This window comes from Bidens hawaiensis, unplaced genomic scaffold (assembly GCF_021521415.1).
Source record: "Bidens hawaiensis isolate Kalapana, Puna unplaced genomic scaffold, B.hawaiensis_p1.1 tig00002525_1, whole genome shotgun sequence".
NCBI lineage: Eukaryota > Viridiplantae > Streptophyta > Magnoliopsida > Asterales > Asteraceae > Bidens > Bidens hawaiensis.
The window spans coordinates 2770096-2842184 of NW_027491138.1; the positions used below are offsets into that span (position 1 = coordinate 2770096).

The 72089-nt window shown below is 34.7% G+C and overlaps 6 protein-coding genes and 1 pseudogene across 7 annotated transcripts; 3 read left to right on the top strand and 4 right to left on the bottom strand.

Moving 5' to 3' along the window:
* The first annotated feature begins 5621 nt into the window (after nucleotides 1-5621).
* On the top strand, nucleotides 5622-8899 carry LOC143619954 (phytosulfokine receptor 2-like). The gene is made up of 2 exons (XM_077091769.1): nucleotides 5622-8646; nucleotides 8691-8899. Exons 1-2 carry the CDS (start codon nucleotides 5622-5624, stop codon nucleotides 8696-8698), a joined length of 3033 nt encoding a protein of 1010 aa, XP_076947884.1. The 3' UTR covers nucleotides 8699-8899.
* A 1443-nt stretch (nucleotides 8900-10342) lies between these two features.
* On the top strand, nucleotides 10343-10906 carry LOC143620118 (uncharacterized). The gene has a single exon (XM_077091882.1). It carries the CDS (start codon nucleotides 10343-10345, stop codon nucleotides 10904-10906), a length of 564 nt encoding a protein of 187 aa, XP_076947997.1.
* Nucleotides 10907-17131: 6225 nt separating this feature from the next.
* LOC143620120 (putative protein phosphatase 2C 39) lies at nucleotides 17132-19676 on the bottom strand. The gene is made up of 6 exons (XM_077091883.1): nucleotides 19671-19676; nucleotides 19543-19596; nucleotides 19389-19466; nucleotides 18455-18703; nucleotides 18092-18368; nucleotides 17132-17424 (listed from the first exon to the last, which is right to left on the bottom strand). The coding sequence occupies exons 1-6, from the start codon at nucleotides 19674-19676 to the stop codon at nucleotides 17132-17134; spliced, it is 957 nt and encodes a 318-aa protein (XP_076947998.1).
* Nucleotides 19677-20762: 1086 nt separating this feature from the next.
* Nucleotides 20763-28574, top strand: LOC143620012 (uncharacterized). Of its 2 annotated transcripts, XM_077091817.1 has the most exons (20): nucleotides 20763-20861; nucleotides 24428-24484; nucleotides 24622-24649; nucleotides 24734-24856; nucleotides 24941-25052; nucleotides 25155-25192; nucleotides 25333-25386; nucleotides 25492-25560; nucleotides 25652-25768; nucleotides 25848-25916; nucleotides 26009-26088; nucleotides 26176-26289; nucleotides 26393-26597; nucleotides 26708-26797; nucleotides 27249-27419; nucleotides 27506-27636; nucleotides 27720-27852; nucleotides 27936-28060; nucleotides 28136-28318; nucleotides 28410-28574. In XM_077091817.1, the coding sequence occupies exons 1-20, from the start codon at nucleotides 20767-20769 to the stop codon at nucleotides 28447-28449; spliced, it is 2034 nt and encodes a 677-aa protein (XP_076947932.1). In that variant the 5' UTR covers nucleotides 20763-20766; the 3' UTR covers nucleotides 28450-28574. The 2 variants fall into 2 exon arrangements, with proteins under 2 accessions (XP_076947932.1, XP_076947931.1); XM_077091816.1 differs by having other exon boundaries at nucleotides 26009-26289.
* A 1188-nt stretch (nucleotides 28575-29762) lies between these two features.
* LOC143619955 (protein yippee-like At5g53940) lies at nucleotides 29763-31601 on the bottom strand. The gene is made up of 5 exons (XM_077091770.1): nucleotides 31503-31601; nucleotides 30425-30468; nucleotides 30196-30304; nucleotides 30050-30105; nucleotides 29763-29975 (listed from the first exon to the last, which is right to left on the bottom strand). The coding sequence occupies exons 1-5, from the start codon at nucleotides 31596-31598 to the stop codon at nucleotides 29897-29899; spliced, it is 384 nt and encodes a 127-aa protein (XP_076947885.1). The 5' UTR covers nucleotides 31599-31601; the 3' UTR covers nucleotides 29763-29896.
* A 15086-nt stretch (nucleotides 31602-46687) lies between these two features.
* LOC143620013 (F-box protein MAX2 homolog A pseudogene) lies at nucleotides 46688-48693 on the bottom strand (annotated as a pseudogene).
* A 2265-nt stretch (nucleotides 48694-50958) lies between these two features.
* LOC143619956 (uncharacterized) lies at nucleotides 50959-55487 on the bottom strand. The gene is made up of 17 exons (XM_077091771.1): nucleotides 55460-55487; nucleotides 55315-55378; nucleotides 54878-54986; nucleotides 54558-54620; nucleotides 54358-54461; nucleotides 54195-54261; nucleotides 54050-54121; nucleotides 53801-53962; nucleotides 53647-53720; nucleotides 53031-53128; nucleotides 52847-52954; nucleotides 52676-52770; nucleotides 52452-52589; nucleotides 51562-51609; nucleotides 51349-51463; nucleotides 51173-51273; nucleotides 50959-51105 (listed from the first exon to the last, which is right to left on the bottom strand). Exons 3-17 carry the CDS (start codon nucleotides 54878-54880, stop codon nucleotides 51016-51018), a joined length of 1338 nt encoding a protein of 445 aa, XP_076947886.1. The 5' UTR covers nucleotides 54881-54986; nucleotides 55315-55378; nucleotides 55460-55487; the 3' UTR covers nucleotides 50959-51015.
* Nucleotides 55488-72089: the final 16602 nt, after the last annotated feature.

The window sequence follows — 72089 nt, forward strand, 5'->3', positions numbered from 1 at the left end:
TAAATTTAATATTATCAATGTTCATATATTCTGAAACTAATTATATAAATAAAAAATCTCTAATATTTATAACATGTGAAATATAAAGAATAGATACAAATTTGTGAGTAAGAATTCATCTGTATCATGTATGAGTCGGTTATATTACGATATTGAGTGGGTCGTGGGAGGTGGTAATAACTAATAACTGAAATCACCCCATTAAGGCTTTTGGGAAAACAGACCGGCCTAATTCAAACGTAAGCCCATATAAAAGCCTATCTAAACACTTGCCTTGTTGGACCATAACATCTTGCATTTACTAGAAGGAATATGTATTTGATAGGGTGACGGATTTATGACGGATTTTCTGTCATTTCTGAAAATCAAACCTAATATCCACTTTATGGGAATCGAACATGCACCACTTTGATGGGGATGAAGATTCGATGCTACCAGGCCCAGAGGCCATCTATAGGAAAATTACCTATCTAGAGTTTTATATAGTTTACAAAACATAATTACATCTTTAATGGTTAATACCTCTCATTTAATTTCATATATTTTATAAGTTAACTGGACCGTTTAACAAAAACACTTTTACACAAATAAATTATGTAAGAAATAGAGACAGGTGACTCATAATATAGTTCCGAAGAGGAGAACCTCTCACAGCATAATTCTATTTAACAAAGGTCTTTCTTCGTTGGTAGCACCTTTTAGACATTTATTTTCCACAATTGAAACCCCCCCCCCCCCTTTCCCCACGGTGATATCCCAAACTTGTGCTACATCATCAATCATACAAGAATAAGTATTGTGGGGAGGTGGTGGGGCATTACTCCCTGCCATCTCATTCATTTTAACAAAGGGTGAACTCACCTTTTCAACCACCAAAAATAAAAGAGAGGCGTCAAAGGGTGAACTCATCTTTTTAACCACCAAAAATAAAAGAGTGGCGCCAAAGGGTGAACTCACCTTTGGGTGCTAGTCTGGTAAGTTAAAGTGTTGGGGGTGCTAGTCTGATACCTCACCCAACGTTCATCCTTTTTAACCCAAAACACCCAGGTGCCACCCTTATTCCCCCATCTATCGCCAACCGATTCAATCCCAAGTGTGTTTAAAAGTTGGGGTTCACCCTCATATCAGCCGATTATAATCTTCTTTGTTTACACCTTTTAAAAAAAATAATATCTTGGTTAACAATTTTTTTTGAGTTAGTTAGTTAATGTCACACTACCCACATGGCAGTGACGTGATATCACGTTAGTCTAACTAGGCCTAGGGGAAATGAAGTGGAGCCACATTCAATTTCAACAAATCAAGCTACCCCACTCTCGTTTTATAAAAACAAAAAAAAACAAAATGTTATGCTTGTATATAATCTTATGCTTGCATATAATCATTAACAACTTGGTTACAGCATTACATATATTTAAAGAATTAATTAGTGAATGCACATTCGCCTACGTGACATCACATTTAATGATCTAACCATCAATCACAACACATAGTCTAACTATTGATGCCTCGGTTGTCCCTAGAAAGTTAATTAAGTAGAGACGTGGTGTTTTAAAGTAACTGTGTGCACTCGGCTAAATCAAATGCTTTTTGTTTGCTCGATTGTTACCACTACAATTGAATCCAGTTTGAATTCTAATATATATATATATATATGATTGGGTTCATTTCAGAAGTGTTTTTAGTATGAGAAGTGCGAGAAGAGATTCTGGCCAATCATAAGTTTTCTTTTTAATTTCAGATTATTTAATTGTAGAAGTATATTAATAAAAAGTTTAGAAGTTTCTTTTGGTAATTAATACTAATTAATGTTAATTACAAATGATTATACATTTATTTTTATTTTTTAATTTGATTTAATCTTTAATCAGTTCATAAAACAAAACCATCATACTCATACTATAAAAATTATAAGTATATTAACCATCATAAAAACAAATATCTACACGAATCATAATATTAACCTACACATACAAACTAGTTCATGTTATCATCTACACAGATCACAATATTTATATACGTGCACATAACTAGTTCATGTTAACCTACAAATCACAATAATAACCTACATATACAAATTTACTTCATGTTATATTAACCTACACAAACAAACCTTGTTCATGATATCACATACAATTAATAGTATTAACCTAAATTTGTAAATATTCACAATGTAGGAACACATCATATTTTTTTTATAATTTTAATTATTTTATAATCTATCTTTTATGTATAGGCAAATACGAGTTATGTGTAGATGAATATTATTTATATGTAGGTGAAAACAAAATGAACTAGCAAGCTGTGTAGGTAAATATTAGTTATGTGTTGATGAAAAATAAAAGAAACAAAATTAGTGTAGGAGAAAATAAGCTGTGTTGGTAAATATGAGTTACATTTTGATAAAAATAAAAATAACTAACAATTTGTATAATTGAATATGAGCTATGTGTAGATTATTATGTTACTTGTGTAGGTGATCAATTTAATGCAATTCATCTACATATACATTTTTTTTATATGTAGGCAATAGATAATTCAAATTTGTAACTTTCTACAAGAATTAATGTGAAGAATATTTTAGGAGTAATTAATTAAAGGATTAATGCATTGAACAAATCAGATCTAATTAATGGTTGAGATCGACTTCTCGTACTTCTCGCTATAATATCACTTCTCGCTATAATATCACTTATCGCATGATCCATCCCCTATATATATATGTGTGTGTGTGTAATATAGCACTATTATGTTTTAATTTGAAATTATGTATTGTAAGTGTGAAAGGGAAACAAATGACACGGCCGGAATTGGAGGGTCCGCTGACCCACGCAATAATGACATGGCTTAGATGGACACAAAGGGTAGCAAAGTTGCCTTTTCGACATGCGGTCTGTATGTTGGGACGTTCTTTGGCCCCTTACGTAAAATAGCTTTTGCTTGGCATTTTGTCAAATTATATGTTAAAATATATACTATTTTTGTGTCGCAAAGGAAATACATAATAATTAACTTTTTATATTGTCATATATTTACGCTATAAAAAGATTAAGATATCTTCTTAAAAATGATTTATAAAAAACATGCATATAACATGTTGCATGTTAACTTCAAAGAAGATGGTACACCGATAAACGAAGTCCTTTTAACAAACAAAGGTCTCAGATAAAGGTGTGAACTTTTTACGGTAAACAAAAATACGACATGTTCATGAGCCGGGCCAAGGTGGTTTCAAGCTCGAAATTAAACGAGGCAACTCAGCTAAGCTTGAGCTCGATTTTGAAGTTAAACGAGCCTAAGATCAAGCCAACGAGCTGAGCCACGACCCGAACCGAGTCAGGGTCGATTTGGGCTCGGTTACAAAAATGAGCAAACTCAGCTCAGTTTGTTTCAATTCAAGTTTTTTTACCTAGTTTTATTAGGGCTTTTATCGAGCGAGCTACGAGCCTGAGCTTCGAGCCGCTAGCTTTTGAACAACCCTAGACATGGACCTAAAATGACATTAACGGATTGCAACTTAGTCTAAACAAACAAGCACAAGTTAGCTTTAGGTCAATCTTGTGCACACGCTTACCAATATGAGCCATGTTCGCAAGTTGACCAATTTAACACACATTTGTTTTTTTTTTTAGTTTTAAAAAATATCTAATAAAACCACCTTGGTTAGTCTCACGGGTGAAAATAGTTACGCAAGTGAGCGATATTCAACAGTTGTACAATCGGCATAAATCAGAACGTGGCTTTACCGGCATGCTTAGTATCCTAGATAGTATGCATTGAGAGTGGGCTAATTGCTTACATGCATGGTGCAACCAGTACATGCAAGGTAATCATCTGACTCTAATAGTGATACTCTAGTTGGTGACATTACGAGATCTATGATTTTAGCATGTTTTCTTTGTTAGTTGTTATGAGTTATGATGGATCTTTCAAAAAGGAAGTGTAATACTTGTCTTAAAAAAAAGTTATGATTCGACTCCATGGCTTTAAGAACAAACAACCTAACAATGTCACTCAAGTGTGATTACATATATAAGCATGAAAAACGATACATATATAATTTCTAAATACATCCATCCTTGAGTTCTATTTCTGTGACTCACTAATGAATGTTTTTATCTTTTTAGGTTGTATTATAATTCTACAAAACTAAGCATTTTCAAAACTATGGCCTACTCAAAACAAAATTAAAAAATAAGATATAATTCAAAGAAATAGTAAATGAACAAATGTCAACTATTTTGTTCTTGTTTCTTTTTAGTAATAATAATTTCATAACTAATACGTAGACTTGTAACAAAATGGGTACATATTTCAACTTTAAAAAGAATAAAAAATAAATAGCTAGGGACGTAGGAACATGGTTGTTTTTGATGAAGGTGGAGTTGGTGACCAGATTAGCCTCACCTACACCTTTGAATTCAGGTTCCAGTTGACATAACGGGAAACTACATAGCCATTGTGGCAACCAAAAAGTGAACGAGTTGACTTATAATACAAAATCTAGAAAATTTTGAAATTTATGGCGTTTTATATCTTCGAAGGCATATTTACGGGGTCTTGTTGGTGTGTTATCGATCTGATATGGACCTACTAACCGACCCAACATGTATAAGTCTAAAGGTTGTTGAAGCCGAAACCATGGGAAGCATCAGTTTGATCCATGATTGACAAATGGTTGCAAGTGGCAGCTTATAATAAAAGATAATCGATTATTAGTGGCAACTTATGTTTAAAATAACTAATCATAAGTAACCTGGCTGTAAGTAAGAACTAGGCCATTAGTGGTAATTAAAGTACCATTGATATAGCTTTTTACTAAGGGCTTTATTGGATAAAACTTTAACTTGTCGATAATTATAACCGCAATATTGTGATGATTTGTCTTATATATTATATATAAGAAAGGTTATCTTGGTTTCATAAGCTGTCGACAGAGTAATGCTACGGCTGACGCGAGTGTTGCCTTTTCTTTTTCAAAGACGAAAAATAGTCAATAAAATTTAAATGTCTACTGAAAATCCAAGAAATGAGAGCATGAAAGGAGATGAAATAGATTATTTTCTTAACATGGAGTAAATTACAAAAAGTGGTTTTTTTTATTTTTTAAAACTAAGCCTCCGCAGTTTCAGAATCCCCTGGGGAATACTAAAGATTTTCTAATATTTAATAAGAAATCAACTTTCTTTTCATTAAATTTTTTTTACAAAATGAAACAACTTTTTAAACTAAGTATTAGCGTAATTATCTCTTATATATATATTATTAAATTAAGAACACATGCGACAAATAAGGTTCAATTAGTCAGAAGATAGGGAGAGAAATTGTTGGCCCAAATCTATCGAAAGTCAAAACCAAGTTGTGTAACTGATGTCAGCATCCAATCACTCATTTTGCTTTGCTTTTAAATTTCCATGGCCCCCTTTTTATATTATTCACTTCACTTCTTCTTCTTCTTCACCTTTTGACTGATCCTGCAATGCCATACGATTCCTGTCACCTTTTACAAATTCATCAACTTTCAGTCGGTACTCTCTTTCATTATTATGCTTTCCAATTTTGGGGATTAGGGTTCTAGCTTCTCATTTCAAACCCTAATTATCATCTGCTTCAATTGATCAATGGGTTTCATCAACCGGGTATTCCTGGTTTGTATCTTCTGTTCATTTTTTAGTACCAAAACCCTAAGCCAAACATGTCACCCAGATGATCTTTCATCTCTAAATGAGCTTGCTTCAGCTTTTAAAAACGCCTCTGGTATTTCATCTTGGACCAATGACTCCTTTTGCTGTAACTGGGATGGTGTAATTTGTGAAATTAATATCCCAAACAGAGTTGCCATGTTGAACTTGTCTGCAAAGGGTCTAACCGGCCCGATTCCGGATTCTGTATCCCGCTTACGGAATCTGAGGTCGCTCGACCTTTCGTTTAATCAACTCGTAGGCGAATTGCCCGAAAGCCTTTCGAGTTTGAAGAATCTTGAAGTTGTTAATATGTCTAGTAATTTGTTGTCTGGGAACTTGTTAGGGGTTGGGGAATTCCCAAATCTAATTGCGTTTAATTTGAGCAACAACTTGTTCTCGGGTGAATTTAACTCAAATATTTGCAGTTCATCTAGCAACATTCGGGTTCTTGATCTGTCACTGAATCATTTCACTGGCGGTCTTGAAAGCTTTAAGAACTGTGGTGAATCTCTTCAAGAACTTAACATCAATTCCAACTCGTTTTCGGGTGTTATACCCGAGTGTATATACTTGTTTTCATCTCTGCAACGGTTATCGCTTTCTTCCAACGGGTTGTCGGGCAAGATCAGCACGAATCTCAGTAAGCTTTCGAATCTTGAATCGTTAGTTTTATCCGGTAACCAGTTTGTGGGCCCGTTTCCTGATGTGTTCGACATGTTAACGCATCTGGAACTGATAAATACACATTCGAATTCGTTCTCGGGTCCATTTCCTAAAACCTTAGAAACATGCTCTAAGTTAAGAATACTTGATTTTGGTAATAATTCGTTTTCGGGTGATTTAAGTTTTGATTTCTCTAAGTTGGTTAATTTATGCACACTTAATCTTGGTAGTAATCGTTTCACGGGTTTATTACCAAAATCACTTGCTAGTTGTGCTGAATTGAGAATCTTGAATCTTGCAAAGAACAAGTTGTATGGTGAGATTCCTGATGGGTATGCGAATCTTTCAAAGCTTTCGTTTTTATCGTTTTCGAATAATGCCTTGACCAATTTAGGTCGCGCGCTATCAGTTCTGCAAAGTTGCAAGAATCTGACCACTTTGATATTGACTAGAAATTTTGACCAGGAAGAAATTCCGGGTTTTGTTAGCGGGTTTGAGCGGTTAATGGTTCTTGCAATTGCAAATAGTCAACTTGAAGGTCAAATCCCACATTGGTTGACCGGTTGTTCGAGTCTGGAAGTGCTCGATTTATCTTGGAATCGATTAAGCGGGGTCGTACCGTCTTGGATCGGGCAAATGGAGAGGCTGTTTTACTTAGATTTTTCGAATAACTCGCTCACAGGCCAACTCCCCGAAAGTTTGACTGATTTGAAGAGCTTGGTTTCGTTAAACAAAAGCTCTTCGATTATTGGATCGGCTACTGGAATCCCGTTATACGTTAAGAGAAATGTAAGTGGAAAAGGTCTTCAGTACAATCAAGTTACAAGCTTTCCTCCAACGATTAACCTTAGCAATAACCGATTAAACGGTTCGATTTTGTTATCAATCGGGAAGTTAAGGCAGCTTCTTGTTCTTGATTTGAGCAAGAATAACTTAAGTGGAACAATACCCGACACGATATCTGAATTGGGTAATTTGGAATATCTGGACTTGTCATCAAACGATCTTCGCGGGTCAATTCCCGATTCGTTAAACAAGCTCACGTTTCTTTCGATGTTTTCTGTTGCTAATAATCACTTGGAAGGGTCTATTCCTTCCGGAACCCAGTTCTCAGGATTCCCGAGCTCGAGTTTTGATGGAAATCCTGGGCTTTGCGGGGACGCACTTTCACCTTGCACGGTGAAACAGATTCCGCCTGTTAATTCCGGTTCTGTTCGAAAATCAAGGAGAAATCGTATATTAGGAATCACACTTGGGATTGGAGCCGGAATCGCGATCTTGTTAGCATGCGTTATTCTTAAATTGTCAGGAAAGAAACGTCTTGATCCGATTCAGGAATCAGAAGATGAAAGTAACAGCATAATGGACGGGTTATCGGGTCGGTTTGACTGGTCAAAGCCCGTTCTTTTCCTCGCTTCGGGTTGCAAGGATCTCACAGTTTCAAACATAGTGGAAGCAACAAATAACTTCAGTGAATCTAACATAATCGGGTGCGGCGGATTCGGGCTCGTTTACAAAGCGAATCTTCAGAACGGGTCAAAAGCCGCAATCAAGAAACTTTCGAGTGATTGCGGTGAAATGGAACGCGAATTTCACGCCGAAGTTGAAGCCCTCTCAAAAGCCCAACACAAGAATCTTGTTTCCCTTAAAGGGTATTGCAAACACGGGCACGATCGGTTACTAATCTACTCGTATATGGAAAACGGTAGTTTGGATTACTGGTTACACGAACGCTTGGAGGGAGAGCCCCCACTAAAATGGCGCACGCGGCTCACAATAGCACGGGGAACTGCGCGCGGGTTAGCGTATCTTCACAGCGGGCCTAAAATCATCCACCGCGACATCAAAACGAGTAATATTTTACTTGATGACGGGTTCGAGGCCCATTTAGCTGATTTTGGGCTTGCGAGATTATTATGCCCGTACGACACGCATGTGACAACCGATTTGGTGGGGACGTTGGGGTACATACCGCCTGAATACGGTCAAACGTTGACTGCGACTTATAAAGGCGATGTATATAGTTTTGGTGTTGTGCTTCTTGAACTGATTACTGCAAGACGGCCGGTTGAAGTTATTAAGGGGAAGAATTGTAGGGATTTGGTTTCATGGGTGTTTGAGATGAAAGGTGAAGGGAGATATGGGGAGATTTTTGATTTGTTGATTTGGGATAAGAGTTGTGTGGATCAAATGTTGGAGGTTTTGAACATTGCTTGTAAGTGTTTGGAACAAGATCCTAGAAAAAGACCTTTGATTGACCAGGTTGTTTTGTGGCTTGATGAGGTTGTGGGACTAGGTGGTAGGTGATTGTTGGATGGTAGTTTTAAGGTGTTGATTGTTAAGTGATTTGATTGCTGAATGTAAGTTATCAAGTTTGTTCTAGTGTTTTATTGGTATGTAAAAGGTTATAAGTTTTAGTGGTTTAGCGGTTTGGAGCTTGAAACCAACTGTCTAAACCGAATCCACTGTTTTCACATTGGCAATATGACCACCAAAATCAAAACAGTTTTGGCATGTTTGGCCAGTCACCCAACACAAGCAGATTGGTTTGCTGGTTTTCAAAACCTCTAGCTTCAAAATTTTAGTCAAAAGTTATTAACTGGACCGTGAACACCTCACTGTTAATCCGTTGATATACATATTTAGCATATTGTGACAATAAATGAAAGCAATTTCTAAATCACTCGGTGCTGGATGTAATAAGTGAATTTTAGAGCCAGTTTTGAGATTAGAAATTGTGATACTCCTGATTGTAAAATGAGGCCAGGTTGGATTAGTGTTATTGACTACCTTGTGTTCTTGTAACCTGCTAGCATCTTGCAATTTATTTTTATATAATTTTTTGAATGTTAAGCTTTAGGCCGTAGCCTAAACTAGTTCGATATTTCATGTCACAATATAGAAGATATATAAATGAGATCATGTTTTATAGTATGATTGTAACTAATTGTATATGCATATACCTTTATTTTTAATTTATAATTTTGATTATTAACATACAAAATATAATATAAAATAAAATAAATAGTAAATTAAGATTATATAAATTTGCATGTTTCCTCCTAAAACTTCAGGAATTGCATAGTGTTTGATGGTTTTTTTATTTTCTTTTATTTTAATTACAACAAATAGTCACCGAGTAAAAAACCAATATAAGGCTAAGGGTAATGGGGCGTGAATGGGGCCCGGCGTGGCCACCAGGCTCACGAACACCGCTACCACCTTGGCGCGGATGGGGGCGCGGTTGGCCGGCGCGGGGCAGTCCGCATGGAGAATATAGCCGTTGGGGTGTTTTTTAAAAAAAGTTTTTTTTTTTGTTTAACCTATATAAATACCAATCCACATACTCCATTTTAATTAAAACTCACCCCATTCTCTCTTTTTCTCTTAAAAAATCATACTTTCCCTCTACCAAAACTATATTTCTCTCCATTTTTATAAATGGCATCGTCTTCATCGTCTTCGTCTTCCAATTCTTTCGAAGAAGACGAACTCTTTTGTCAAGCGGTTCAAACGACGATAAATTTTTTGATCGATCAAAGACGCCCTCGAGCCCCATTATTTCGGCAACCACGTCTTCGTGATCGAAAGACTGCTAATGAAACTTTGATACGTCACTATTTTAGCCCCTGGTGAGGAAAGTTTTAAAACTCGTTTTCGAATGACTAGACGATTATTCATGCGTCTAGCAAATGACTTGCCGGAGCACTTTGAGTATTTTCAACAAAGGGATGACGCTAGAGGTCATCCCAGGTTCACGCCTACTCAAAAAATTACCGCCGCTCTTCGGCAACTAGCGTATGGTGTTGGCTCGGACATGTTGGACGAGTATCTACAAATGGCTAAAAAAACCGGATGCGATTCGCTTAACCATTTTTGTAAAGGTATATAGTTTTATTTAAAATTTTATTATTTACATTTATTTATATAATTTTAAATAATTATATTTAGGGGTCATATCACTATACAAACGGAGATACTTACGTAACCCAACAATGTATGATATCCAACGCATATACGAGGTGCACGGTGAAAGGCATGGTTTCCCCGGAATGCTCGGTAGCCTCGATTGTATGCATGTTGGTTGGGCTATGTGTCCTACTGCTTGGCGAGGTCAATTCCACCGAGGTGATCACCCCGGCCCTACTATCGTACTTGAGGCGGTGGCGTCACAGGATCTTTGGTTTTGGCATGCGTTCTTTGGGATTGCCGGGTCAAATAATGACCTCAATGTTATCGATCAATCACCGATATTCGATGACCTTATCGACGGGGTTGAACCCCCTCAGGCTTTTTTTGTAAATGGAGAACACTTCAGGTACGGGTACTACCTCGTTGATGGTATTTACAGCGAATGGGGGACACTAGTTCAAGCTTATGCGTCTCCACTTTCTGACAAACGAAAGTACTTCATGAAGAGACAAGAATCGGCCAGAAAGGATATTGAAAGGGCGTTTGGAGTCTTAAAGAAAAAAATAGTCAATATTGGCGAATCCAATAAAATTTTGGACAAGGGAGAAGATAACGGAAGTCGTCTACACGTGTGTAATCCTACATAACATGATACTAGAAGACGAGGGTCACGCTATTTGTCAAAACTACCTAGGTGATATTCCAAGACAAGAATTAACGATCACCAATGAACAACGACTCGATAACTTAAATATCAAGAGTCGTGAGATACACGACAACCTTCGGCATGAGTTGGTTGAGCATTTGTGGGATAGAAGACCCGATAATCTTGTATTAGACTAATAATATTTTAAATTATTATTAATGTAATGTTTTATATTATTATTAATGTAATGTTTTAAATTATTTAAAAAAATTCAATCAAGCCCCGGATCACCTGGACCACTACACCCTCTGGGGCTTGATCCTGTGCCACGTCACCGCCTACGTGTCGTAAATATATTGGATCACTTGGGCTTGGATCAAGCCCCACTACCCTTAACCTAACTATATATGTAGTGTACATGACTGAACGTAACAGGCAAATTTAACGTCTATTAAAACAATTGACAGGTTTGATAACAACATATCGATATAAATAATGATTTTACAAATAAAACCTAGGTAAAAAACTATAATTTACTATAAAATAAAGCTTCCAAACCACATAAGTTATGGTTGTCTAAGTTCTAGAAACTTGTTTTGTGTTTAAGCTTATTAGTAGTAGAGCTAATTAGTGGTTAAAACATCATCTAATTATTCCCAAAGCACGTGTAATTTAGTTAAGGTGTTACACCAATTTAGATGTATAAAAGGTTTTGTCATAACTATTTTGACCGAATCCTATCCAATTGACGGAACCTTGTCGAAGAATCCACAGTATTGGCTCGTTGAATGAATTAGTCCCACGTACCGGAAGAAGTACACAACATTTGTTCCACGTCACTATAACGTGTCTCCATATTAACGCAAGTCCGTGCCACCGATTCCGTACTTTGACCACTATTTAACTCACCTAACCCCGTATTCATTGAAATCCATCTGTATCAGTAGCTATGTACGGAAGAGTCATCAGATTCGCCATTAACAGTACTAATAATGTTCAATCGTCCACCGTTGGATTAGGGTTCGTCCCGCTGTCTTCTTATCCACCCAACCAGATTACAAGGTACATGTCAATATTTCTTTGTGTCAACAATAGCATTCATACAAGCTAAATTCTGTATTGTAAATCCTGTATTCAATAAGAAAAAAAAAAGTTACTCTAATTTCATTAATTTATTCTTTTTATGTTAAAGACTTTCACTTTCATTTAAAAACGGACTCCAGTTTTATCTTATTTCTCGTTTAAATAAATTCAACAATCCTTTATTTTCTTTGTTTTCTTCTAATTCTTTCTAAAGAACTAAATTAAATGAATTATTTTTCATAAAATAATTTGATACTTCTCTTTTACAGATATTTACAGTTCAGCTATCCGTCAATTCGGATCTATTTGAAAATAGCTGGAATATAACATTTTATGGAGACGAAGAATTTTACATTTTACACACATATATATATCACAATTATTAGCTAGCCTGATAATTCTGTTGGATTAACTGTTTAATATTAAGTATTAACCTTTGTTAACCTATGCAGAAACGAAACTTAGTTGATGATATCAGAGAATCAGCATCGGGGTTACCACCAACACCTTCATCCGACCGTGTTAACGTTGTTAAAACATCCACAACTCCATCTTCTTCTTCAACCTTTGACAGAAGAGAGAACGACACCTTTCTGAACACATCTACAACTCGGTCGTCTTCAACAACCTTCGACGACAGAAGAGAGAACAACAACGATGATGGCAGTGAGAGTTTTGTGGCTGACACGGTGAAACAAGGAGTGGTGAAGGCTGTGGAAACGGGGTTAAATATCGGAGAGATGGCGAAAAGCACTTTGGATAATGGGTACGATGTAACGAAGGATGCTACTCATAAGGTGAAGGAGGCGGTGGCCGGAGATGAGAAGAAGTACGATGTTCCGGCGAGTGATCATTTTGTTGATGATTTGAGGAAGCATGCGGATGGGTATGATATGAGACGTAAAAGAGAGAGAAATGGACCAGGTGGTATAAACGATATCTGAGTTGTTTTGGTGTGTAATGTATGTTTGCGTCTTTTTTCCGAGTAGTGTTATTTATTGCTAATTATGTTTTAGCGTTCAGAGTTTTTTTACAGAACTAATATCGTTTAAGAAATTTTTTTCATAACTAAGCATGGGTTTGAAAATTTTTTAAAATTAATGCAATCTCTATTAGTAATGGTAACTTGAAAAAACCCTATAGGATTAGTCAGGGAATGTAAGACTTAAATTATTGGGAATGTATAAGTTGCCGTTACTAACGGTAACTTCTGTCATGTTTTTGTCAAGTTGCCATTACTAATGGCAACTTCTCAAATTATTGGGAATGTATAAATTGCCGTTAGTAGTAACTTCTGTCATGTTTTTGTCAAGTTGCCATTACTAATGGCAACTTCTGAAAAGTTGTTATTAGCAATGAAAACTTATGACAGGTTGCTGTTAACAATGGAAACTTTTGTCAAGTTGCCATTACTAATGGCAACTTCTGATATCACTTCTTTGCTTTAGTTTACGGGTGTTTGTTTGGAACAATAAATAAGATGAATGTCAGTAGCTAAAGATGCATGCATGCATTTTTTAAACTTCTAATATAATACATGCATCCTTTTAATTATGTTTAGTTATTATAATATAAGTAGATTGAAGGGAGACCCTTATTTTTAAAAGGTGATAATGAGAATTAATTTGAAACTTGCTTTGTTTTTATTTTATTTTTTTAAGTCAAGACTATAAACAAGCATGAAAATTAGTACTTTTTCAATTAACTCGAGTAACTCAAAATTCACTTCGTTGAGTATAGTCAATTACCATGCTCATATTGTATTTAGAAAATATTAACATATTTTGTAATTTTCTTTACATGTTTGCCGGTTAAAGATAATACACTTGGTGTATTAAAATTTAAAAGTTAATTAATAGAAAAAAAACAACATTCATAACAAACCATAAAGCATACATTAAAACCCTAAATTCATAAGAAACCTTGAAGCATGCGTTAAAACCATAATACATATATTAAAAACATAAATTCACCAATGCTCCTCCGCACCTAAAACCATCAGAGTCGGAGTCGCAATCTTCAACCGGAGCATTAGTCGCAGCCGCAAACGTGGAATCACGTCTAAGAAATGACCACAAGGAGATGTGTTTAAAACCGTGGTTCATAAACTCGTTTCGGTACCGAAAAGTTGCCATTAGTAATGGCAACTTGGCAGAAGTTTCCATTGTTAACGGCAACCTGTCATAAGTTTCCATTGCTAATGACAACTTTTCAGAAGTTGCCATTAGTATTGGCAACTTGACAAAAACATGGCAGAAGTTGCCGTTAGTAACGGCAACTTATAGATTCCCAATAATTTAAGTTTTACATTCCCTTAAATTCCCTGACTAACCCTATAGGGTTTTTTCAAGTTTCCATTACTAATGGAGATCGCATTAATTTTGAAAAATTTTCAAATCCATACTTAGTTGTGAAAAGAATTTCTAAGACGATATTAGTTCAGTAAAAAACTCTAGCATTCATCACTTTGTAATGCAAGCAGCAGTGACCATATGGCTTATGTTTGACCAATGGTACAAGTGACATTGCATTTTAGTTTTGGGAAGAGGCTTGATAATCGCAACTAAATTGAATCTTTAGTCGTTGAAGAGGTTTGATAAATTCGCCAACAATATACTATTGCTAATCATGTCCAATTTTTACTGAAGTAAAATGCATCGAGGAGGTTTGATAAATTCTTCCAACTAAGATGAATCTTTAATTACTTATTTAGTTTTCGAAGCGGTTTGATAATTGATAAATTCGTAACTCTTACAATAAAAATGCATACGTTATATTTAGTTTTCGAGATGGTGGCGTTACAAGAAAAATGCATATATTGTAAAAAATGCATATATTATGTTTAGCTTTCGAAATGGTGGCGGTGGTTTGCTAGAGCAGTTGTTAGTGGTTATGCTACGGTTGTGTGATGCTTATAATTTGCTGGTGGATGTTAGAGGGTGGTGGCAATGGCATGATCGACCATGGTGGCATGGTTACGGAGGGATGGAGCTAGGTGTTGAGGTTCAGAACCAAACCATGGTGGCGGTGGTTACAAAAGGGTGGAGCTAGATGTTGAGCTTTGAATCGCCCCATAAAAGGTGGAGCTAGATGTTGAGCTTTGGATCCATCCAAAAAAGGGTAAGAGCTAGATGTTGCTTTGGATCGCCCAAAGCTGGGCGATCCCTTTTGGTTTTTATGTATAAGTATTGTAGCGTACAAACAATTGAACTTATTCTTTTTTGACAAGTAAACCATTATAATTTACTTTGAACAAGTAAACCATTATAATTTTAAAATAGATATTCGAACCTATTTATTATCAAAATTTTAGTTCCTAAACAATTAATTTTTTTATATAAAATCCAAAAAGCTATATAAAAAAGTTTCAAAAATTACTAAACAAAATTATAAACTAAGCCAAGTAAATAACACAATTATAGAGAAGCCCAAAGATACAATTAAAGAAGCCCAAAGATACAATTAAAAGTAGACCAATAAAACCACAGCCTAATTAAAGTATATCAAAAAACAAAATTAAATAAGAAATATTAGAAAAAAAAAGAATATATGATTAATTACTCAGCATATATGATCAAAAGTTTGGAACTGTTCAGCAAATCAACCCTCCTCAACACTCGACAATCGACCCGACTACATCAATCTAGATTTTGTTTTCAATTTCAAAATCAGCAATCTAGATTTTGTTTTCAATTTCAAAATCATCAACCATCATCCAACATTCAACATAACGGGTTAATGCTTGTTTGATTGTATATGTTTATTATTTATGACTTATGTTTATGTTTTTATTAGAATTACAAGTTTATGTTTAAAATCATGTGTATTATTATATATTTGTCGACCGTCCTAAACTTGTGTATTTGGGGGTTATTTGCGAAACATTTAAAATAGGCAAAATAAAGCTAACCAATCTTGGTTCTTTATTTGACCTGTTGAGACTCAGAAAAATTGGCTTCGGATAGTAATGAATCCACGCACCAAAAAATTCCAAACGTATAGGAAAAAAATTCCTAACACCGTCACAGGGCTGGCAAGATGGTGTTTTGTTGTTGGATGCTGAGGATGGTGGCGGTGGCAGGCGATTGGTTGATATAGCCGTGATGGAGGCAGTTATACGGTGATGCTATTGTGGTGTGGCAGTGTTTTGCTGTTCATTGCTGACGTGTCGAAGCATCCGTTCCGATGTCATTTCTGATTGTCGATGTCTACAACAACGGGTGGTACTTTATGTTGTTCTTGGTCTGTCTCTTAAATCCTCAATTAGGTTGTGACAGCACTCAACTATTTAGCATGACAACCTAGCCATGACAGTGAAATGAGTTTCGAGTACCTCGCTATGACAGCCAAGGGTGTAGCTTCTTGGAGGGACCTGCCGTTTTTCGGTTAATAGTGTAAATTTCTTGATTTTTTCTAAAAATTTTTATAGGTATTAGGCGGTCACCCCCAATGTATTTTTCCAAAAAGCTAACAGTCACCGCTGATTTTTTTTATATATATAATACCCCATTGTTTGATTGTTTATAAAATCTCGCAGTATTTATAAACAAAAGTTACAAAATAGTAGTTGAATAGTAAAAGCTTTGCTTTTATAAAACTCAAAATTGAAGAGGGCTATTTGATCCGACATGAACCGAACCAAATCATCGACCGGAAAATTTTTGGGTCCTGATGTCAGTCACTCTCGTGACTAAAGCCCAAGCTTCACCACTGATGACAGCGAAATGAGTCTCGAGTAATTTGATTCACATTTCAAGTTTTTAAGCACTATGTTATGAAATTTTGGTTACTGATTTTGTTGTTTGATGTTATTTTTAGTCGGAGTAATTTGATTCACATTTCAAGTTATGAAATTTTAGTTACTGGTTTTTGTTGTTTGATGTTATTTTTTTAGTTTATGTTTTGAATACCGTCAAGATATTCAAATATTCATGGGTTTGATCATCTGTGTCACGAACAAACGTGACGTAACGCACGGGTTGTCAAAACTAAATTTAAAAGATCAAATTTGTTCCTATATTCGGCATATAACACCAAATAATTGAGTTCAAATCAAAAAAAGACGTGCTTAAAAAATTAAAACACCTACATTACATTGATCAAACATTCAAACCCAAACTATACATAAAACTCATTAGCGTAATCACTGAAACCTAACAACAATACATGAAATATCATCCCTACTCTTCCTTGTCAACGCCTCTTTGATCAACCGTTTTGCTGCTAACCCCGGATCCTCCACATCCTTCACACAACTCACAGCCTCTTCATTTGACATAACCTTCCAAACACCATCACTCGCCAATATCATAAACTCACTCTCATCATCCATGTCACCCACCCACACATCCGGTTCTGAACTGATGTATTCTTTCAATCTTCGGTCACCAAACGCCCTTGACATCGATAAATTTCCATCAACTCGTGCACAATCCCCTACACACACCAACAATCTTTAGTAGTTTAAAAAGTTGTTAAATAAATGTTTGTATATTTCTTATTTCAATAATCTTGAAAGTCATGTAAAAAAAGCATTATGATAGGTATAGGTATTGAGCCTATAGCTTTGGTGCCATGAAAATATGCATCTTTCTCAAGCTCTACAATGAATAATAATATACAAAGACGGATCCAGAAAAATTTTCTAGGGTGGGCATAAAATGGAACGGGTAAAATACTGGGTTGGCACAAAGAGAACGAGGCATGAGGAGGCCCAAACAAAATAAACTTTTGGATCTGTTGCATGATTTCCCTTAAAAAAATTTCATTTATTTGTTAATTCTGAGATGAAACTTTTCTTTTAAAAATTTGTTAAGAATTCCTAAATGAAAACCAAATATAAATCAATTTACCCAAAAAAAAAAAAAATCAACACAACTTTACAAGATGGTAAAAGCGTAAGCACTTTGTTTGAGTTGTTTTTTAATATTTTTTATATAAGATGAGACCACATAATTCTTATATCCTAAGAACCCCAAATATTTGTGTATGACAATTAGGGTTGTTAGTGTAAAGCTTATTAGGGTTATGTGGTCCGATCTATATATAAATACAGACTTTTAATTATTCATTAGGAATGATAAAAGACTTTCACAAAGGCTACCTTGAAATTCTGTTATAAATCCACCCTTATCTTCAATAACTTTACGCTCCTTATTAGGTTCATGATCAACCGATAACTGTTTAGCCACATCGTCTTGACATAGAACCGCTCGCGAGTCACCAACATTAGCCACCACTAATTTTTCACAATTGATCAAGATTGCGGTAACCGCGGTTGAACCCCCTTTTCGTTTCTTGATCGCTTTGTTCATTATCATGGAGTCAGTGAACGCATAGGCTCTTTTAATGGCTTCCTCTGGTTCCGTCCAAAACTCAGGCTATCATTGAAATTATCATAATAAACTTCACTAAAATTTAAATATACGTTAGCACTGATATATGGATTGTGTGATGGTATCTTTACCTCGTTTATGATGATGTTGAATAAATGTGAGCGTAAGTATTCGGGAACTTCTTGACCTGAATGACCATCAAAGACTGCAAACAGTCCGAGTTCGTTGTCGGCAACTTGTTTGAATTGTGCAAAAACATAATCTTCTGCTGAGTGAGGCATTTTGCCTTCTACGGAGTGATACCCATGTGTGATTTTTCTGTTTATCTTGCTTCTTCCTTTTCCGGTGTATATCGTATGATAGGTTACCTCACGTTTACCCTATTACAGTTGATATGAATTCATCCACCAATCTTTGTGTATTCGATTTTTCTTTTAAATTTAGATAATAAAAATCTATAATTCATTGAATTAAAAAATGCACACTACTATCATGTTATTAATAATCTGACCTATAAGCATTATTGTAAATCCCGACTAGTCCTCCCAACAAATCCTGATAAATGATATTAACCCTTGATTAATCCCGATCAATTGCCAGATTAGCGATTTTTACAATACTGTCTATAACTCATAAGCCAGGAATAATTCGTGCTGAAAATATAACTAACGATAGATAATGTATGAAACATTTATATTTATTATCAAGGACAGGTGACCAAATTTGGGTGCTTGTGTGAAAATTGTGATACTAATGTTTTAATTCACACGCATATGTCACGCCAAAGCTACTTCTCGGTTAGAGTAACTTCGCTGATGCTAAAGTATTAAACTTGTGACTATTGAGTTTTTGTTAACTAAATATTGTACACTACTATAGAGATTGAGCCATTGACTCAAGTTTGCTGATACTAAAATATTAAATGTTGTCACTATAACTAAAAATTGAAGATGATTGAATTGAACCATTAACCTCTAATTTCATATCCAAACCATCTTACCACCCCACCAAAGTGGAATTAAAATATGATTTATAAATTAGTTTAGGCCTTAAAAAAAGTTGTACCAGCGTCTTGTGGTGTGGTTCCGGTGAGTGATGTTTGGTGGACTTATGATGGCTTTGGTCTGCAGATTCACGTTCTTCCTATCGTAATTTATCCATCCAAGAGAAGAGTTGTTAAAATGCGAAATTAAATTAAGCCACAAAACAGGACACGTACCTGTTTGTCATGGCGGGTTTCGGTTGATTGATGTTTGCTCAAATCACGAACCTCCTGTACGTTAAATTTGACATAACAATCAAACAACTTTGATAATTGATGAAATGAAATCGTATGTATAAAGGTACCTGCATGTTGTGGTAAAAGTTAACTGTGGTGGGGTTGGGCTGCAAGATAAAAATAATATAGGAAGAGGAATTTTTGGATGGTGAGATATGGGGTAAAGTTGACTCGATGGATAGGTGGAAGATGACTCACTCATTCTGCCACCGCTCACATCTTCTTCTTAAAAATCAGGGGAACAAAGTGACTGAAATCTTTGGACTTGTGTAGAGCCTTAAAATATGAGAGATTACAGTAACTTCCATGTGAGGCATAGCATAAAGTATGATTGTTATATTTTATAAATATATGCAATGACAAAAACAAACACAGTTATTTAAAAGAAACGTCCATTATTTATCATTTGTTACGATTGTTCATTTAAAATCATATACGTTTGTTAAACGATACTTCTTTAAGTTCGTTAAAATATTCATCATTTAAAACTTTTAACATCTAGGCTAAGGGATTATAATAACTTGGTTATGGGTTTCAGTTTAATGCCCTTATGTAACTGGCGGGTAGGTTTTCAGTATTGGATCGGCTTTGGTGCCCGGTTTTTTTTACACCTTTAAACATTGATATTATAGACAAGCCCAATAGGAGGTTACAAAAAACGTGTCATTAGTTATTACACCTCTGAGGCCCAACAAGCCCAGAACCGAAGTGAATTGGATGTGGCCGCTGACTATTTTTGCACGTCAGGGTGACGTCAATAAACACAAGCAAACTCTTATTCTTTCTGCCCTAAACTAAGGCCTTCTCTTCTTCTCTGTACACCCAATTTTCCTTCCAATTATTATTATTTTCCAATAGAATTAAAAACCCACCACCACCATCATCATCATCTTCTCAATCTCAATTCAATTAGTTTAATTGAATTAAGCCCCAAAAGTGTATCGTATCAAGGTACTTGCTTTGGGTAGTCTTTCGTTTTCAGTTTTATTTCTTTCTTTCTTTCCCTTAAAGATCTCGAATTCAATCGTTCAACTGTCAATTCACTTTACCTAATTAATAATTTAGCTTTAGTTTTGAATCCTTTTGCTTTCCGCATTACTATCTTCACTGATAAAAGTATCAGTTGGTTGATGGGATGAATGAATTTGATTGCTAGGGGTTGAGATGGAAGATGCTGCGGCGCTTATGGAGGCAACAGGGTCCAGGTTTAGTAATCTTGAACTCATTGGAAGAGGCTCCTTTGGTGATGTCTATAAAGGGTAATTGCTTCTTAGCTCTTTCTTTACTTCATTTCTGTCTTGCTTTTGCTATTTCAGTTTTTATTGATTTTTATGCACCTATGACATGAATCATGTGTTAATGGTTAATATAGAATTAGGGTTTTGTGGTTCTATATAGCTCAAATTTCACATTTTTAGTGTTGGCATGAGTGGCTTGGTTGTCGCGTACTCGTGTATGCTAAGTTTCTGGATTTCATTGTTTTCGTATATGGGCTTGGTTCACTTCAAGAAAGATAATTTTTTAATTTAGGTAATGAGGTTCGAAACAGTGATGCGAATATTATTATGAAAGGTATTTTAATCTTTTCGCCCTGCTTGCGGTGCGCGCATATAATGTATATATGTGTGAACCCTCGGGTGGGCAAAAGTAAAATTGCACTAATTTTAACGTTATTTTACTAATCTCGTGAAAATAACGTTAAAAGTGGCAGAAGGTTAATCAGGCATCATGTGGTGGCGTTGATAGCCGAAAGACAATGGTACATGCACCAATCAGCCGGTGTCCCGATGATTGAGTGCTATGTGCCTTATGTCCAAGGCTTGATGCAAAACTACTATCGAGCCGGGGGTCTCATCGGAAGCAGCCTCTCTATCCCTATGGGGTAGGGGTAAGGCTGTCTACATCTTACCCTCCTCAGACCCTACCATAGCTTGGCTATTGGTGGGATATACTGAGTACGATGATGATGATGATGATGATGATGATGATGATGATGATGATGATGATGATGATGATGATGATGATGATGATGATGATGATGATGATGATGATGATGATGATGATGATGATGATGATGATGATGATGATGATGATGATGATGATGATGATGATGATGATGATGATGATGATGATGATGATGATGATGATGATGATGATGATGATGATGATGATGATGATGATGATGATGATGATGATGATGATGATGATGATGATGATGATGATGATGATGATGATGATGATGATGATGATGATGATGATGATGATGATGATGATGATGATGATGATGATGATGATGATGATGATGATGATGATGATGATGATGATGATGATGATGATGATGATGATGATGATGATGATGATGATGATGATGATGATGATGATGATGATGATGATGATGATGATGATGATGATGATGATGATGATGATGATGATGATGATGATGATGATGATGATGATGATGATGATGATGATGATGATGATGATGATGATGATGATGATGATGATGATGATGATGATGATGATGATGATGATGATGATGATGATGATGATGATGATGATGATGATGATGATGATGATGATGATGATGATGATGATGATGATGATGATGATGATGATGATGATGATGATGATGATGATGATGATGATGATGATGATGATGATGATGATGATGATGATGATGATGATGATGATGATGATGATGATGATGATGATGATGATGATGATGATGATGATGATGATGATGATGATGATGATGATGATGATGATGATGATGATGATGATGATGATGATGATGATGATGATGATGATGATGATGATGATGATGATGATGATGATGATGATGATGATGATGATGATGATGATGATGATGATGATGATGATGATGATGATGATGATGATGATGATGATGATGATGATGATGATGATGATGATGATGATGATGATGATGATGATGATGATGATGATGATGATGATGATGATGATGATGATGATGATGATGATGATGATGATGATGATGATGATGATGATGATGATGATGATGATGATGATGATGATGATGATGATGATGATGATGATGATGATGATGATGATGATGATGATGATGATGATGATGATGATGATGATGATGATGATGATGATGATGATGATGATGATGATGATGATGATGATGATGATGATGATGATGATGATGATGATGATGATGATGATGATGATGATGATGATGATGATGATGATGATGATGATGATGATGATGATGATGATGATGATGATGATGATGATGATGATGATGATGATGATGATGATGATGATGATGATGATGATGATGATGATGATGATGATGATGATGATGATGATGATGATGATGATGATGATGATGATGATGATTGATGATGATGATGATGATGATGATGATGATGATGATGATGATGATGATGATGATGATGATGATGATGATGATGATGATGATGATGATGATGATGATGATGATGATGATGATGATGATGATGATGATGATGATGATGATGATGATGATGATGATGATGATGATGATGATGATGATGATGATGATGATGATGATGATGATGATGATGATGATGATGATGATGATGATGATGATGATGATGATGATGATGATGATGATGATGATGATGATGATGATGATGATGATGATGATGATGATGATGATGATGATGATGATGATGATGATGATGATGATGATGATGATGATGATGATGATGATGATGATGATGATGATGATGATGATGATGATGATGATGATGATGATGATGATGATGATGATGATGATGATGATGATGATGATGATGATGATGATGATGATGATGATGATGATGATGATGATGATGATGATGATGATGATGATGATGATGATGATGATGATGATGATGATGATGATGATGATGATGATGATGATGATGATGATGATGATGATGATGATGATGATGATCTTTTGAGTTGGATGTATATTTGTTAAGAAAAGAATGACACGCAGGTTAGAGTAGTGTCACACGTGTATGACTGTTTAATAAGGGATTGATTAAGGTTGAAAATTTGGGAGCAGTCTTTTTATCCTTTGGGATAGAGGTAAGGTTTGCCTCCATGCTTCCTCCAGTGACCCTGCTGATAGCTCTGCTATGAGTATGTTTGTTTGTTAGTCTGTTTGATTAAGGTTGAAATTTGGAATTATGAGGCACTTCTTAGACTTGCATAGTTCTAAGTTTTGAATCGATGAAAACTTTATGCGGAGTAAAATATTCACTAGGTCGTGATTCGTAAGTGCTGTTCACAGTCTATCAGGTGAATTTGGTGTCCACAAACACTGATTTAGCGACGTTACTACTTACTACTTACCAAGTAAACAACTCCGTTTGGTTTTTTGTGAAGACCGTTACATTTTATGCTGTTTTATATGCCACAAAATCATGTTATAGATGTATGCAGCTTAGAAGTTATATGCTACTTGCATTAGAAGTATTTGTCAGATCTAATTATGTAGTGTATTAAAGATATATTCACAGTCGCAAGGCGCATTCAATGTGCAAAAAAACTTACCCACGAGACCAAAAAAACACAATAATAGGAAAAGGATTAAAAATAACTATAACAGGCATCTAGATCTGATCGTTTAAATGGTATCTGATTTTCTTTTTTATGAACATGAATGAATTTCTTAAGAATTATATTTGTGTATTTGATATTTAAAAATTTGTCAATGGTTTATATCTTTTTATATGTCAATCAGTTTAAATGCATGTTTACAATTTCATTCTTTTAGCTGAACTAACAGCTATAGTTTTTTTATTTACAGGTTTGACAAGGACATCAACAAAGAGGTTGCTATTAAAGTTATCGATTTGGAAGAAGCGTGAGTTGTTTTTTTATTCGTTCTGTTATATTTCTTTGCTATATCACATGAAAGCCATTTGTTTGTTGGTAGGCTTTTCAAGTTTTATTTCTTGGTTTTGTATTAACAATATTTGTATATATATATATATTCTGCAGTGAGGATGAAATTGAGGACATCCAGAAGGTATATCCATGCCCTTACAAATTTTTTACTTGCTTCTGTTAAATATATAATGAATTAATACATCATCAATAATGTTTTTGTCAGGAAATAGCGGTTTTGCAACAATGTCGATCTCCCTATATTACAGAATATTACGGTTCCTATCTTCACCAAACTAAACTATGGATAATAATGGAATATATGTCTGGTGGATCTGTTGCTGATCTAGTATGTCTTTTCTATAACAAATGATTATTAATCTAGAACGTTATATTTATTTTTGTTTGCAACGATTAACACTTGTTTTTTCAGATCCAGCCAAATCAACCGTTGGATGAAATGTCTATTGCTTACATTTTACGTGACTTGCTTCTTGCAATCGAATATCTCCACAATGAAGGCAAAATCCATAGAGACATCAAAGGTTACAAATCCTAAGACTCAGTAATTTGATATCTTTTTTAAAATATATTACCTTTTTCGTATTTTCTTGCACAATGACAGCATTTGTCTCACATTTTGACAGCTGCAAACATTTTGTTGACCGAGAGTGGCGATGTTAAGGTACTGCTGATATCCACTTGTTTAAAACTATCAATAATTATTCTTGCTATATTTGTTAAAAGTTCTTGATTAATGTATCTATATATGAAATACCACGCTTACTATCAAACTTTTTAATTTTTTTCTTGATTTTGTGACAGGTGGCAGACTTTGGAGTGTCTGCACAACTAACTAGGACAATTTCTAGAAGAAAGGTATCATCAAATTCATTTACATTCTACAATTTTTTTTTGTGTTTTTTGATAATAAAATGCCGGCTACCTACGATCCAGTCTCTTATAAATTTATTGGTAAAATAGACATTTGTAGGGACACCGTTTTGGATGGCACCAGAAGTAATTCAGAATTCAGAGGGATACAATGAGAAGGTTGTACTTTCTTACACGGACATACGGAGCCTGTTGACTTTTTTTAGTCAAAACTTTTTTTGAAGCTTGGTTTTGACTTTCTGTAATGCAGGCAGATATATGGTCTTTAGGAATAACTGCAATTGAAATGGCCAAAGGGGAGCCTCCGTTAGCCGATCTTCACCCAATGAGAGTTCTTTTTATTATACCAAGAGAAAACCCACCTCAGGTCCTCAGTTTTCTTTCAATTTCATTTTTTAATTCGTTAATTACAGTTTTAATAACATTTTATAATTTCATTTTTGTAGTTAGACGAGCATTTTTCTCGTCCAATGAAAGAATTTGTTTCATTGTGTTTAAGGAAAGCACCTGCTGAAGTATGTTTCTTTGTAATACAAAATTTACTACTTTTTATTTAAATATATCAAACCGTGTGGTTTATGTTCTTTTTTTATTTTTTATATTTCAGAGGCCAAGCGCAAAGGAGCTTTTGAAGCACCGTTTTGTTAGAAATGCTAGAAAGAGTCCAAAACTTCTGGAGAGAATCAGGTTTGTGCTGATTGTTAATTGTATATTTAATATGAAAACTTTGTTGTGTAAAAAATTTGACAGAAAAAAGAATGTTACTTTTAACAGAGAACGACCGAAGTTTCAATTGAAAGAAGACGGGAATTTGCAAGGTGGTACAAAAGTTCTAGAAGGATCTGATACTGTGAAGGGTTCAAGAGTTGAAGATACTGTGAAAGTCAAGTGAGTTTTAAGTTTCAAGTTTTTTACTTTCAACCACTAATATGTTAATTAATATGTTGACTAGTACGATAATTAACATTTGACTGTTACCTTAAACCTTCAGACACGCCGGCTGGGATTTCAGCATAAGTGGGGCCGCAAGTACAGGGACAGTCAGAAGCTCTGTAAGACCACCTCAAATTAGGAACAGAATATTAGACGTTTCTTCTAATCAAGCAACCGTTAACCAAGTCCCATCAGAACTCTCCATTGATAAAGATACCCGAGAGTCATTACTTGGAGAAAATCAAGATTATTACAGGGATGATGTGAGTCTCTCTCTCTCTCTCTCTCTCTCTCTCTCTCTCTCTCTCACACACACACACACACACACACACTTCCTTCCTGACGCTTTAAATGTTTTTCTCTCATTTTACAGGAAGATATATCTCCGGTTGGCAGTGGAACGGTGGTGGTTCGACCTTTGAAATCTGAAAAATCATCAGTTTCCAGTGATCAGAGGACTATAGTAAGCTTACCATGTTCCTTATATTATGTTTTTGATAATTAAAATTATTCATTTCAGCCCTGTAAACAAGCTGAACATTCAGTGAACCGTTCGGCAGGAAGTCTGTTTATGTCGTTAAATAAACGAGCATGAGCAAAAATTTTTTTTTGTTAAAATGAACGAACATGAACAAATGCCTCATTTGTTAATCTATGCTTGTGAACATTTGTTTACGTTTGTTCTTTTATTAACTTTTTGGTCCCAACACATTGTTCGTATTTAGTTTTAATTGCTTTTAGCTTGGATATGTTCATTGATCTATGTTCAATCATTTACGCTCGTGAACTGTTCATTTATATTATTAAAGAACGGGCATAAATGATCACGAACAAGAAAACACCATGTGTTTGATTAGTTTGTTTATAGGCCTATTCCGTTTTTATTGCTGATAAATTTATTGGTGGTTTTACAGTCAAGTAGCAGCATATATGCTTCTCTCGAGGATGCTTCCACCAGCGGTACGATTGTATACCGTGGACAACATGATGATTCAGATTCTTCCGGAACTCCTAAATCACGATTGGGTGATCAAGAACGGGCTTTCTCTGCTTCCCCTGAAGACAGTGCAATAAATCTTGCTGAGGTGGTTTTTTCTTTAATATTTTTTTTTGTTCTTTTTTCAATGATGCTTTATCAATGTCAATTGATTGTAAGTTTGTATATTATCAGGCGAAGGCTGCAATTCAAGCGGGAATGAGGAAAGGAAATGTGAGAGATAAGTCAAATTTGAGCAAAGTCAACAAAGATGTTCATGGAAATAAACGACCTGAGAGGTCAACAAATAGTTCAGATTCTTCCAGGTAAGATTTAGCTTCCTTTTCATACTTAAGCTATCATTTATCATTATTATGTTTTGGATAAAATACTATAGTGCCTACTTCAGAGATTTCCAAGATGCAATGAGATCATTTGCAAAACCCCGACAAACAAGTAGCAATGAAGAAGAGAGTAATAAAATAGCCGCCACATCAGCATCTGCTACACTGTCTACCCTGCTAATCCCGTCTTTGAAAGAGGTGTGCGCTGGTTATTGCATTCGTCACCGATTTATATTTTAAGTACATGATCCAATTTTTTTTCTTTTTGTATATAATTGTAGGAAATTTCTGAGGATTCTGGAGCTCTGGTTGTACGAACGGTTATAAACTCTTTAATCAATTTGGAGTACACAAATCCTGGTTCTTGTGAATTTCTTGTTACAAGGTTGCTTCATCGGCTAGCAAGGTGTGTCGCGCTATAAAGTTATAGTTTTTATTAGAGTTTTTGTTTGTGTTTTTTGCTTATGAGACTTCTTTCCAGTTCGAAGGAACCATCATTGAAAAATCTTCAAGATGTGGCGACCCGTGGGTTTTCCAAGGGTAAAAAGGTAAATGAACAACCAGAGAATGTGAATCCGGAACCCGATAGCAAAAAGAAGCAGCAAAACAAGGAAGCTCAGTCTAATGCCAACTTAAGCCCACTTGCAAGGTTTTTGCTTTCAAGGTATGTCATGTGACCATTTTTGTTAAAACTGTTTTTAATGCACACCAAACTCTTATTGCAATAATTTATTTATTTACTTTTTTTTATGTAGATGGCAAGGGCATACTTCTAAAGATGTAAATGTGGGTTGAAAGCAATTTTGGATTTTGTTATGAGTTAAAGCCAACTTTTGTGGTGCATTTTAAATTTATGTTTGGTATTGATTAATTTATTCAAATGTATATAAGATTTAGAGGAATATGTATATTGTTTTGAGCTGTGAGCTTACATCTCAATTTTTTTATGGGTTGTAAACTTTTTGCTTCGGTTGTAAAAGATCTTGTCGAACCGTCATCAACACTCATTGTTTGGAGTTCTTTTGTTTGTAACTTAATTTATGTTTTGAAAACTCATTTGTGTCACTGGGTTCTCAATTTTTTTGTATGTTAAACATATAAACAATGTTCTTTTGTATTTGCATAGACCAAGAAACCAGTTTATAGATCTCTGATTTTTTTTTTATCTTTTCATTTTTATTAGATCTTAATGGTCTGGAAACATCACCAAGAACACTAGTGAACCAAGATATACATAGAAGTGACATTATATTTAGATCTTAGTAAGGAAATATATGTAAAAATCTCTAAAATTTAATACAATGTGCTTCAAGAAGCATACCTTCAAAAGATAAGCATCAATCTTCAAAAGAAAAAATGAAAACAAAAACAAAGTCTAGTGTATAGTTTTGTAAAAAATTCAGAATACACAAAGCATAAACCTTCATAAAACCTGCCCTTTTTCAGTCCAGCTGGTGGCGATCAGCTAGACAGCCGTCCACTGTAACATACAGTCTTTTCATCTTTTATGGGATCTCTCCTCGGATGCTAGCAATCGTCGGCTGCTTAGCGCCGCTTTGATCACTTTTTATCAACAGGAACTGCTGGTTTTGTTAATAAGCCTACCTCTCAATATAGACTTCAAAATTCAAATTATCCACTTATGATCCAATATTACTAAGAATATTGCTCTCTTTTTCCTAACTATCATTGAATTCTCATAAACACACGCTCTCTTCTTTAAGCTCTTCTTTTTCTTGCAGCCTCAATGACATTGTATTCAGCAAGAACATGGAGAAAACTGAACGCGAGTTCAATTGCATATTCAATTTCAATTCAATGCGCTGCCGAAATGCTTATTTCACCGTATTTCAATTTAACTTTTAGTTATTTCAACGCATAAAACAATTATGAACCATAAATTGACAAGGGATCCCAGATTTTAATACTAGAACACTGTGAAAAAGTATCAGTCATCAGCAAACAACTGAAATTGCGGGACGACAATTTCAAGAATAGGCAAGAAATCAAAATCTTAGAAGTAAAAAGTCGTTCGCAGAAAATGTCACTCTTTTCTTTAGAGCGTTTTCTCTAGGATGGGAGCATCTTAGTGGTTTAGTGGTGTGCATAGAGAAAAAGTGAAGCAGAGAGAAAACATTGCTCAACTCATCTTATCCAACACAACATCCTACAAAACATCTTTCCATCATCTCACATCATTTATTCTTCTTACATACATTATTAAAGTTAAAAACTTTAAACATCAGGCTTCTTCAGCATCACTTGAACTTGGGCGCGTATCGATGTAAAACTCTGAATCAAGCCCGTCAATGATCCTTCCTCTGTCCAAACACACATGTTCATCAAACATACAAATCGGGTCAAACCAATTTAAAACCTCAAAGGCAGAGCATACCTCTCAAGAACAAATTTGCCTTCTTTATACTTTTGTGATTGTTCATGTGCAGTCTCCTGTTTTTAACAATCATCCCAGATACAAATATTTAATATTCAGCGCGTTATTCACGGTTACATGATAACAGTTGTAACATGAGTGCTTACATATTTCCAGCCAACAATTTGGCCACAGCATACACAATATACATCTGTAACAGTATGCAATCCAGATAGCATCATCCTTTCTTCAATAGGTCCAGCTGTCACATTCACCCTAAATAACGAAATACTTGCAGTAACCAATTGCTTACAAGAAAGACTCAAGAATAAAGATTCAAGATTATTCAATATTCGAAATCAAGATTAGCCATTTCTCATAGTTTGAACAACTTACACGTTGCTAAAGAGATAAGCTTTTCCTCTGCGGCAATGAAAACCCTGGTTTCATAGAAAAAATATCATGAAAAAGATTATATTAACATACTCATGATACAAAATCCTTGGTGTCACAGTCACATACTAGAGAATTTTAAGATTAAAATGACGTCAAAAGTGAAAATTTTAATTTTCAAATCAAAAAATGAGGTATTTTAGCTACCTATATATTCAGGTAAAATATAGTTCAAGGTAATGACCCATAGGAAACACGTCAATAAATAGTAATCAAGTTTCACGACTGTCATGCTAACTTTCTTAAAAGACGTTTAACCACTCAAGTTCCAATATGCTGTACGGTTTATCTGAATTTAAATATATCCTCTGCTTTAATTTTGTTTGTCAATGATAATAATGGGGTACATTTAAGCTAGTAGTTATGCTCTGCAATCAATATAAACACCAACGATTACTGGTCTCATCATACACATTAAAATACTCATATAAGCAAGCATACGATGGCACAAGTGGAAATGACCATGTCATCGGGAACTGAAAGTTTTGAGCTTAGTGAAGGCTGTGATGTTGGGGTACAGGTACCTCCTAAACAGGAACCGCCAAAGGGAACAACTTGGGTACACCATCAGAGAAACAATTATAAACATGGTTTCTCGCGCTATTATGTTCCAGCTGGCTAGTCAGATCCAGTGGTGGTTCTTCTTTTTGTGATGCCTGTGCTTTGCTGAAACCCAGGAAACAGCAAAGCAGATCTGCCATGGGGTTCTCGGATCTGACTAGCCAGCTTGAACAAAATAAATGAAATAATTTTGTCTGATATCTATGGTACCCAAGTTGTTTCCTTGGGTGGCTCCTGTTGAGAAGGCACCTGTACCTCCACATGAAAAAAGGTCCTCAAAACTTCACAGTATTGAAAATTGATTAATATAGTAGGAATTTGCCCTAAATTGAACAAGGTCAATTGAAGTAACATAAACCCTAGGAGTATTCTGAAGCAATAATAATCAACTAAAGCAGTTGGTGGAATGTAATTGAAATCTATCTACCCTAATAAGTAATAACTGATGATAATCAAATACCCGGGAGACAACATTTTCGGCAAGAGCTAAATTAGTTTTGCAGAACTTGCATTTGTAAGCTCTTCCGTCTAGCTCCACCAGAAATACCCGACCCATTTCTTGACCGAATCACACAAACCCAGAGGTATCAAGACTGATCAGATCAAAGTGGATGTCAACAAACAATATTAATATCCACCGCCCATTTTCTACTTACGTGGCGAGCAGCGCCGCTATTCTTGTTCAACCCATTGGGCCTTCCAAAATAATCTAATCTAGCAAACAAAAATTTATTAATGGGTTCTAATAATGCTTTCATGACTTGATCGGGCAGTGAACCGGACCGACAACTGATTTATCTGTTCAACCAGTCGGACCAGCCGACAACTTTGGTCAAAAAAATGATGAGTGAAAAAAGATTTTTCAAAAAAAAAATTGTTCATAGTAAGCCGGTTCAACCGGTCCGGTTTTCCAGTCGAATCGCTTGAACAGGTTCGGATCGGCCGGTTCTCTGATGTAGCACCCCGGCTAAAGCGGAAACGTCTGAGTGTGACGTACAGATTGCTCAAACACACGTGACACTATTAGATGACCATAATAATATTATTCCATTTAAATCATCATGTAACACAGGTTTATCAAATAATACAAGTTAAAACAATAATTAAATAAATGATAAGTTGTTCTTTGAATATCCTATAGGCATGCTATGTGTCTTCTAACTTTCATCCTCGTATCTTTACACTTGTAACATATGTATAAAATAAAGTCAGCTATGAACATAGCTGGTGAGTTCCCACAGTTTTATATACTACATAAAAACCGTACAACTCATAGACAAGTGATAAACGAGCAAGTAAGTCCTTTCTAGTTGGTAACAACTAACGTACTTGGGTAATCGCGCAAGTAAGGTCATTTCCAAATGGTAACAACCAACGTACTTGGATAATGAGGCCATTTTCCACTCGATATAAATGGACCGGAGTGCAAAGGGGGCGTATGATCATATTTAATGAGGCTTCCCAATGTGCAAGTAATATTCGTGCAAGTAATACAAGTAACATACAAGTCCATATACGAATTGTAGTTTTGTAATAGAAGAAATCAATACATGAATTTTAATATGGATACATATACTACCCTAAAATATAAAAACGTTTAAAAAGGGGTTGTGAGAAACTCACATTAGTAATTGAAGTAAAAAAGGAATAAGAATAACTTGAAGGCATCAAAGGAAACCGAAGCAGTCAATCCGTACGAACTATAAATAAGAATAAACACGACTTTTAACGACTATTCTAACGGGATTTTAAGGTTGATAAATTGTATGAATAATTTTTAGAAGTTGGTTATTATTTTATTATAATTTATTACAAATTTTATAGCTCTTTGATTATTATATTATTATTTATGTTTTAACGGAAAAACGGTTATTGATATAATTTAAGTAGTTTAACGACGAGAATATGGAGTTTATACTTCTGAAATACTTGAACTATTGTTTATAAGTTGAAAATATAATTATTGTTTTGGTGAAACGATTTTTAGAGAATTAAAGTTTACTTTGCGATTATTAAACGATTTTTAGTTACAGCTTACGAAAGCGAGAAACTCGGTTTGTAGGCATGAAATGATGAGTTATATTTTATAGTTAATTTACATAATTTTTATTTTGTTTAAAAAGGTTTTTATAAATTTATTTTGATTTTTAATTGATTAAAAAAAGATTAATTACGTTAATATAAACTGAAATTAAATAAAAAAAATGTAGTTTTAAAACGGTCGGAGCCGTTTTCCGGTGGCCGGAACGCCGGGCCGGAAAAAACGAGGGGGTAGGGACGATGCGGTTGGGTTTTTATTATATTTTATTATTTAATTAATATAATTTAAATAGAAGTTACACATTGCACCCCTTATGTTTAAGAATCTTTAAAGTTGAAATTTAATATTTAAACTTTCCATTTTTAACCTAGAACTTTATAATTTATTCTTTTCGTTTTTAGATAATATACGCGTTTAACCCCGCAAAGCACAATTAACGATAAAGCTCGAGATTTTGTAAATGAATCAATACAATACGAACGCATATTGAACATCAAACGTCGAAAAAATGTACTTTGAATGATAAACCGAGTCGGAAAACATTGACGAACGTCAAATGAAATCTCGTGAATAAAGTTTATATATATACTTGAAAACAGAAATCCAAAAATTCAAAACAGGTCAGGTTTTCGAGTTTGAAAAGTAACGAATGTTACATCTGAAGCCGAGTGAACTACACATAACCGAACTGGTCCGATCGGCCGATCCAGTCCAGTCTCAACAACATTGGTTCATAAAACAATTACAAACCTTTTAAATTAATACCATAACTTCCGATGACATATATGTGGTACATTAACATTAATATTTTGTAGTAGTTATTACGTGTTTCTGACGCCCTCCTTGCAGTGTGCGCATATAATGTATATATGTGTGGACCATTTGGTGGACAAAAGTAAAATTGCACTAATTTTGACATTATTTTACTAATTTCGTGAAAATGGCGTTAAAAGTGACGGAAGGTTAATCAGACATCATGTGGTGGCGTTGATAGCCGAAAGACAAGGGTACATGCATCAATCGGCTGGGGTCTTGATGGTTGAGTGTTATGTGCCTTATGTCCAAGGCTTGATGCAAAGCCACGGTCGAGCGGAGGGTCTCAATGTAAATAGCCTCTCTATTCCTATGGAGTAGATGTAAGACTATCTGTATCTTATCTTTCTCGGATCCTACCATAGCTTTGCTATGTGTGGGATTTAATGAGTGCGAAGATGATGATGATGATGATGATGATGACATGTTTTTGCAAAACTTGCAAAATTTTATATTGGTAAGTTTTCATATACAAGGAGACTAAGATGTTTGTTTTTTTAAAAAAGGTTTGCGCATATTCTTTTGTTTGCACCGCCCAGACCACGTGCAAGCCATTGTGTCACACCCCATTTAGCAAATTGCGGAAGCATAAAATGGAAATGTAACAGACACCTCTGGTATTAACCACATTGTTTATAAAGAATAATACAAACTGGTTTACAATATTTTACATTGATCTAACTTTGTTTACAACTAGGTGATACAAACTAAATCCAGCCCGTTAAACGGCTTTACTTCTTATTAGCACACTTGCATCAATTCACCCAGCATTGATCGAAAGTCAAATACGTAGCACATTGACTTTCTAGTCCAAGTCTGGTATACTTGAAAAACATGTTAAAACGGGTCAACTACAAATAGTTGATATGTTTCACGAGTTTCAAGAAATCACTTGTGCGTATAACAATCATAGTTTGTAAATATGCAAGTATGTCTGTATGTACGTTCACAAGTGCGTTTGTTTGTATGTTTATGATGTAATTATGCTAAGTTATAGTGAAGCCTTGACTGTTCGTTCGTGCTGCGTGCCTCCATTTCCCACGCACAATCAACCACGGTGGTCCCCCTTCCGCCCACAACATGCCCCGAGTAGCTATGTCTAACACTACATAGCATGTTTGTATAATTATAGTCATGTGCAAAACGGCATTACAGTCTCAGCAAGCCCTGCTGGCTCCATTTAGGTTTGTCAAACCAATAGTACTATTCACAAGCCATCGGCTCGAAGTTAATCACTGTTTTAGTGGGGACTTTCGTGTGTTAGCACTTAGATAATTTTCATCATCAAACAATTCCGAGCATATAGATATGTATCAACATGTTCTTCACCTCAAAAATTCGTAAAAACCATTTAAAAGTGGGGTTATGAAACTCATTGTTTTGTCGGTAATCGGTACGGTATCATCTCACAGTTCGTTTGACTCGCTATCACTAGTTCCTATAATCTCTATACTAAACCGGGCTGTATATTTAATCTGGGTATAGCTTTCATGCCCAGAAAGTGTCCATAGGCTTAGATTGTGACGTTGTTCAATGTCTAATATTTAAAATCGAACTTGGCTCAGTTTCCCCGTTTTACCAGCTGAGCCAAGTTGATCGTTTACGTGTTTAGAAAACAGATATGAGTATGTAAACTTGGGTAAATGTGTTGGTTGATAAAATGATTAAGTTATAAAGAAAGACCACAATTTAGGAGTCTGGATTCGCTACGGGACTAATTTCCGTTTATTCAGTTTGGTTTGGAGAAAAGCATGCACAATCCATCCGAATTGCCCGGAATTCTCACAAAAAGTTCGTTTTTACTTAATTAATCCAAAAATATGATTTTTGATCACTCTTGATGTTCTGATGTTTCAACAGGTTCGTTAATTATGAACTCGTCAGTTTTTATCAGAATTGAATTTGTTTAATATTTAATTTAGCACAGTTAATTGTCCGTTTATCATTAAATTATGAAAATTTAGTCACTTATCAATTAAAATATGTAGATTTTTATAAAATTATTTCTGGATTATTTCCTGATTTATTAATTTACGAAAATTCATTTTATATGCTATAATTAACGTGAAAATTGTCCGTTTATACCAAACGATTCCCGAAAATTCCAAAAAAATTCATGAGTGATCCAATTATCTCCCAAAATATCTTGTAAAATTTCTAGAAGCTAACACTTTTTTCAAATTACCTTTTCGAGCAAAAAATGACTATAAAAACTCGAATAAACGCGAATCCACAAAACATAGCTAGGGCTTTCCAAATGACCCCAAACTTCATATATGATCATATTATACCAAATTTGAGTTGCCAAAAACAATTCATAGTTTTTCAAGCATTTTAAGTATTTTTCCCAAATAAACGTACCTAATCGGTAATAAATTCGCCAAATATTCTTGAGTTGTCAAAAAATTACCAAATTTGGACAGGGACTCGTTCATATGAACCCTGATATCTTTGCAAAGTTTAATAGGCTAATAACAACCACATCACAATCGAATCCTAAACAGCCCCTAAACGAGCTATTCGGTATTACCTTTGTTGTTTTCGTTCGTTTTCGCTCTCTTATTCAAATTTTCAGGTTCTTGTGCTTCTAAGTAAGGTAGGTACAGGTCATATGTAAAAACCAAGCATGTATTATCAACAAAAAAGCCTTGAAACTTAGGGTTTCGGTTGGGGCTTTAAACCGAACTTTTGAACCGTAAAAACGCGATTTTAACCCCCTAATCCGTGTTTATGGCAAAAAAAAAACTATCAATTCAGATTCCTAACCATGTGTATGATCAAAATATGTTTATGGACCATTTTCAGGGTTTTTTTGCATGGTTATGATTGATTTTTAGTAATCAAAGATCAATATTTATGTAAAACCATGTTTAAAACATGCTTAAAATGATCAAATCATGGTATTTACCTTAAGGATTTTGTGTGTATGAGAGAGTCCAGAGGTTGAGTAACCAGATTGTTGTTGAAAAAGTGTGTAAACATATAAATAACTTACTTAAGTATGAATTTGTTAAGATAGGTATCCATTCAATAGTGGCGGCCGGAATAGGGGGTTCCCCTTGGACCCATTTTAGTATATTTTCCCTTGTTCTGTGTGCCGTAAGCGATATCCCGAGTCTAATTTTATTTCGGGTTCGGTTTTTGGTGTGAAAAATATATCGGGTACAGTAAACAGCGCGAAAACGAGTGTTTTTCAGCCAATTTCTTGTAAATTTATAAAAACATACTATTTGGTTATAAAAATCCAAAATATTTTCATGGATCGCTTAAAACATCCCAAATAAGTGTTTTATAAGTATTTTTCGGCTTAACGGATGATACACTGCTTGTTTTGTAACTATCTTTCGCGTTTAAAATTATAGCGGGTAGTTAAACGAGTATGTTTTCGTTCAACTGGTTTGCTATTGTACTAAGGCCATAATATCAATATGTTGGCTTAGAATATACTTATATCACTTGTAGATGGCCCCCCGGGATATCCGGGTCATAACCAGACCCATTTGGTTATTCATTTGTTCGATACACAATAAGCGGTTAATCGCTTATTCGGCATGTGAATACTGAGGTGTGCCTGGTTTTGTCTCAAATGTCACACATTGCCATCTGCAGACTGCTTGTTTTTTCGAAGACGTTTTTTTAAAAACGTTTGCGCGAACTCTTCTTGATGCAGACTTGACTCATCGACTTATAAGACTTTCTAAGTTCTATAAGAGGTTAAACACCACCACCTACTTGGTCTTTATTCCCTATCAGTATTGAATATGAAAAGATCAAAAGAAAAATCATGTAAAAAAAACAGAGAGACCAAATTCAACAAATCATATAATAAAACACCAAAATCAATAAAAGATTTTATACAAAGAAGAGCTGATGTTTTAAGAGAACTCGTATACTCTTTCTTCTCTTGTTCAAAACTACAAATAAAAGATTATAAATTTAGCTCCAAACTACAAATATATATTATTTAGAACAAAAAATGATAGTAAATTAGATTAGTAAAGGCAAAATAAAAACTAGGGTTAGTGAAAGATAAGGCTGAAAAAGCAAACTGACATTATTGAAAATAAAATTTGAGCTTTAACATTTAAGCTTTGAATCATGAGCATTAGGATTAGGAAGTTAACGAATTTCTGCTGCTAATCTTAATATAAAAGATAAAAAAAAAAATTATGAAATAAAAAATATATATATGAGGTACATAGCTCCATAAGTCAAAACACTAAATCTAAGAAACTATACCATTATTTTCCCTATATTTGGTTTACTTTTAATTCTGTAAACGTTCATCAGCTTGTACACACACTCAAAAAAATATAAACATATACTATCAAAATGTTAATTGCCAATTGATATAGTTAGCAAAACAAATAGAAAATATAAAGGGAAACTGCTACGTGACGAAAGTTTCATGAAAAAAATACAAAAATTGGCCAAAATTAGCCTTTTAAAAATGAGAAATTGGTGAAATTTAACGCAATGCATTTAAAATGAATAGTTAATAAAAAACTGAGATATTAACATCTTATCTTACTCTACTACTAAAAGAAAATGTTGAAGCTTATGCGTCAAGCCTACATTACTCTTAATTTCTAATCTCTTATATTATTCTTTCTAGCTATCCATGGGTCACGGGTCAAAACTATTTAGTCAATTAGTTTATAACATAGTGTGGACTTTATTCACTATTAAGTTAAATGTCATTTTCATACCTGAAGTTTAACCAACTACGCAACTTTATAACTCTTTTTTAATTTCTTGCAAATCAATACATGACGTTTCTAAAAGTATGCTATTTTAATACTTTTTCGTTAACCCCGTTTGTTTTTTACATTAAGTCAGGGATAAAATAGTATTTATTTCATTTCTCACTTACTTAACCATGTGGTAAAAAATAAATAAGTCGAACTACTTTTTTTAACAAAAGTAAATGGTCTGAACCAGTTTTTTTTAAAAAAATAAAGGGACCAAACTACTTTTTAACAAAAATAAACAGACCGAAATACATTTTTTAACAAAAATATACGAACTGAACTACTTAAAAAAAACAAACAAACCGAACCACTTTTTTTTAACAAAAATAAAGGAACCCAACCACTTTGTTTAGCAAAAATAAATGAACCGGCCCATTTAAAAAAAAAAGAAAGATAAACAAACCAAACTACCATTAAGTTCATATTTTCCATCATGTGTAGTACAGGGGTGAAATATGAAAAAGATACATTTCATAAGTCGTGAATTGAAAAAAAATATAATTCATAAGTTTTACTTTCTACATTAAATTAATCATAAGTATTTTGAGAATCATAGTTGAAATAACGGACCTAATTTGTTTTTATCATTTGACAATCTCGTGTAATATACGGGTTCAAAAGCTAGTTATGTATATTAGTATAATATAAAAATAAATAAATTCTATTCATTCCTAATTAGTTGAAATAACGGACCTAATTTGTTTTTATCATTTGACAATCTCGTGTAATATGCGGGTTCAAAAGCTAGTTATGTATATTAGTATAATATAAAAATAAATAAATTCTATTCATTCCTAATTTAGATTATTATTCATGTTACGGGTGTGCATGGGTCGGTTTGGGGCGGTTTTGAGCTAAACCCATAACCATAACTGATATGTCGGTTAATGGATAACCATAACCATAACCTACTCGTTATGACGGTTATGGTTAATCGGTTTTGTAGGTTATAGTAAGTCGGTTATGGTTCGGGTAACCGTAACCAAAAAAATATAATTGGGCTTAAAAGTTTGGTACCAATTATTACAAAAAATGACATGACATGATATACCAAAGTATATAATCATTAATATTAATACCAAATATTCAAAAACAGAATGACATTATATATCAAACAATGAAATTCAACTTAATTTGATAACAAATATTGCACCAAAAACATCAAAATAATATAATCCAACAACATGCTTGGTGGAAGTTAATCCCAATTCCCAAACATATTGTTGGTTAAATAAATAGGTCGGTTCGGTTATGGCGGTTTTGAAATTATCTTTAACCAAAACCAACCTGTATTTGGCGATTTTTAAAGTGTATTAAACTGACCCACCGATTATGTCGGTTATCGGTTAAAATCGGTTCGGTTAAACGGTTATGGTGGTTAAGTTGCTCACCCCTAATTCATGTCCAGTCAAACGAACATTACGATATAATTATGTAATCAGTAATTTATATGCAATGATTTTTTTTATAAAAATAGTAATTCGCCAAATTATGTTTTTCCTTCCTAAATCAATATAGCTATTATAGAAAAAAAAATATATTAATTAGATGATTAATCAAAATTTAATGAAATCTGTAAATTTCGGTAGTTAGTTACAGAGTGGTGGTTGTTGGAAATCCTATTGGTTTATTGTATAGGTAGAACCAAATTTTATAGAGTGGTTGCATGGCGGTTTCTTTTAATTATTTTTTAATGAAAATGTCATAAAGTCTCATTTTGATATAGACCTTCAAAATTGTTGAGCCGGCCTTGCTTCTTGATGGTGTTCTTGGATGAGTCAGGCATTGAGCATCAAAATCAGTATGGACCTAGTTTTTACGGCCGACCAATAACAATCAGCTAGCGTATCATTGCAGGCTGAACAATAACATCACGTACAATGTAAAAGCTTGGATCGAAGTAAAGTAAATCATGTAGTAGATAAGCCTTTGGTTAATAAATCAACAATCTAGTGAGTAGTAGGTACATAGCGAACATTGAGCTGCTTGAAGAGGATTGTGTCTAGAATGATACGAAGATCAATCTCTATTATCATCTTGCATTGAAAACTGATAGGGCCATATTAATACAATCCCTTTCGCCGTTGAAGTTTTTTTATTATCATTACTTTTTAAGTTTAATTGATATACTATGTTGCATGAGAACGATCAAAGCCATAAAAAATGTCGGGGAAAAGGGCCAATTAGTGAAAACGCGTGAAAAGTTTACTACTTTTATTGGTGACCTCTTAGAAGGTCATGACACTATTTAAGAAATAAATAAAAATATTAAATCATTTTCACACTACAACCCGGGTTACAACCCCAACCTAGGTGACAACCTACTTTTTAATTAAATATGATTTTGTTTTTTTTTCTTTCAAACAAGTTGTTGTTTATATAGTTTGAGTTTTATTTAATAATTTATATTACTTGACTTATTTCAAAAATCTAAAAATATAGTCGTGCTTAGTTTATTTTTATAAATATTTCGATATCAATTTTATTAGAAACGGATGACTTTTTAAAATATGTATTTTTTAATATTATTATATATAAAATTTTGTTTTTTTAATAGTTATAAAAATTCAAGGTTTTTTTAATAGAATTACGATATTATCTTTTTTAATGATTTTTATACTTCAAATAATATTGTTTAAAAAATAAATATTTTTATTAATTTTATTAAATTTTACAGAATAAATTAAAACCTAATAAGATATATGTATTAAACTAATTAGTTTGGGTTAAATTGAGTTGTGAATAAAAGTGAAAAGTTAGGTTGGGTTATATTGTGTAGGTGGAAGAGAGAGATTAACTTTTTATTAAAAAGTTGAGGTGAGTTGGATTATGAATAAAAGTAGTCTAAAGACAGGGACGGTGGAGACACACGTGACGACTTCAAGAATCCTGACAAAGACTTCCTCAAACACCTCATCGTATTTGACCCCACCTCATCCTATTAACTAATAACTAGTACTTCTGTTTGCTTCTAAGTTCTAAACTATAATTCTTTTGTGGATCTCTTATATAATTTCATCACACCATTTAATCATATACCTTATTCACTTAACTGTGAGAGAAAATATTTTAGAATCATTTTTAGGTATATATATATCGTTAGTAACGATTGTGTTGTTGATAACAAAAAATAGTTACTCACGATTGAATTTAAAAATTGTTAAAACTGGACAATAAACACCTCTACATAACATGTTAATTCTTTTAAATTGAAAACAACTACAACAATATCATACTCAAACTGAAGAAAATAAAATTCTTGATTTTATGATGTACTTTTTTAGAAAAATACTAATATATAAAAAAGGCTATTGCTGTCTAAAAATAGTGGGGGCGTTGAACTAAAATTAAAATAATATTCGGGTAAAATAAGGAAATAAAATTGTAACTATGTTTTAAATTTATAAAAATTAATTAAAGTTTTAAAAAATTAAAATAAAGTGTATATATTATTTAATGGATAAATTTATCCTTATCTTAAATGCTTTGTAATTTATTAATATACACACGCAAAATAAGTACATAAATAAATTATGCATAATAAAGGCTTGTAGCCTAGCCAATAGCAAGGCTGGTGAAAAGTTGTTCAATAAATAATTGAGGATTTTAGTTTTATTGCAAACAAGATATAGAATTAGAAGAAAATTTGCAGATATAATAGTTAAGTTTTTGGAAGTTGGCGGCTAAGTTTTGTTTTTGTACTTCTTTGGGTCAAATAACTATAAACCGAAAACTTAATTAAGCAAGGCTAAACTATTAGCAATGATTTAGTTTGTTTCAATAATTAGTATCAACGTTTTCGTTTAGTTCATGATAAAACTGTTACTAATGGTTTGATTTCGTTTCAACTAGAGTATGAACACCAAATCTATTATGGTATTAAAAAAAATACCCTTTCCATAAATAACATGCATTCTCATAAAGTCTTGCTAATAAATAGTTTAAAATTAATTAAATTATATTAAATTACATTTCATTTAATTACATTCAACATATTCTAATCTACTATACTGTTAATACATGTGTTCCTTAATGAGTTTGGGTTTTTTTTTCAAAGTTTCATGGGAGTATTTTTTTTATTTTGGTTTCATTTCGGTTTTTGGTTTTTTTTCGGTTTTAGTTTTTACAAATTTGTTTCACTTAAGTTTCATTTCGGTTCGATTTTTTTAGTTTCGTTTCAATTTTTTTAGTTTCGTTTTAGACGGGGTTAACTTTATTCAGTCTTTTGTTTCGGTTTTTACAGTTTTTGTTTTTGGTTTGGTTTCATGTTTATCGGTTTTAGTTTTTTGGTTTTATTTAGGTTTTCGGTTTTGTTTTTTTCCAATTTAGTTTCGTTTCAATTTGTATTTAATTTGTTTGGGGTTTGGTTTTAATGTCTATTGAAAAATGAAAGAATATGGAGGGTTCACACATTAAGTAAAAAGGTTCAAACGATTTTCAACTTTCAAGTGTGTTGAAGTTAGTGAAGCTTTATATTTGTTTTGGATATTCACAACCAGTAATAATGAATTTGCATTTGGTAGAAAGGATTTCAAAAGCTAAGAACGTTATATGTGTTACCCTTCATTTTACTTCTTAATCTTTAAATGCGCTATTTCGACTCTCATTATGAAAATGGGTCGTTTTAGAAATGTTTCGATTTGCTTTGGTTCGGGTCAAAACGAGTCATTTTAAAAGGGTATTAGTTTAGTTCTGGTCAACGAGTCAATATAAAAAGGTATCGGTTTCATTCGGGTTTCAACAGGTACTTTTAAAATCGTATCAATTTGGTTCGGGTTAAATTGGGTCATTCTCAAAACGTATCGATTTGATTATGGTCAAAACATGTCATTTTAAAAAGGTTTCGATTTTATTTTGGTTCTTAAATACGCTTTAGGCGTGCTTCAGTTTATTAGGGTGCAAGACTGTTTACATGCAATGTAAAAACAGTTTTTGTAGTCAGCTATTCTCTATGTTTATTAGATTAGTGTATGAATGTTTATGTCATCAACTAGGGATGAGCAAATTCGGTATTGGTACCGATTAGTACAGATACTGAAATCTGTACCGATTTGGTACTGTACTAAAGCGTTATCAAAGTTTTGAGTTTCGGTATCGGTACCGGTACAAAAAAATTGTGATATTCAGCATCAGAATTTTCAGTACCAGCACCAGTCGGTACGGGCACGCTACCGATCTCATCCCTGTCACCAACTGTGTTCCCGGTACAGGAAAGAAGCCTGAATCATTTTTAGATGATTATCGGGAATCTTTTCTATAATGCTTATTTTCTAATTTACTTGTTTTCCAGACTAATGTTAGTGAAGTTTGTTTGTTTTGTATTCATATTATTTTTTTTAAGTTTATGAAGTTTATGTTCTAAAGTTTTAAATTTTCTTCATAAACATTGTACTATGTAAAGTTATTTTTTGTAAGTCTATGTATTTCAGTATTTTGTTTGCTTATGAATATAAATTGCAACTAAAAACCATGTTGTTTCAAAAAATATTAAAAATAATCTGTCATTTGAAATTATATATGTTTTTACTTAACGATTTATATATTTATGCTCGTGTCGTGCACGGATCAAAACCTAGTATTATTAAATAACCTATAAGTCTTTGATGCCACACGTGTACTACATGTAATTCACCTTGAAATACAATTAGCATATGAAGAAATGAAAAATCAAATTAGCATTTGTGTGGTTTAAATATATAAGTTCACTAGATTTTATCCCCCGTATTACGGGGTTTGTTTTACATTATTCGTTTTTAATATTTATATATGCATATTTGGATTTTAATTTTATTTATTGTAAGAAAGATAATAATTAATATGCTTGAGGTTTGATGATGAAATGGTTTCACAAATAAATGATATGTTATAATCCGGTTTAAAAGCTATCTGGGTTTGGTGATACCCATTACCCGTTTATTTTCTTTATTATAAAATTGTTTCTTAATTATAAATAATATCTTTTTTTAAAATAAAATAGGATATTAATTTTTAGTATATTCCTATTATATATGATTTTCATATCAAATATTTGATGAGATTGTTTTTTAATATAAAGAGATGTTATAACAATTTAAGAGCTATCTGGATTTGGTGGAACCTTTACCCGTGAATTCGGGTCAAATGCGTGAGAAGCCTTCATTTACAAATAAAGCAATCTGATGGCTTGAGATAATGGTTATTTTACATTTTTTGATTTTTAATATTTATTTTTTGGATTTTAATTTTCTTTATTGTAAGAAAGTTAATAATACACTTAGGGTTTGACGATGAAAGGGTTTCATAAATAAATATATGTTATAACTCGTTTAAAAACTATCTGGATTTGATGACCCATGACCCGCTTATATTTTTTACTGTAAAATTGTTTATTAATTATAAATAATATCTTTTTCTTTTTATATTGGATATTAAATTTTAGTATATTCCTATTTTATATGATTTTCATATCAAATAATTGGTAAGATTAGTTTTTAATTTAATGAGATGTTATGAAAAAAAAAACACAATGATAAAAACACAATAAAAAACACAATTGTATGGCATAATGTAAATAACACAATGAAAAAAAACACAATGAAAAATACTACTGTATAACATAATTTTGTAAAACATAATTCAGTAAAACACAATTTGTAAAAAACACACTAATTTTTTTTTAATTTTTATATTACAATATGGTACTCATATAAAAGATAAAAAGACACTCGTTATTATGATGAATTTGTTTTTCAATAAAAGCGTCGTAAAAAAAGCTATGGACGTTTTAAAATGATGTGGGAATTAGGCATGTGCCTTGCATGTGAAGAGAGAAAGTCAACAAATGTGTTATTCCTTTTATGCCCTTTACCTTGTGTTCACACTTGATTTCCCCCTAAACTAATCTCAACCCTCCATATTTAAAATCAATAGACAAGATTACTTCTTATCCTTCTTACAAAAACTATACTTTCTATTATAACCTAACCCATATAAATATATATATATAAAATTATAATATATCAGTGAAAAATGAATATAATTAACATATTCACTGCATTTATTTATGCTCCAAACGGACAAAGGTGATCCATTTAATTAAGATATAAAAGTCAACATTCTAACATTGACCAAGTAAATCAACAAATAAACTCTAGATGACTAATTAAGACGTGTTCAAAGCATTAAAGAAAGCACATTAACTTAATCAAGCAATTAATGTATTGACATATTGGTTTATTGCTAACGAAAGGAACTAGTTGATATTTATTAAGCAATTTCGAACAAGACCTAGTGGTCTAGTGGTATGGTGTTTACCCCTCTAAACTGAGGTGGCGGACTCATAGCTCTCATTTATTAGAAACCATTTACTAACACACTCCTTTTCTTATAAATGAACAAAAACAAATTGTATTATCCTCAACTCCTCATCCCTATCCACTATGTCTCACTAGACATCCAATCCGGTACCCATCAATCTCAAACCCCAATACCAAAAATGCAACAATGAATCCGCCGGCAAACTCAAACTCCTCTGGTTCACATCTCGATCCTGAGGCGGCCAGTAATCCAACTCAACCAACCCCAAATCCCCAATTCTGAACAAATAAAACTGCTCCCATAAGCTCAAATCCATCTGACCCAATGGGGCTGTATGCGCATACCCAATAGTATCGCCACAATCAAGTTTCATCTTTGATAGTTTCGGGTATAATCTTAAACATCGTAGCCCAAATTCTCGTTCAGTTGGCTAACTGAACTTTGGAAAGTGCCTACAATCACCTTCAACTTTGATGTTGATTTCTTGAAGATTCGGGCAATCTTCGAGCCCTGATGATAATATACACTAGTGGTTGTCAAAGTAGTATACACTAGTGGTGGACGTTTCACTTTTAGAGATTTATCTAAACACAATAAAGTTTGGCAAATATAATAAATAGTCCATAGAAGATTAAAATCCTAGTATCATCAAACATACATGAAACTTGTTAAATCAGACTTAATACACCTTATTCTTCACATATCTTCACTAGCCAAAACCTTCATCATCATGACCATCCACCATCAATTTCAATCAAGAATCCGCCTCCTATTCAACGCATCTTCAAACCGACAACATGAATCCGCTCTCATCTCCGTACTCATATCATTTTCAGGAGCGGGATAATAATCCTCCCTTAACTGCACATCTCTCAAATTCGGTATCCGCAACAGAAACATCAAAAAATGTTCATGAGCCGTACCATGAATAAACAACTTCCTTAACATCAAGCATTCTTGCAACAATCCAGCAGCCGGCAAACTCAAACTCCTCTGATTCACATCTCGATCCTGTGGCGGCCAGTAATCCAACTCAACCAACCCCAACTCCCCAATTCCAAACAAATAAAACCGCTCCCATAAACTCAAATCCATCTGACCCGATGGGGCTGTATGCGCATACCCAATAGCATCACCACAGTCAAGTTTCATCTTTGATAGTTTCGGGTATAATCCTAAGCATCGCAGCCCAAATTCTCGTTCAGCTGGCTTTGAAAAGTGCCTACAATCACCTTCAACTTTGATGTTGATTTCCTCAAGATTCGGGCAATCTTCAAGCCCTGATGATAATAATGGTGTTAAAAGCTCATCAACTGAAAACCAAAGGGACAAATGCTTCAACTTCTCCCATGATCGAGCTTCGTTTAGATCAAAATCAAGCTTTTGTTTCTTCCTTTTGTGATCAATTTCAATTTCAAGATCATCAAACTGGTCAACATGGTCAAGATTGTCATCCCAAATGCAATCAATGTGAAGCTTACGGATCTGATTTTGAATCGGCTCCAACGCTTTGAGAGACGATCGGGCACCAAGATTCTTGCAACACGAGATCTTTACATGGATTAACGTTCGACTTAGTAAACAAACAAAAGTTCTTAGCCCACGAACCGTGATATTCTTGCATCCTTGGACTTCAAATTTCGACAAGTTTGAACAGCCTCTTGCGATCGCAATCAAACCCATATCAGTCAAATCAGCTACGTTTCTGATCGATAACGATTCGAGCCGGTGACACAAAGCTAACCCGTCTAGTTTAGACCCAACCGGCATCAAAACCCCATGACAGTTTCCAAGCTTCAAACACTTCAGCTTGGGGCATTTGGTGGTTAATATCTCCAATGCAGGACCAGTGTTCCTAATATTATTACAAATATCCAATGCAAGCTCTTCCAGTAACGGAAGGCCCGAGAACATTTCAATCAGCGTCGCAACCGTAATCCCAGCATCATCCTGAGCAAAATCCTGGGTATCCGGATCCGCTCTTGCATTCGCCAAAGCCAATGGATCCGCAAGATGAAGCAACACCAATTTAGGGCAATTCACCGCAACCGAAACTAGCGTTTCGTCACCAACGAATCCGATATACCGCGGATCAAACATACAAGTCATCCACAATTTCTTCAAATTGGGACACGACTTGGTTATCTCCTCCACTTCCTGACCTCTAAACCCGTCGGGAAAAGCCGGGTTCAAAAGGTTTAAAGCCGTAAGCCTGGTGGCAATCTTGGAGTTAGGTTTTAAAGCCGGAGGGATATCATCCGTCCAGCAATAAAAACAAGAGAGATCCAAGGCGTCGAGAAAGCTTTCAAAAACGGGAATATCTAATCCGGGAGGCAGCTGCGGCGGGCGCTGGTGCCAACGCACCAGCTTGACCTGCCGCAGCGTGGGCCAGTGAGGCGCTAAGGCCTGAATAGCGGTTGGGTTTCGGGAGTAGATAACAAGTGATTGGACATTTGGGAACGACTGTTTTAAGAGGTGGGCGAAGAGTGTGGGGTCGGATCCGGAGAAGAGGGGGTGGCCCCAGGGGGAGAGGAAGGAGAGGTCGAGGTGGGTGATCGATCGGAAGCAGGAGGGGAGCATGAAGAGGTCGCGGGCGTTGCCGCGGAGGGTCAGGTGGGTGCGGGTGGATCGGTCCACGCAGAGCCATTTTTTGGAGACTAGGGAGGCGGCGTTGCGGGTGCGGACGTCCGAGATGGCGGCGATGATGCTAAAGAGGATCACATCAGGGAGGTCGTTGATGGTGGTCATGATGGGTGATCGGATCGGATTGGATATCTAGTGAGACAGAGTGGATAGGGATGAGGAGTTAAGGATAATACAATATACAATAATTCCTACTTTCATGTTTTTCTCTTTCGGACTTGTATTATTATTAACTTTTCAAATGCTGCCCAACTTTTAGTTGCTTGAATTGGTTTTATGAAAGTCACTGGTTTCGACCTATAGTGGACTCATAAGGAGAGCGACAATAGCTCTTGAATAGTGATGCGTTCGATGAGTAAACACAGATCACCGAGGTCGTTCCTGATGAGATCTGGACTAGTCAGTGAACGGTGTACCCAAGTGTCCAAGCACAAAACAAGCAACAATGATGATCAAACATTTGGTACGACACATTCTCTCACCATCATAATCATGCAATTCCTCATGCATATATTGCACTTACCCGGGTAGCACCTCAAACATTAGTTTCACCGTTGTTTAAGGGACCCTTATCATATAGATGTCTTTGTGCATCAACCATCCATCACCTAGATTGGTTGTATGCCCTGACTACATCTTTAGAATCATAATACATCAAAGTTCTAGTCACATGAAGGAAACACAATTATAGGGTTCGTTTATCTTTTTGACAATCTACTAATTCCAGGACCAGCCCATCAACAGCTCTCATGCCCTGCCTTATAGTTTTGAGACACATGTCTTGCATGCAACCATGCTACATACGATCACCTTGTCCACCATATTTACTAAAATTTCTTAAATGTAGTTTTGGTATATATAAGAGTCTCTACGCATGTTACGAAAAAAAAAAACTCCTTTAGCCTAGTTTTATTATATTAAAGTCTCTACACTGGTCTAAATCGCACGTGCTTCCCAAAAACAAATATATCTAAAACAATGACCCGTTACCACTATTACAGATATATCCATTCTTTTAAAAAAAGTTGAATGTAAGTTTATTAAATTTTACAAATTTAATGAGTAAGTAATTATAATATAATTTTAAATATTATGAATTCTATACAAGCGTATGATCTTTACTATACCAAATTGGGTTAAGTGGTTTTTACTTATTTTTTAAAGGTATTCCGTCCTCCTTTTATACAACAAAATTATGTTAAGTGACAAAAAGAAAAAGAAAAATAAATAAAAAAGAAAGAAAGAAAACATGCTAGATTTTAATTTAAAATATATAAAAATCTCTAACATTCTAAATATATGTGTGTATATAGTAGTAGCCCTGTCATAATTTTTTAAAAGAGATCGTGGGTTGGAGTTTTGTATGAAGCATTTTGTTGTAACTTGAATAAGAAGGGTTTTCTAGTAGTGAGTTTTCTTCCAAGTGGTGAGCCGGGTCATCACACTCACCATATTTACTAACCCTAACTATATTTGCTAGGGTGATCTGGGTGTCCAAACATTTTGCTGTTAAAGAAATACTTATTTAACGAGGAAAAAATAAAATTTTCATTTATCTTATTTATTAAGTAAATTTGTAATTTTGAGGGTGTAATGTGTCAATTTGCTAAAACTTAATTCCGTAAATATAAAGGTGGAGTGGGGTGTTTGACGTGGGTCACATAAGAGAAAAAGAAGTCCAAAGACTAGTGTGGGTTCTTTTGGGTGACCGAGAAAGAGACCAAAGGAGGCTTGAAACTGAAGCAAGATGTTTGTACAATTGTACTTCTTTGGTAATTTAATTTACGATGAAGCATTGATCATTTGAAATCAATTCTAATCACCTTCTTGGCGATCCTATCAAATTCATGACTTCCATCAAAAGTTACTAATTTACTATAAAGCTTTGGATTAAGATCCAAATGATTCCATGAACTAGCAACAGTCGCAATACAATTGTAACTCTAAGTTCGGTTAAAACCCATCAAGATTCAAGAGCTTATAATTATAATCAGAATTGCACTGACCAACTTCTAAGCATCTTATATTTAAAGCATTTTCTTTTGAACATTCAACACGTAAGATTCAAGAAATTATGAACCCATAAACCCACTCATAACTCAACAGGAATATAGCTTGCAAAGAAGATCAATAAGTTATGTTTTCTAGTCCCTAGTTGTTAAAAGTGGTATAAAATTAGTGTTATGTTTCATAACCAGTGCACGAACAATCAATATTTACTATCCTTCCCAACTTTTATCAAAGCCGGTTTCAAGCACCCAAGTGATGCTAATTTTCCTAGTTCTAGCTCTTACTTTAGTATCTATCTAGTAGATTCAAACACCGATAATATAATACTGCGACCGTTCATTTTGTTACTACATTGTTACAAAAAGAAAAATATTCAAACAGTTCTCACAGTAAAGCGCAGCCACCTGATATCAACAAACCTAAAATCTGTCAGCAGTTGCAACTTCAGGTCGGGCTTCGTGTTTTCGTCCTTTTGCAAGATAAGGACCTTTTTTAATAGCTTCCAACAGCTGCATTAAAAAATATATGAAGACTAAAATATAAAAAACATGTTTTTTATTTAATTCGGAAACAAACCTTTTCTGCAACCCCAGAAAGCGCGGGATCACTCAGAAATTTGGACGATGATGCAAGGGATTTATATATTGCTTCACAACAGCTGAATCGTGCTTCCATACCTGAAAATACAATAAGTTAAAGAATAAATTTTAAATCTAATTTTCTTGATTTAAAATTAAATATAATAATATTACCTATTTTAGTTGTTTCTGTGTATGAATCTGTGATTATAGTTATTATTTCTTGTCGTGAGCAAATCTCAACCAACAACCATGGTCTAGCAGACAGTCCAGTAATCAACCTATAACCCTGAAAATCATTTGTAAATCAAAGCTTCAACATATTTTCATGTTTCATAGTAGACATAAAATATTTAGAAATTATTACAAGATTATAAAATATCTCACCGCGATCCGAAACTCAGACTCAAGTTTAAGAATTGATAGAAGGAGACCCTGTCAGATGACAAAAAAATATTGTTATTTATAAAGGCAAATAATAGTCTGGTAATTCCACATATACCCCTGAAAACTTGCATAATATCTTATATTCATATTTGCGTAACAAAAAAATTAATAGCAACTATACACATTCAACATACTCAAAATACATATTAATCCATTTCACTAAATGTTGTGCATAATATGACCATATTATCCTCCACTTTCTCCTTACACTCCAGACTCTCGTATTCTAATGCGAGTTTTAAAGGAAGGGTATAAATTTCATAAATTACAAAAATGGGTATGTTTGATATTATATTATTACCCATTTCTTTATATGTAACTTATAATATGGCATATTATTCTTTATATGTAACTAATAATATGGCATATTACCCTTCTCCTTGCGCTCCAAACTCTCATACCCTAATGCAAGTTTTAAGGGAAGGGTATACATGCCATAAATTTGACAATGTGTATATTTTGTTATTTACCCATTTCTCTAAATGAAATTTATAGCATGGCCAGATTACCCTTCTCTTTCTCCTTACACCACTCCAAATTCTAGTATCCCGATGTAAGTTTTAAGAGAATGGTATAAATGTTAGAAAGTTGAAACTAGGTGTACTTGATATTTGCCCATTTCTTTAAATGCAATTTATAATATGACCATATTACCCTTCTTTTTCTCCTCACTACTCCAGACTCATATCCTAATGCAAGTTTTAATGAAACAGTGTAAATGTCATGAATTTGAAAATGGGTATGTTTGATATTATGATTTTTTGTTGGGTAAATATGATACTATGCATGTATATAGTATACCTAATATTTAAGATGGTTAAAAAACTAACCGATGGTATCAGCTTTGGAGAGTTAGATGCCGCTTCATAAATTAATCTGCGCAGGGATTCTTCAGCATCAGAATTCAACAATTTGTTGTTTTCGGTTCGTGTTTCTCCAACAATATTTCCAAGAGAATGCAAAGCAGCCTGTTTTCCAAATCAACACTCATCGCAAAAAACAAAGGGTATAATAGTAAATTTGTAACATATTTGTAGAAGAGAAAAGGCCAAACCAATTGTCTTCCACGGCCATGCAAGTCAAACGCAGCACTAACAACATGTTTAGCAGCAGATGTGTTTGACAGTAGCAATGCAGCTCCTTGCGATGCTAAAGCGTTAAAATAAACAAAAGAATGTTTATATTCACAAAACTACTATTTTAATAAAAATGTTAAATTACTTACATGACCCTATTTGACCGAATGCTTCAAGAGCACATTCATATTCATCCGCATCTTGAGTATCTAGTAATGAAAGCCTTTCATCAATGGCTGAGATTACAGCTTTGATACCTACATTACAATAAAAAAAAATCAATCAGTTGATAATTAACTAACTATTTAAATATGTACAAAAAAACAAGGATACCAGATTCGTCTATAAATGTGAGAATGTTCTCCTTGGATAAAAGCCGGCCGCTTATCATCATAGCCCTCGATCTCAACATTGACTCAGCAGAAGAATTTCTATACAAATATTATATAACAAAAACTTAATAACTTATAATATGAACAGATAGGATTGTAAACGAATACATGATCAAACACAGACAATTAAATGAGCGAGATTTTCGAGTTCGTGTTTGTTTTTTAAAAAGGAACGTATTCGTTTATGTTCATTCGCTAACAGTATAAACGAATGAACATAACTGAACTAATTAGAAGTATATGCAAACGTGTTGGGCCTAAAAATAATTAAAACTAGATTATAAATAATAGACCTATAATATATTATATAAATGAACATATTAACAAACGCAAAACTGACAAATATATATGAAAGTAAACAAACAAGCGTAAAAAAATGACATGAATGAACGTGACAGAACGTATACAAACATAAATGAACGGCCGGGGCATGTATTTGTGGCTGTTAGTTTATTAAATAAACGAACTTCCCGCCAAACGGTTCACCAAACGTTTGGTTCGTTTACAAACGGATTTTGATAAAAACTAACTTCAAAGTTATTTTAGAATGCAAGTACCTTATTATGGATATAAGTAACTGCAAAATATTGGTCTGGAGAACATATTCCACTCCATGCTGGACCTCAGCCAACTTCATAAATCAATACACGATTAAACAAAACTACTGGTCGAAAATAAAATGAAATACGAAAATGGACAATGATGAAAAACCTCATAATATAGCTCCAAAACACTTAAAGTTAAAAGTGTATCATTAACATTGTGAATTTCTGCCTCCAAAAGACCTAAAAGATTTGAGTTGTAAACTAATTTTGCAGCTGCACTTGAAGCAGAGAATAGTTTAACTATTAAAGCCAATACTCGAACCCGACCCTGAAACAAATTTTAAATTAATTATCACATAATCGTCTTTTAAATTTTAACAATATTAATTATCAACTGATGTAATAACAATCATACCAGTGATGAACATTTTGATGCTAATTTTGTAATATCTGTAGTATCATTGGGGGTAGATGGGCATATGATTTCCTACAAATATATATAAATATAATATGAGACTGAAGTTATATTATAACTAAATCAGAAAAAAAGTTGAACTCACTATCCCTTGTTGAGATGCTGCTAAATTCTTGATTGCATCAGTTGCAACAACTGCCACTTGTTCATCACTAAAGAATAACAATATCTTATAAAAATTAAGTTTTGAGAATTAAACTACAAATATAGGATGGCTGAAAAAGAAAATAAAAAATTTCAGAGTATACCCATCGATGAGACAACTAAGCAAAAGCGGGTACACGTCATTCTCTTTGATCAACGAAGTAGCTAAACCAGTATTATCTTCAAGATGCTCCAAAAGACTAGAAATCTGAGCATAATAATTAAAACTTTGATCATTAATAGCAAACTACACACAAAATGTAAATTTATGTAGCAAAAACAGCATGTGTTAAATAGTAGTTACCGTTTTACATGACAAAGCTCTGACTCTCTGAGAATACGCTTGCAGGCCAACCACAATGAAAGGCTGAACAAGAACAAAAGTAAATAAAAAGCGTGACATAAGGTTAGACGGTTCTTAAATTGTAGCATAACAACATAATACTGCTAACAATATATGTTTCTATAGAGCAATTTCTAAATACTCCATGTATTTCAATTAACAATTAAATCAACTGTGACGAATTGCCATTTAGATAAACAAATAAAAATCAATCTTAAAGAAATATAAAGAGTGATCTTGTTAACTTGTTTACATGAGTTGAGTTAAAAAAGCAAAGATACCATGAAATGTGGGATGAGGGAGGCGCCATATTTGGTTCTAAATATCTTCTCTAAACAATCAATCAGTGCATCTTCTAAACCAGGCACATCTCCTTTGGTTTGCAAAGCACTTCAATATGCGCATTCAACATAAAATCCATTAATTTTTTCTTCAAAAAAAACAATAATAATAAAATAAAATAAATTAATAAATAACTTCACTTGACAATAAAAAAATCTCAAAAACTAGCCCTAATTTATGTAGAATACGCTCAAGTTCACATGCATCCTTGATCTCAACAATTTCAATTTGAATGGTCAAATTACTAGCAAAGGAAGCCAAAGCATAAACAAATGAAGTAAGTTATAACTAACCTACCTAAATCACTTAAACTTACAGTATCTTCATTGCAATTAGATAATTGAAACCAAATAAATTAACGGATAATAGAGATAACCTGATAATGAGAGGAAGATGAAACTGATCAAGAAACTGCTTCACAGCAGCTTCTGATCGAGTACCTGAACATCAATACAAACGTCAATAACCAAATAAGCAGAGTGAATGAGTGATTATTATTAGTATTAGTAAGCTGAACTAACCAGGATTAAAGGAGAAGTCAGAAGCTGCTTAGAGAATATTCTTCCTCCATTTCCTAACAACCACCAACAAGACGACGCTCAAGTCTGAAACCCGACTAATAAACACTTGTTTCGTTTCTTGCAAAATAAGCCAAAAACCCACCGCTTCAAATTTCCAGTTTGGACACCCGGATTTGTATATGATGAAGCATGGCCCGGTAAAAGAACATCGGGCCTGGCCCACGGCCCAAAGAAAATTTATGGCTATTGTCTATTGATCTATGCAAAACGGAAGATAAATAATAACAATAACAGGAAACGAATTACTAGCCTAACATGCTCTCTCAAGTTGAACGTTCAAAACAACGTGTAGTATGAAACCAAGTGTAGCTAATCGAGCATATTAATTGCAAACCTTAGTTAGTCAGTAGTGTTAATCAGCTTGTTATACTAGCTAACGACTATCCTAATATTTAAACAAAACATAGAACAATGATTAATAAGCACAAACAAACCTAAGGGTAAATAATAAACCAAATAACAGCAAAGATAAATAAACCATGCCACAAAACTGATATAATCAAATAATATTTAGGCAAATATGAATTAGAGGAAAATCACATATACTACTTGCAGCACACGGAAAACAACACATAAATTATATGGTGTCAAGAATAAAAGGTATATATACATGTACAAAAGTTTAAAAATTAAGATATAACTTGTACTAACTTCTTTAGCTCTTGGTACCACATATGGGTGTAAACAAATCAAGGTACACTCGTATCGAACGCTAAAGTGAGGAAATAGACTCATGGTTGGCCCTTTGTTAATGTATTTGGTGATATTAGTGTTGTCGGGTTATTTTGGATAATCAAAATTTACTTATAAACTAAATGAGAAATAATAAATATTAATGTGAGTTTTAGAGGCGTGGAGTGCATGCTCGTTAAAATTTACTATGGCTTTGGTAATAGGAAATCACCATGGCAATGATACTAGGGTTGCAAGCGACCAGACGTTTAGCGGACGTTCGGCGAGAAGTTTGTTTATGTTCATCCATTTAATAAATGAACCGGACATGAACAAAAAAATTTCGTTCGATAAGCTTAACGGACGAATACGGACAAAGGCCGTGTGCGTTCGATAGTGGTTGTGCACGTTCGGTAATGTCTGTTCGATTATGTCCGGAAACGTCCGTTTAATAAACGGACCGGGCATGTTTTGGTTACTATGTTACGTGTTAAGCATTCGTGGACATCATGTGGTGTAATTCCGAATTTGTGGGTGAACTAGTGTGGATTTATGATTATTCTTTTTGAATAATATGAAATCGTTTATGTTTGCTTGTTCATGAAAGTCGCTTATGTTTGCTTATCCACTAGTGTTCGTTTGTCTATCAGTGTCTGTTAGCGTTCGTTTACAATACTAACGAATGGACACGAACGGACACGGACGGACTCAATTTCTTAATGAACATACACGAACACATATTTTCTTACGGTAGAGTGTTTGTGAACCATCCGTTTGTCTGACAACAGCTTAACGTACGGACACATGCAAGGTCTCGTCTGGTTCGGTTTGGTCCGCTTACAACCCTAATTGATACCATATGGGGTTCAAAGGGGCATCGCCCTCTGGCAGGTCTGGTGCAGCATCATGACATGGTCGATGGGCTGACCCTTTCTGGGGTCTAAGGGGCAATACCCTGGCTAGGATCACACTGACATGCTAGCATAAGAAACTTATTTTGGCATGTTGTTAAGTGCAAATAATTGCATCCAATTTGTCTGATAAGCAGTAGATGGCTTGAAATTGATGATCAGTTGGAGTGAATCATTCAGTGGCATCTAATCAACAACAACTGTTCATCAGCTATTGCCGAATCTTTAGTCACAGGCAGATTAGTGGAAACTTACCAAGCAGTTGCAACTTGTTAGGATTGAAATTGTCAACTGAATATGTTCAAATTGAGATGCGGAATCTCTCGACTCATATATGAAACAATAATGAAATCACAACAATCCAGGATCAATATGTTACAAATATCAAAGCCCTTTTTTGCATCAAAGTTCCGCGTGTGGTTACTCTCTTTTATGTAATTATCATTCAAGGTTACAAATAGTTATTAGTGTTCATTGTTTGTAACGCTCTTTCAAAGTATGGCATTTAATACACTTAATATGATTTTTTTTTTTTGGATTACAAAGATTCGTTTAAATCATCTATATAACAGTGCTTTAAGCATCTATATAAATCCCGGGGTTCAAGTACCGACACGATCTGGTTAGGGATGTGCTCTTTGATATATTCAGGCGAGCTGGAATTTCTGTTAAGAAAGAAGCACATGTGAATTTCCTGACTGACCCGTCGGAGGGAAGATCATCTCTTCGACCGGCTGACATTTTGGTGTTTGGATGGATGGAGAGAAACACGTGTGTGTGGATTTAACAGGGGTTTCTCCTTTGGTGGGCTTAGGGAGTAGTGGTTTCGCGGTCGGTCAAGCCGCATTAAAAGCTGCTTCAGGTAAGGTGGCAAAACATGAAAAGGCGTGTCTTGACAACCAACATGTATTTATTCCTTTTGCTTTTGACACTTTTGGTTTCCTCGCGTCTGAAGCTGTGAAGCTACTTACCCGTGTTCAGCGGGTCATGCATAGTAATGTTATGACTCCAAGATCAGCAAATATAGTTTTTAAAAGATTGGGTTTTGCGATTCAAAAAGGGGGTAGCGGCGCAGCTTGTTGCCCGCTTGCCTTCTGTTTCGATGTAATCCAATAAACAATTTATAATAATCATTATGTAACAATTTTTTAAGCATTTCATGACCCCCAACTGTTTCAGGTAGACAGGTACATGTTAGTTACACTTCTACCGTTTTGCAAATACAATGGTTCGTATAATCCATCTTTTACACTTCAACATATACATATTGTATACGTGCATATATAGAAATAAAACAACAGAATGATAAAAGGTATAAGATATAGGGGTAGGGGCACAGTAAGATGGTTGGGTCGGTGGGGAGTTGTAAAATCAAAGGGGGGGTAATAGGGTAATTTGGGTAAGTGAGGTGGGGTAGCATTTAATTGAAATAAATATGTCCCTCATCATATACATAATAGTCTTCCCCTACCTCAATAGCCTCCTAGCTTCCATGTGAAAACCTGAACTTAACCATCTTCTTTTATTTTTCAGTTTAATACCTACCATAACCACCCATTTAATGACCAAAATCTCATATCCAACCATCCTATACCAAATTTTTTAATAAATTCAATGATGCAACACAAAATCTATATAACAACTCAAGGTTATATTTTCAAATTTAAGTTTTGTTATTTTTATGCATAGACAAAAGCAAAGTTTTTAAATACTTTGGTTTAAGAGGGGTATTATGTTTAAAAGATTTTTTTTTTTGGTTTAAAAAAAAAAAGAAGAAGAAGAAGGAGAAGAAGAAGAAACTCATTAATCATTTTAAAGGCGAGTATGCTTATATTTGGAGAGTATTGGGAGCAACAATCTTCATATGAAGATAACATTTTGTAAAATTTTGAAAAATAAATTATTGTGTGATACAAGTCTCGAACCCAAAACCTCATGTTTTCAAACTAAATATGCTTACCAACTCCACTTAAATAGTTATTGTGTTAAATTTCTTGACTTCTAAATAATATATTGTTAATTAACTTATAATTAATGTATTACATATAACAATTTTTTTATTTTTATTATATTTTTCAATCGTGTGAAACATGAGCTCTAAGCTAGTAAAAAAATAAATAAATTTTATATTTGTAATCATGACTACCTTTCACGTACACATATTATAATTGGGCCATCATGTCTTGGGATGTTACTTTTATGATTTTATTGTACATTATTTGAACATGACTTTTCTTGTCACTCTAATATCCACATTCTTATCCTTAGTATATATTTGTAAAAGAGATAATTAATCATAATCGTATACGATCAGTTTAAAATATTAGCCAATAATCTACAAAAATAAGATCATAGGTGATATTTTAAACTTGAGAACGTTAATATACGGTTTAGTCTAGGTGCTCATGGTCCAATTTGATAAGTTTTAATAAACACTTTAGGTCAAATCATACACTACGTTTTCATATTGTGGCAAGCTAATTGACGAGAACTGCTATTTTACTCATTTGACGGTGTGAAATTTGTACTGATTTTTTTTCCCGCTTTTTGTTTCAAAGCATTAGTATGTTTGTATTTAACATGTCAAGATTTATTATCTACACAATACATATACATAATATCAACAAAAATTACAAAAATAATAAAAGCTAAGTTGTGATCGGTTCAGTTTGCACGCCCAATTCAGATGTTTCAGATCCAATCGTACGTACGTATAGTAAAGTCAACAACCATCAACTAAAACGACCTATGAATTGAGGCCTTTAGATCTCAAACCTGACAGCTTGTTTTGGTTTAGACGAATTGATCAGTTCTAATTGATTATGAACACCTAGGCTTGTAAATGAATCGAAAGAACATGAATTAAGCATGTCAATGTTCATTTATTGAACTTTAGCTGAACAAAAAATCATACATGAACAACTAAACGAACAAGGTTTGCTTGTCCGTGTTTGTTTGTTTGTTAAGAAAAAGGCGTTGATGAGTGGGTTAAATGACATGTTTCTAAAGTTTAATATCGAATTTTTTAATGGTTTTTTTGAAGAATAATCTTGAATTATTAATAAAGTTGAGGGTTTGTTTTGTTAAGTTATTTTAATATGGAATATTCTATAATAAGTTTGGTTTGTTTCCCAAGTTAGGTTTGTCTTGGAGAGCAAGTTTAGTAGGTCTATAAATAGGGTCTAGATTATTAGTTTTATTAGTGAGAGAGTCAAGAGAAGTCTCTTCTTCTTGTATGTTCGTGAAATTATGTTTGTTTGTTAAGTTCGTGATTATATGAAAAGAGTCGAGGGTTGTCACCCTAATATCTCGTGTTCGTTTGTTTGATATGATTGTTTGATCCGTCTGTGCCAATAATTGGTATCAGAGCTTAGGCTCGTTGTTCGTAAAAGTTCGTGGGTTTCCCTTTCAAAGGTTTGCAAGAATCGTTAGGAAACATGTTACAATCTCTCATATACATCACAGATTGAAGAGTTTGGTTACTCCTATTATTTTCGTTGACCAAGAATAAAAAGGAGTAATAATATATTCTTTTATGTTAGATCGGAAATCACAAAAGGTAAGAAAGTTTCTTTTACTTTGTTTTAGCCGCCAAACATACAGAACATTAGTTGGTTTGCAATTGATATTGTGTGAATTAATTAACCCAATTATTTGTTTATTACGACACACAAAGTTGAAGCAATTTATTTATTTATTTTGGGGAGCTATTTGAAACGGGTTTTTTTTCAAGTAACCGAAACGGTTTGAATCATCGACCACGTTAGCATTGTGATATGGCTAGTGATAAAGAAGGGAGCTCAGGAACAGTAAAAGAAGCGATAGGTGGTTTTGTTTTGCAAGCACCGAAGTTAACTTCGACCAACTACGCGTCATGGTTGGTTATGATGAAAATTATTTTGGGTGCGAATGGTTTGCATGATGCGATTGATATGGAAAAGGGAACTGGAATTGAAGAAATAAAGAAGTTTATGGCATTAGGTGTTATCTTTCAAACCCTACCTGAAGACGTGATGCTTCAGATGGCCAAGTATTCAGAACCGAAAGATGTTTGGGAATCGTTAAGCGTTCGTTATCTTGGTGCAGAAATAACTCAGAAAGCTCGTGTTCAAATGCTAAGAGCCGAGTTAGATGGATTGAAGATGGGGGAAGACAGAAAGTATTGATGATTATGCAGCGAAGTTGGGTGGAGTACAGTCAAAGTACAAGAGCTTGGGAGCGTTACTTGAAGAAGAGGTCTTGGTAAGAAAATTCTTGAACTCTATGCCGGATAAATATTTACCTGTTGTTTCTTCAATGGAACTACTCGCAGACATTGAAACAATGGCGTTTGAAGATGTGGTTGGACGTTTAAAGGCATATGAAGAAAGAAACAAGTTCAAGAATGTGAATGGCAGTTCATCCCAAAGTCAGCTCATGTTCACCCAAACCGAAAAGAAAGTTGAAACCTACCAAGGACGTGGTAGAGGCCATGGAAGATATAATGGACGAAGAAGAGGGAATCCAATATGGAATGATGAATGTGAGAATGATGAACGGGTTGAATACCGGAAAAAGAACCTGGGAGAATGGCAAGATAGAAGGAAGTATGTAACGTGCTACAATTGTGATAAGATTGGGCACTACTCGAATGAATGTAAAGAGCCAATCAAAGGGAAAGAAGAAGTGAATTTGACAAAGAAAGAAGATAATGTTGATCCTTCTTTGTTCATGGCAGTTTGTTCAATAAAGAAAGTAAGTTTGAATGAAGAGACGGTTATCCCTGGTGTGTTTGAAAAGGATGAAAAGAATGAAGGAACGTGGTATTTAGACAATGGTGCAAGTCATCATATGTCAGGAAAGAAAGAGTTTTTTACTACCTTGGATGAACGATTTTCGGGCCAAGTGAAGTTTGGTGATGGATCCGAGATCGAAATCAAAGGTAAAGGTAATGTGACCGTGGTAAGTAAGATTGGTGAAAAAGAAAACGTTTTGTGATGTTTTCTATATGCCTAAGTTTAAGACCAATCTTCTTAGCTTGGGTCGGTTAGATGAAGAAGGATGTAAGATTGAAATAGCCAATAGGATATTGAGGCTATATGATCAGAAAGAGAGATTGTTGATGAAGTTTCAGAGAAATCCGAATAGGACGTACAACATCAAGCTTCAGGTATGTTGTAATCCTAACAACTTTGAAGTTGAAAAGAAAGTAAGTTATGATGTGAAACCGATTATGAAAGTGAAGGATATTCGGTTTAGAACGATTCCAAATGATTTGTTTGGAGTTTGTGAAAGTATTGGTCAAGAACGAGTTGATGAGAAGAGTCGAGTTGAGAAAGAAAATAGCAATGTGACGTCAATGTTAAGTATGGTAGGAACGAATGCCAAGTTTGAAGAACCGGTGAAGCAAATATGTTATGGTCAGCTGAAAAGAAGGAATAAAAGCGAGAAGAGGAGCAATTCAAGATTAAGAGGGTGAATGAAGAATAATCTTGAATTATTAATAAAGTTGAGGGTTTGTTTTGTTAAGTTATATTAATATGGAATATTCTAGAATAAGTTTGGCTTGTTTCCCAAGTTAGGTTTGTCTTTGATAGTAAGCTTAGTATGTCTATAAATAGGGTTTAGATTATTAGTTTTATTAGTGAGAGAGTCAAGAGAAATCTCTTCTCCTTATATGTTCGTGAAGTTATGTTTGTTTGTTAAGTTCGTGATTATATGAAAAGAGTCGAGGGTTGTCACCCCAATATCTCGTGTTCGTTTGTTTGATATGATTGTTTGTGTCACACCCCGACCAAAGGCTGCGGAACATGCCGAGGTGTAACGATTGTCCATAAGCACATTACACTAATTAAAGTGACAGTATTTAATAAACTCATTTCATTTCACAACATCGAAAATGTCACATAACAATTATCCATAAAATAACCATAAACAAGATATCACAAAATATGGCAAATTTGATATTGTTCATTTTTTACTAATATCCTAAGGTCTTTGATGTCGTTTTCTTCACAATCATAAATCAACCAAGATGCAAACCTTCAACATTTCATAAAATAAAGTTTGTCAACACAAAAGCTGGTGAGCAATTCATAAGTTTAATCATACTAGTATATAATAAAGATAGCCATAAAACTTGCATACGAAACGATAAATAAAAGTGGTAATTTGGATAAATAGATATCGTTAAACACATTAGCGACACCTAGCTATAAGGGGATGCCAAATAGTCTAGGATTTTATAGTTATCGTTAATTGCATTATGTTAACGACACCTTGCTATAAGGGGATGCCAAATAGTCTAGGATTTTATATAGTTCCACCAACCAAAAGCGATAAACACATAGGCATATAAGCATAGAACACAAAATCGAGCAATTATTTAGGTAAAGTATACAACTACGTTTGTGGTTTAAGATTCAAATATAAAGCATTTTGTTGAATAAGTATGAAATGTCACCCCCAAAATAAAAGATGGAAAATTGGGTATGAAGTACTCACCTTCAAGTAGTAAACTTGAAAGATGATAATTTGGAGATTTGTCGGAACGACGAGTTTAACGCACAATGCCTAAAAAGAAAAGAAGTCTTGAATTTATAAAGGTTGTCTTGAAGGTCTTTAAACAAAATAAATGTTGAGAAATGTAAATAATTAAAGTTCAAAGTTTTAAAATGTAACTATTTAAGAATTTATAATAATAACCCTTTAAAAATGTAAGTTTGCTCGAAACCGGGTTAAAGTATCTAACATTAATATTTAGTCAACCTATGTTAAGTAATAAGGTGGGTAAAATGCAAGAATGCAAATCCCTTTGGAATAAAGATACTAAAACGGTTTTTTTTAATCGAGTGTTCGGGTTGTCGGTTCAGGTCTTGATAATTGGTCAAACCCAAAGTCAACTTTCCAAAATATTGAATGTTATGAGATAACTCAATAAAATTTAATAAGACTTAACCAAGTATGTAGTTCCATTGTTTTAGAACTAACAACACACGTTAAGCGAGTGTTCGGTTTTGTTGGTCCAAACTTTGTTATGAGATCAAGTTGGATCCAACATTTCCAAGTACTTAAGAAAATATTTAAAAATCAATTTGTAACTATTTTTAAATAAATATACAAGTCTTGATGGCTAAAAAAACACACTTGTGTGTCTTAAGCGAGTAAGAATCGGTTTGGTTTGGTTTCCATCTCACAACAAGTTCATAGATGGTTTCCACATGTCCAAACACTAAAGAACTTGAATAATAATGTACAAATAAAAATACTTTAAGTTTTACAACCAAAAATATTTTTAACCGGTTGCCTTCCAGTACCCTGTCTCAGTCGCCCGGTTTGTCCTCAACCCTGTCGGGTACTTCCAGTCCCGAAGACTAAAAAAATACCATTCTTTTCCACCCATCTTCGCCTTCTCTGCAAAAAGAAATTAACCCTATAAAATCATTACAATTTATTAACAAAAAAAAGGAAATTACCTTTTTAAAACGAAGACTCACACTTTAACTGTACAACTTTTTTACACGTTCAATTTTTTTTAAAACGATACAAGGGGGTGTCTGAGATTTCTTGTTTAGTTCGACTTATGACTTATAACTTTTCCAAAAAGTTATAAGGTGTTTGAATAAGTTCAAAGATGTGAGGAGAATAAGTCATAAGTTACATTTTTTTAAGTTATGACTTATAGCAATAAGTTGTAAGGATGTTTAAATAAGGAATCCCAAACATCTCTAAAGTATAGTCTCAAAAATCCAATTAACTACAAAAAAACCGCCTCTAAAATTAAAAACGGTTACAATATATTAATTGCTAGCTAGGCAAAATCTCTTTTAGTAAAAGCTAGAATAAAAAACCAATATATTTTTTATTAAGGCTAATGTTTGAACACAGCTTACGTGGAAGCTCCCATGGTTCACATTTGTTAAGATCAACATCGGCGAATGCAAGTCCGGTGAAGTTCCCGTCGAGCACTTTCCTCAAAAGGTAGCATGTGATAAGCTCTTCATCTGTCGGATGAAACCTGAATCCCGGTGGCAAACAAGCTTCAGTAGTGTTATGGTCGGAATAATGTTGGCTGAAAAACTCCATGGAAAACCCAACTGGTGATTTGCTTTTAGTGACGCAATGAGTAGAGATGTGTGATGTATATATAGGGGATGGAGGTGGCGTTTACGGGGATTTGGAGAATCAAGAATTAATCAATATATATACAACAAGCTAGCTAGTCACTATCGTTGATAGGTTAAAAGTGATTTAGATATGGAAATTAGGGTTTTTTAACGTGTTTTTGGGTTGGGTGTGTCTGCATGTCTGACGTGTAAGTGTTAAAGAGTATGCGTGCGCAGGGTATTCCTCTTGTCAGTCAAGAAATGAAATGAAAAGAAAAGAGAGGACGGTGAACTCTATGCATCTATTTTTTATTTTTTTATTTTTATACTACCATAAATCAGTAAAGTGACGTATATATACGCAATTTAAACACGGGAAGATTTAGTATTTCAAATTTGTATTTAAACTGATTGTATTTTGGGTACTCGTTTTGTCAATACAATATACAAAGTATTAGATCACACCAGTGGCGGATCTAGAACATTATTTTAGGGGTTGTGTAAATTTTTTTTACCGTACATTAACGAAAACTTTTTTACATGTTTTGCGCGTATGGGTAGCCGGTTTTGCATTTCATGCGTATGGGGCCCGGTAACGCGTTTTGCACTTCCCCAGTCTAGTTACACGCTGCACGTACCGGCGTTAGATTACCTGTTTTGCGTGTACTGGCTCCCAGTTTTCAATTTCGTGGGTCTGGTAATGCATTTCGAGTGTACCGGCGCACGGTAACACGTTTCGCTCATACAACCACCTTGTTATGCGTTTCACGCATACTGCGCCTAGTTTAGCATTACCCGCGTCTCCACAACCGGTTACCTGTTTAGCGCATACAGGTGTCTGGTTTCGCGCTTCGTAGCGGCATACGGTAACCCGTTTCATGCCTGCCTTCACCCGATTATTTAAGTTGGCTTTTAAGTTTTAATTAAATGTTAGGCTTTTGTTCATCTTGGGCTTTTAAAACTTTAAAAGGTAAAGTTTTGGGCTTTTCAAAACTTTTGAGGGGTAGCGTAATATAATTTTTAGGAGTAACGTAATAAATAAAACGTAAAAATTTTCACTTCGTCAGAAAAGCTGAGAGGTAGTGGGTGCTACCCCTCCTTATAAGCTGCATTCGCCACTGGATCACACTTTCAACTTAATTTACTTTATGTTAAAAGATTTATATTGAAGCGAAATTGTGTGAAAGTTAATTGTAATTCAAATATGATTACGTGAGTTAAGTTGTTCTTGACAATAATGCAAATTATAAATGTTAAGGGTTAAACTGTCCGTATATTTTATTATTGGCTAACAGGGCCGGCCATAAGGTGTGCCCGGGTGGTCGACCATCACGGGCCTAACACCCCGCTAGGCCCGTTTTTTTTTAATTATATGTATTTTTATTAAAATAATATGTATTTTTAGTATTAAAACTTAATTACATAACCACTAGCTTGGTCTAGTGAAAAATGTGTATTACTCTCAACCAAAAGGTTATAGGTTCTGGTCTCATTTAAGACATGTATAATCCTATTTTTATACAAAAGTTTTTTATACAACATAAATTATAATCAAGTAAACCCATATTAAAATTAAATTGTTTAAACCCAACAAAATACTCCTTTTACTTAAGGTCTAAAAAATTTTTCGCATTCGCCCAAGATTTTTTACCTTTCTCGAAGCCGAGCCCTGTTGGCTAAAGTAATATTACTAGTACGTACACAAAGCATTTTTAGGTGATGGAAAAGGGGATTCGAATCGGTCAATAGCTTCAAAAGTTATCGTTCTAAAAAGTACAACATTTTTTTATATTGTTGTTTTAGAGCAGCTTTAGAAAATTGAATATAACTACTCTAAAATGATAAATGAAAACCGCTTCTTAAAAACCTCTGCACAAAAAAAATTAAAAAAATTAAAAAACTACTTTCTAATTCTTTAAATGTTTTATTTAAATAAAACCACTTCAACAAAAAAAATTAAAACACTTCAAAATAATATGATAAAACCACTTCAAAGGATAGTCTTTTGGTACGATCTCTTTTACATTGCATCGAAAGAAACATCTTTCGGTATGGTAATTATAGATTTTTTTGAGCCAGTTTTAATTTTGAGCATTTTTTATATAAAAAAGCCGCTCTAAAAAAAGTTTCTTGAACAGCTTCAAAGTATTTTATGTATCAGTATAAGTAATAGTTTGAATTATTAAAATAGGTCGGATATATTAGTTTAAATTTAAGTTGAGTCAGCATCTATGATATTATTGAATATTGCATTAAATGACCTGCATCGAATAATATATCAAAAGATGAAGAAATTTCAAAAGCTTGATTTTAAGTGAGAATGGTAGGGGCCTTTTTAGTTGTGAATTATTTTGATGAGAGTTGGTAGTGTATTTGTAGATTACCTGTCCCGGCAGATTATGGATAATCTTAGGGTCAAGTAGATGTTTCCCACGAGGGTTAGGTCCGGCAAAGATGGTTATTCTTCTGATGACCTGCAAAACAGACACCGTGAGCTCGTAACTGAGAAGGGGGGGTACCTCCTTGTGACCACCCTCCGGCGTGAGAATCAGACTAGATTGCTCTGAATACAAGTGTATATTAAGAGAAATAGCTAGAGAAGATAAGATATGTGATGGTATAAGATAATATATGATAAGATAATGATACCGTTCCAAGGTGTTGGAGTATTTATAGCCGAAGGTAGGTTTCCAAGCAGGTACAGCCAGCTGTATAATATTCCTTTTCAACCAACTGTGGGCTACGCACGTGCCATGCTGGTGGTTGGTGGGTAGGCAGCGGCTGATAGTGACATGGCCGGCTGTGTACTATTCCTTTTCCACCAACTGCAGGCTATGTACGTGCCACGATGAGGGTTGGTGAGTAGGCAGCGGCTGATAGTGACATTAAGTACTAGAGCGTGCTTGTAACACCCCGACCAAAGGCGGATTATACATCGGGGCGCCACATATTGCTTCATTACTCGCGACACTATTGGTGTCAATATTTATTAATACACATTTTATCGCGCACGCGCAGCGGGGAAAATAAAGAACATAAATCAAACATAAATCAATATATTATAAATTATAACATTCAAACAACATGAACTTGTCTTGATACATTTTAATTCTAGGTCCAAAAGTAAAAACGTCCTACGTGTCCACAAGCTCCAAAACAGCTACTGCAAACCTGAACATGTGTTAAAATAAACGTCAAACACTTGCGTGTTGGTGAGAAATCAAGTTTAATACAATACATAGATAATCATAAATCTGCGCGCAACACGTGTATGTCTAGAGTTTAACAAGGGTGTAATCAGATTGTGATCAAGCCTAAGATAGTTCATAGATCATAGTTCAATCCATGCTCCCAATTGAGCATAAAAACGAGAAAACATTTGTGCAAGTGTAAACAAAGAAAACCGTAAACGATAGGTCTCCCGTGTTCAACTAATGGTACCAACGGAACTGCGGAATAGGCCGAACAAAGCGGTTAATGATACACACATACAAATAAACAGCCAAGTAAACGTCCTCAACACATGGGATACTGCGCGACTAAAGTTCATAAACAGTTTAAGACTCAAGTTTTGTATGAACACATGAACATCCCAAAGCATTTAAAATAAAAAGGGATTAGATACGAGATAACTCACATGATAAACGATGCGGTGATAGATAAAGCAAGAACCAACTTTAAACAAGCACAAGTTAACCTATAAATAAGATTATTGTTTTAATGATTTGTTTTAAGTCTTGATTATAAGTTAGCATAATTAATAAGTAAATTATAATATATATTACCGGAAAAGCAGGAAGAACAAGGAGGATGACGGAGGCAGAGAGGAAGACGGCAGAGAGAGCAAGGAGCAAGAGAACAGGAGAGATTAAGTGTTTTGTGTGTGATGTGTTATGAAATATTATTATTATATATAGAGAAACCCTAGGAGACATAAATCCAGAAAAAGGGGAAAAGATTCCAAGACAAACAGAACAAGACAAAACAAAAGATAACAAAAGATATCAAAAGATATGGCAGCTGCAGGGGGCAAGATAAAGCTGACAGGGAACAGTAACAGGCATGGGCGGATCAGATAAAGGTACTGGTCAAGCATGGCAAAAGCAGATCTCAAAAGATAATGTCAGTCACTTTTTCTACCAACCAATGGGGTTGGTACGCATGCTGCGCCGAAAGTAACTATTCAGACATAAGATAGGTTAGGTCAACAGCTCAAAAGATAAGACAACACAAAAGCAAACGGCTAGATTTAAACAGAAGATACAAGGGTTAAGCGCGGGAAGGCTGAGTGCGCGAGCGCGAAGGCTGGCACAACAATCCTTAGCGCACTGCGGGAAGAATCACAAATCCTTAGCGTGCTGCGTGAAGAACTAGAATTCTAAGCGCATCGCGGGAAGAACATACATTCTTAGCGCATTGCGGGAAGAACATGCATTCTTAGCGCGCTGCGAGAAGAGTTCTCTTCACGCATCGCAGGAACAAGATGTCTTCACGCAGGCTTCCATGTAAGGAGTCTGGCGCGTGGAGCTGCAGACATCCTTAGGCGGGAAGAACCAAAGGACAAGCAAAGAGGAGAGGGAAACAAGGCGCAAGGGCGGGACGGCGACAAGAGGGAAAAGAAGGCGGAAAGAGAGAGGGAAAGAGGCGGGAAGGAAAATATATATTATTATTAAAAGTAAAATATAAGTATAAATATTAAATAATAAAAGAGAGATCGGGTCAGAGAAACGGGTACCTGGGTCGGGTCGGATCGGGGCAGATGTCACAGTCTCCCCTACTTTAAGAAATTTCGTCCCGAAATTTATCTCGAAGTAGGTTGCGCAGAGAACAGGTGCGGGTACTTGATCTTCATTTGATCTTCCCTTTCCCATGTAAACTCGGCTCCGCGCTTGGACTCCCAGCGAACTTTCACGATAGGGATACGACTGCGCTTGGTTTGCTTAACCTCGCGATCCATAATCTCAACAGGCTTCTCAACGAAATGCATAGATTCATCAACTTGGACTTCATCAAGTGGAATGTGAAGGTTCTCGTCAGCTAAACACTTCTTGAGATTGGATACATGGAACGTTGGATGCACATTACTGAGCGCGAGCGGCAGGTCAAGTCTGTAGGCAACTTTTCCCACACGCGCGAGAATCTTGAATGGACCAACATAACGAGGAGCAAGCTTACCCTTCTTCCCAAAGCGGACAACACCTTTCCAAGGCGACACTTTGAGGAGAACAAGATCACCAACTTGAAATTCGAGAGGCTTTCGCCTACGATCTGCGTAACTCTTCTGTCGGCTTCTGGCAGTCAGCAAATGATCACGGATCTTGGCGATTTTATCGGTTGTCTCTTGAACAAGTTCGGGTCCTGTGATTTGAGTTTCACCCACTTCGCTCCAACAAATCGGGGAGCGGCATTTACGACCGTAAAGTGCTTCAAATGGGGCCATACCGATACTGGAATGATAGCTGTTATTATAAGAGAACTCGATCAAAGGCAGGTGCGAATCCCAATTACCTCCAAAATCAAGAACACAAGATCGGAGCATATCCTCAAGAGTTTGAATAGTTCGCTCAGACTGACCGTCAGTCTGAGGATGATATGCCGTACTCATGTCCAAGCGAGTTCCTAGCGCAGATTGGAGAGATTTCCAAAAGCGAGATATAAAACGGCCATCGCGATCGGATATGATGCTCAAAGGAGTACCATGGCGGCAGACGATTTCCTTGACATAAAGCTGCGCGAGATGCTCAACACGGTAGTTTTCACGAATGGGCAGAAAGTGAGCAGATTTAGTCAATCAATCCACTATTACCCAAATGCTATCATGTTTGCTTGCTGTCAAAGGTAACTTGGTAATAAAGTCCATCGCTATACCTTCCCATTTCCACGTAGGAATTTCTGGTTGTTCGAGCAAACCAGATGGGCGTTGGTGTTCAGCTTTAACTTTAGAACAAGTCAGGCACTTAGCTACGAACACAGCAATATCCTTTTTCATGCCAGGCCACCAATAAGTAATGCGCAAATCCTTGTACATCTTATCAGCGCCAGGATGAATAGAATATCGAGATTTGTGCGCTTCACTCAGGATATCAGCGCGAAGATTCTCATCAAAGGGAATCCAGATGCGATTAAGATAACAGAGAATTCCACTCAGATTAGGGACAAAGAGTGCTTCCGCGCCACACGCTAACTCGGCGCGAAGGTTACCATTACTGATGGATGCGCGCTGCGCGTCACGAATACGCGATTCAAGGTTGCTTTGAATCGGCGCGAAGTGAAGCTGGGTGCGCGGCAAGATACAGTTAAGCTGGCAGGGTTTTCGGCTGAGCGCATCGGCTACCACATTAGCCTTACCAGGATGATACCGGATCTCACAATCGTAATCGCTGATGAGTTCGTTCCATCGGCGTTGCCTCATGTTAAGTTCCTTTTGATCAAATATATGCTGAAGGCTTTTATGGTCAGTGTAGAGGATACACTTAGTACCATAAAGGTAGTGTCTCCAGATCTTCAAGGCAAAAACAACTGCACCAAGCTCGAGGTCGTGAGTTGTATAATTCTTTTCATGAACCTTGAGTTGCCTTGATGCGTAAGCGATAACCTTGCCTCGTTGCATAAGAACACAACCGAGACCTTGGTTGGATGCATCGCAATACACGACAAAATCATCATTACCCTCAGGTAGCGCAAGAACAGGAGCTTCACACAACAAACGCTTGAGCGTCAGAAAGGCTTCTTCTTGCTTCGAGCCCCAAATATATGGTTTACCTTTGTGCGTTAGAGCTGTTAAAGGCAAAGCGATCTTTGAGAAGTTCGAAATGAAACGCCGGTAATAACCAGCTAAGCCCAGAAAGGAACGGATCTCAGAAGGAGAGGATGGCGTAATCCAGTTCTTGATTGCTTCAATCT

What these genes read in the sequence shown, in the direction of transcription:
- LOC143619954 (XM_077091769.1), top strand. Translation starts at nt 5,622, where the DNA reads ATGGGTTTCATCAACCGGGTATTCCTGGTTTGTATCTTCTGTTCATTT.
- LOC143620118 (XM_077091882.1), top strand. Translation starts at nt 10,343, where the DNA reads ATGTATGATATCCAACGCATATACGAGGTGCACGGTGAAAGGCATGGT.
- LOC143620120 (XM_077091883.1), bottom strand. An exon ending in AAACCCGCCATGACAAACAG is followed by an intron (nt 19,467 to 19,542) that starts GTACGTGTCCTG and finishes AAATTACGATAG; the next exon opens with GAAGAACGTGAATCTGCAGA. An exon ending in TCAACATCATCATAAACGAG is followed by an intron (nt 18,369 to 18,454) that starts GTAAAGATACCA and finishes TTTCAATGATAG; the next exon opens with CCTGAGTTTTGGACGGAACC.
- LOC143620012 (XM_077091816.1), top strand. Translation starts at nt 20,767, where the DNA reads ATGGAAGATGCTGCGGCGCTTATGGAGGCAACAGGGTCCAGGTTTAGT. An exon ending in GAAGATACTGTGAAAGTCAA is followed by an intron (nt 26,290 to 26,392) that starts GTGAGTTTTAAG and finishes TTAAACCTTCAG; the next exon opens with ACACGCCGGCTGGGATTTCA. An exon ending in GCAAGGTTTTTGCTTTCAAG is followed by an intron (nt 28,319 to 28,409) that starts GTATGTCATGTG and finishes TTTTTTATGTAG; the next exon opens with ATGGCAAGGGCATACTTCTA.
- LOC143619955 (XM_077091770.1), bottom strand. Translation starts at nt 31,598, where the DNA reads ATGGGTCGGGTATTTCTGGTGGAGCTAGACGGAAGAGCTTACAAATGC. An exon ending in GCTTATCTCTTTAGCAACGT is followed by an intron (nt 30,305 to 30,424) that starts GTAAGTTGTTCA and finishes TTCGTTATTTAG; the next exon opens with GGTGAATGTGACAGCTGGAC. An exon ending in AAATTGTTGGCTGGAAATAT is followed by an intron (nt 30,106 to 30,195) that starts GTAAGCACTCAT and finishes TGTTAAAAACAG; the next exon opens with GAGACTGCACATGAACAATC.
- LOC143619956 (XM_077091771.1), bottom strand. An exon ending in GAGCTTTGTCATGTAAAACG is followed by an intron (nt 54,462 to 54,557) that starts GTAACTACTATT and finishes TATTATGCTCAG; the next exon opens with ATTTCTAGTCTTTTGGAGCA. An exon ending in CACAGAAACAACTAAAATAG is followed by an intron (nt 51,274 to 51,348) that starts GTAATATTATTA and finishes TTGTATTTTCAG; the next exon opens with GTATGGAAGCACGATTCAGC.